Source organism: Nymphaea colorata, chromosome 4 (assembly GCF_008831285.2).
Source record: "Nymphaea colorata isolate Beijing-Zhang1983 chromosome 4, ASM883128v2, whole genome shotgun sequence".
Taxonomy (NCBI): Eukaryota; Viridiplantae; Streptophyta; class Magnoliopsida; order Nymphaeales; family Nymphaeaceae; genus Nymphaea; species Nymphaea colorata.
The window spans coordinates 19736855-19806056 of NC_045141.1; the positions used below are offsets into that span (position 1 = coordinate 19736855).

General features: G+C 40.6%; 8 protein-coding genes across 12 annotated transcripts; 5 read left to right on the plus strand and 3 right to left on the minus strand.

Moving 5' to 3' along the window:
* The first annotated feature begins 4690 nt into the window (after window positions 1-4690).
* Window positions 4691-10403, plus strand: LOC116252183 (uncharacterized). Its single transcript, XM_050077697.1, has 5 exons — window positions 4691-8161; window positions 8360-8620; window positions 9090-9163; window positions 9368-9414; window positions 9566-10403. The coding sequence occupies exons 1-5, from the start codon at window positions 8114-8116 to the stop codon at window positions 10207-10209; spliced, it is 1074 nt and encodes a 357-aa protein (XP_049933654.1). The 5' UTR covers window positions 4691-8113; the 3' UTR covers window positions 10210-10403.
* Window positions 10404-11989: 1586 nt separating this feature from the next.
* On the plus strand, window positions 11990-14412 carry LOC116253314 (uncharacterized). Of its 2 annotated transcripts, none has more exons than XM_031628083.2 (4): window positions 11990-12306; window positions 12828-12898; window positions 13103-13143; window positions 13277-14412. In XM_031628083.2, exons 1-4 carry the CDS (start codon window positions 12028-12030, stop codon window positions 13930-13932), a joined length of 1047 nt encoding a protein of 348 aa, XP_031483943.1. In that variant the 5' UTR covers window positions 11990-12027; the 3' UTR covers window positions 13933-14412. The 2 variants fall into 2 exon arrangements, with proteins under 2 accessions (XP_031483943.1, XP_049933655.1); XM_050077698.1 differs by having other exon boundaries at window positions 12831-12898.
* Window positions 14413-17814: 3402 nt separating this feature from the next.
* On the plus strand, window positions 17815-26259 carry LOC116253668 (probable protein phosphatase 2C 49). 4 transcript variants are annotated; one of them, XM_031628603.2, is made up of 5 exons: window positions 17815-19045; window positions 19876-20196; window positions 22576-22681; window positions 25607-25763; window positions 25905-26259. In XM_031628603.2, exons 1-5 carry the CDS (start codon window positions 18680-18682, stop codon window positions 25966-25968), a joined length of 1014 nt encoding a protein of 337 aa, XP_031484463.1. In that variant the 5' UTR covers window positions 17815-18679; the 3' UTR covers window positions 25969-26259. The 4 variants fall into 4 exon arrangements, with proteins under 4 accessions (XP_031484463.1, XP_031484462.1, XP_049933659.1 ...); XM_031628602.2 differs by having other exon boundaries at window positions 25607-26259; XM_050077702.1 differs by lacking the exons at window positions 25607-25763; window positions 25905-26259 and adding an exon at window positions 24578-25583 and having other exon boundaries at window positions 17817-19045.
* Window positions 26260-29744: 3485 nt separating this feature from the next.
* Window positions 29745-30548, minus strand: LOC116253227 (zinc finger protein 11-like). The gene has a single exon (XM_031627994.2). It carries the CDS (start codon window positions 30397-30399, stop codon window positions 29887-29889), a length of 513 nt encoding a protein of 170 aa, XP_031483854.2. The 5' UTR covers window positions 30400-30548; the 3' UTR covers window positions 29745-29886.
* Window positions 30549-33978: 3430 nt separating this feature from the next.
* Window positions 33979-37155, minus strand: LOC116253562 (uncharacterized). The gene is made up of 11 exons (XM_031628427.2): window positions 37055-37155; window positions 36793-36947; window positions 36613-36696; window positions 36418-36507; window positions 35975-36017; window positions 35604-35710; window positions 35429-35524; window positions 35204-35317; window positions 34795-34883; window positions 34622-34691; window positions 33979-34325 (listed from the first exon to the last, which is right to left on the minus strand). Exons 1-11 carry the CDS (start codon window positions 37146-37148, stop codon window positions 34062-34064), a joined length of 1206 nt encoding a protein of 401 aa, XP_031484287.2. The 5' UTR covers window positions 37149-37155; the 3' UTR covers window positions 33979-34061.
* Window positions 37156-38083: 928 nt separating this feature from the next.
* LOC116253459 (uncharacterized alpha-1,2-galactosyltransferase C1289.13c-like) lies at window positions 38084-44076 on the minus strand. The gene is made up of 5 exons (XM_031628281.2): window positions 43449-44076; window positions 43072-43104; window positions 41651-41744; window positions 38831-39097; window positions 38084-38738 (listed from the first exon to the last, which is right to left on the minus strand). The coding sequence occupies exons 1-5, from the start codon at window positions 43881-43883 to the stop codon at window positions 38608-38610; spliced, it is 960 nt and encodes a 319-aa protein (XP_031484141.1). The 5' UTR covers window positions 43884-44076; the 3' UTR covers window positions 38084-38607.
* Window positions 44077-56662: 12586 nt separating this feature from the next.
* On the plus strand, window positions 56663-62341 carry LOC116252455 (ethylene receptor 2-like). Its single transcript, XM_031626726.2, has 3 exons — window positions 56663-57182; window positions 58547-60405; window positions 61263-62341. Exons 2-3 carry the CDS (start codon window positions 58642-58644, stop codon window positions 61800-61802), a joined length of 2304 nt encoding a protein of 767 aa, XP_031482586.1. The 5' UTR covers window positions 56663-57182; window positions 58547-58641; the 3' UTR covers window positions 61803-62341.
* Window positions 62342-65886: 3545 nt separating this feature from the next.
* Window positions 65887-68851, plus strand: LOC116252456 (polygalacturonase-like). Its single transcript, XM_031626727.2, has 4 exons — window positions 65887-66575; window positions 66650-66939; window positions 68028-68256; window positions 68404-68851. Exons 1-4 carry the CDS (start codon window positions 66135-66137, stop codon window positions 68620-68622), a joined length of 1179 nt encoding a protein of 392 aa, XP_031482587.1. The 5' UTR covers window positions 65887-66134; the 3' UTR covers window positions 68623-68851.
* Window positions 68852-69202: the final 351 nt, after the last annotated feature.

The window sequence follows — 69202 nt, forward strand, 5'->3', positions numbered from 1 at the left end:
GAAAAGAATCTGATCCTACATGTGAAGGAAAAAAAGAAAAAAGCCTTCTCTATTTTGATCAGCGCTATTGCATTTCATGACCAGCATTCAGCTCACTTTCTTTCGCTAAGAAAGATGGAGGGCTTCGATAGTACTCATCGACCACCGCAGGATTTGTGATAGAAACATCAACAGTTGTAGTGATGGAATTCCCTCATCACGATTCATGAACAGAGTATAACAAATCATGCATCGTCAGGGTAACGAAGACAAACACCAAAGACGAAGACATTTTGCGTTTCCTAAAGTTCCAAATAGAACAAGTATGGGAGCAAGAGGAGCAGAACACCTGTCCTTTGCCATCAGCAAATCTCAGTGAACAAAGCCAACCATCATCAATACAGAAACGCTGCCTGCTACTGGAATCAACCGCACCTTTGCAGGAGGAGTTGAACATAGGGAGGATTTAACTGCAACTCTTTAATCAAGTTAATGGACAGTTCAGGAATAAATTTTCTCAAAGTTCCATTCAAAAGAGACGAGGGTGAAGAAGCCAGAGTGCACAGTCACAATAGTACGAGCGATATACGACAAATTGGAGTAAAGTGATGGCGTCTAGGTTAATAATTACAGTATAGTGGCAAGATAAATTGCTAACAAGAAAATGAAGATGATGTAGAAAACATGCAGCCGCCGCCTCTTGAGTCTTGAGGTCGACCATGTACAGCAGCGCCAATAATTTCTTGGAAGATATATCAGCAGGTGTTTGGTTATTGCCATTGTCGCTTGAAATCCATGAACGAACCTGATGTGGGTTTGATGTAATATGCTTTTGATTGATCAAACTAAGGATCATTTAAGTTCGAACCTAAAATTTACATCATTATTTTACCGTTTTGCATCGAGAAAGGTCGGATTTAAGATCGAAGGAGGACGGTATGATCTTAAATCCACAGTTTTCGAAGTCCTGAGGATTTTAGATCAGGGTCAATCAAAGCACATCCTTAAAGTTTTACTTAAAAACTACACTTGATATTGTCATTTTGCTTAGCAAAAACTTCTAGTTTAGAACAACCAGACTACGATTTCATCTTAAATCTGTAGATCTCAAATCCTGACGTGTTAAATTATGGTATAACAATGGCAGCCAAATGTTCTCGAGGTCGTGTTTTGTACTGCGGTTTCGAGATGTGAGGTGATTTCTAATTGCCGAGGAACTCAGATCTACAAATCTGATCAGTGGCAGAGCCATATCATACTCACATAATTTGGTTTATCACTTGCTAGTGTCCCTCAGTATTAATTTACTATGTATTAGAAGGGTTTAAAATTTTTGAATGGTCTAAAATTATGTTACTGTATATTAGAGCTGCTTAGCAAAAAAATTTCTGTCTCGACTACTAGATTTGATGCTGCACTGGATTTAAAATCCATGCTGCTAACATTGATTTTTGTTTAATATATCTCTAATCTTAGAACAAAAGCTATCAAAACAGGTAGGTGAATAGAATGTAATTTCATGGTTAATTGAAATTTGAATTCAAGCAGTTGGGTTTGACAAAATTCACATGCTGCTGGTAGTAGTATGTTGAATAAATATTTGTTTTTGAATTCGCTCCGATTCCCACAGAAATTAAGCAATATATCCAAACAGGAATATATTGTAATAGTTGTATCTGCTTTAAATCCAACCCTTGCAATGATTTGATATCCTCACCATCGGTCTTATTCTTTCATTCCAATCCAAATGGTTGGGACTCACAAAAAAGTATATCTTTACTTTTTATGTTTAATATCATAAAGGCAGAAAAGTTGTCTGATCAAAATTTATTAGTTTTCTTTTATTAAAATTTATAAAACAACATTTATAAAATACAAATCCTCATTATTCCATATACCCTTTCTTTCAAAATTCTAAAATCCCCCTTTTTTTTTATTTTTAGTTTGGCGAGCCACCGGTCCAAGCCAGTTCGCCAAACTGTTTGCAACCAAAAGGTTTTCGAAAAAAGAAAAACTCTTGATGAATATCACATCTCTTTCTCATATAAAATATGAAATTAGTTAATAGCTAATTATAAAAAAATTCTTGAACACTTACTTTAGAAAAATCGTAGAAAACAAGCAGCTCAAAATAGTTTGAATATTAAGTAATGCTTATGGTACTGACCATTTAATCAAGGAGAAACTAGATTGCCCATCTTTCAAAAATGCAATTCAGCAGATCATACGCAAACGAGCACCTTCAAGCTAAGAAAATGTGTTAATTATCTCTAGGGATTCCCCTAAATTTCCTCATCAGCAGGAGAGATTTTTCTCTTCAATGTGAGAATCACAAAATAAGATATATTATATAATATCAGAATTTTGTTAACCACATATATATATATAGTCAGTCTCGCATATTATCTCATAGTCATATCTACACGTGCATGCACACACATATATGGTCAGTCTCACATATTATCTCATATATATATATATATATATATATATATATATATATATATATAGAGAGAGAGAGAGAGAGAGAGAGAGAGAAATCGTGGATTCGAGTGGCTCCGGTAACGGCTTTGGATCCAATATCAGAGACAAGGAAGAAGAATTTATTTATTTTATCTAACTCCTCAATTTATGCCAAAGTAGGTTGGCAGCTGCGTTTGCTTTCTTTCTTTCTTTTTTCTTCAAGAGGTAATGAAAAGAGGTTTACAAGAAGGAATTGATCTCTCGAAGAAATATTTTTCACGGGAAAGGCCTTCTCATGCTTGATTCTAGAAAATATAACAACTTAATTATCAACTACGTGGTGCGAAAATCTCATGTAATTTCGAGCAAAGATCACAGCTAGGGCATCTGTTTGAGAACAAGGTTTCCTACAACCTCTTCCTTTTTCCTGCTAACAGCATGAAAGGCCTCTTTTCCTTTGGAAGTTTGCGCTCACTCAGGTTTAATACGAAGATAACAGAAACTTACTGCAACTGAGTTTCTGATATTATCAGGAACGCATTTAATCCACACTGCACTAATGGAGAAGATCACTTGGTTCGATTTAACTTGAGTGGTTAATTGTCCAAGATGAGTTGATAAAAATGAAATCATCAAAATATCATATTATTTTCCAACATTCTCTTCATAGTTGTATGCGGCTTTCTCAATACTTATTTGGCTGCATGTATTCCCAACTGACTAAGTCTTTCCTTTAATATATCTAAATTGGTCTGTTTGCATTTTGTTGAGGAAGTTGGAGAGTTGGGCACGACTTTCCTAATATGTAGCTAAAAATTGCGTGCATTCTAAAAGCATATCCAGAAATTGCAGGATATTGAGGACGATAAATTAGCGAGGCTCGATCTCTTGGGTTCTTTTAGAGGGTAAGTTCACTGTTCAATGGCTAACCTGATAGGAAGAAACTTCCAACTAACCATGAAGACGTCGTGTAGCAGTATGAAAAACATAAGTATATTTCTTACTTGTGTCGATATCTTATTTTCTTTCCTTTTATGAGGATTTTACTTTTTCTTAAAAATGGATTTGCTCCAAATTCGTCCATGCACGACCAATATGTGTATATCTATAGACGGTGCCCATATTTATCCAGGAACGTCAAATCCATCCTTTTAAATTTACATTTCCATGTCGAACCCAGCTATTTCTCTATTTATTTGTTTATTAATGATTAGTAACTTAGCATAGTCCTGTGCTTAACTTTCATTTAGAAAAGCATTTGCATGCCCTTCTGTTTACTCATTTTTTTCTGTCTGTTCCAAGCGTACTTATATATATATATATATTGCTTAATTTTTATATATATATTGCATGCAAATACTTTTGTAATATATATATATATATATATATATATATATATATATATATATATATATATATATATATATTATATATATATATATATATATATATATATATATATATATATATATATATATATATATATATATATATATATATATATATATATATATATATATATATATATATATATATATATATATATATATATATATATATATATATATACTGTCCATTTGGCCATACCTATAATTTCAAGATCAATCAACAACATTACTTTTCAATACCATCAAGAAAGCACTTTTCAAGAATCAAACTGAGGAAGCGACAACAATACATCACCCAACTCAACCGATTGCGCTACCCATCACTTGGTGAGAAAAATAGAGAAAGAGAGAGAGATGCAGTTCTAGGGAGACATTTAGATGACATCTTCATGTACCCTAGTTTAATTTGTTAATATTTTTATAAAAACCAAGTCTTTTAATGAGTTCTAAAAATATGGTTTGTTTGTTTGGGCGACGTACCCAAAAGCCAACTTTTATGAACTGAAAGAAGTCGTGTTTCATTCCTTCTTTAAGAAACCATGTTCTTTAAAAACAGTGTCTTCTTCAAACTCCATTTTAATGACGTCCAAACGCTCTAAAAACTTAGTTTTAGAGGCAAAACCCATGTGGGATCTCATCCAAGCTCACTTTCTTATTGGGCTCCCATTTTCAGTAATTGCTGCTGATGTAGGCCACATGATCTACCACCCCCATTTCTAACAGAAGCACCCATTTCTAACAGAAGCAAAGGAACAACAAAAAGAAAAAAACATTTTCACTACTTTTAGTAGCTTCCTGTAAAACTACTTTCCCATAAAAAGGCTTCCTTCTTCCACAGGGGCCAAACTGGAGCACCCACCATGGCTTGCTTCCTTCTTCCACAGGTGCAAAACTGGCGCGACCACAAGAAGAAGTAGAGGAGTCTGTGTCGAGGCGGAGCTTACATCTCCCTCGACACCGGAGCTTTCAGTCATTAATTAGGACATAGCCTTTCATAATGAACGCGAATATGTTATTGTTTCCGCCATTAACACGGATTACCATTCAAATCCAGACAAGCGAAGAACAATGCACTGATCTGCAAAAGGTATGAAGCTGACAGTCACGGTAAGATTCTCATGGGCCATGCACGCAGAAACCAAGGCCAAGAAGCTTTTGCAGAATCTCATGGCCGTCGATCGCTCTTTGTGAGATGCCCGGACGAACGCTCGAGAAATGAAATTCCACCGCTAGCTGCTCTCGAAAGGTACGCATCTTCATTCCCTTCCAAGTCACTTCCAAAAATGCTCACGCAGCACGGAGAGAGAGAGAGGTGCAGATCACGAAAAGGACGCACTCAGGTAAATTTGACTCGTCATCTGCCGTGATTTCATGGTTCCAAAGTTAGTACGACATTCCCATCAATTTGTCGATAACCCGAAGTCTAGGTGAGAAAGTTCGTGTTTGCAAACACCGTACGCTGTAGGGGAGAAATAGGTATTTTGGTAATTTTTGAAAAAAATATAGACTTTTTATTTTTTTTATTTACATTTTTATTTGTAAAAAAAAAATCTTTTTCAATGTGAATAGAGAGTATTTTAATCATTACTTATACTAACACACCAAAATTCATACACAATATGACGCATATAAGTACATTTACTATGAAAATTCATAGACAATATGGCGCATATAACTACATTTACTATGAAAATTGAGACACAATATGGCGCATATAACAACATTTACTAGATTTGACCTTATTGGATCTTCTTTGGTCAGGTTCAGGAGATGAGGTAAAATCCTGTCTTTACATATCATTTGGGTTGGACTCTTATCAGGTCCAAAGGTCATCTAATTATCATACGCCAAGTCCAGATCCAAAGAGGATTTGAATTCATTTTCAGTACCTATGAATACAGTTTCGTTAATTTTATCAACTTGTCTGTTTTTCACCTACTTTTTGTTGTTTTTTTCTCAGTTTTCGTTTATTATTCTTTTCATTTTTTAAGTTCTCGTTGTCATGTTAATATATAATTTTCTTACATAGAAGACACATAATTTAGTTTTACGACATTTCGTGTTTGTCTTCTGGTATTAGGCATGTGATCTGGTCTGGTGCAATTTTTTCCAAATTTAGTAAAAAAAACTACTTTGCTAAGTTTTGGTATTAAAACTAATTTAAACAAAAAACTAAACAGGATAATGTGACAGTAATATGCACATGCACCTGTAAAAAAAATGGTGAAAAACCAAGCCAATGCAAAATGAGGACTTGAACTTTTTACCATGAGTTTCTTTTAAAACAAAATTACAAAAAAAAAAAACTTTTCTTTACGAGTGATTAATTGATAAAACAAATGTAAGGGACTCCTAAATGAAGATCTTTGACTAAGTCTCAACCTTCTATTTGTCATAGCATCTTCCTTTAAGAGAAAGTGGCACCTCAAACTCCTTTTAATTCTAAAAAGAAAGACATTGTGTGTTTGCAGATTCCGATATGAGATCTACAGTGATCTCTAATACTCAGAATCTCAAATAAGTAGATTTGAGGTCTGACCTCCACCTGTGGGATCTCGTCTAATATATAGTGTGAATTTAAATTCCTTGTTCGCTTAAACTATGGATCTCACAAGTTCTCTTACTTTCAAGTGAGCTAGGAGACCTATTACACAGCTGAAGTTGAAACTCTGATACAACATATTGTTCGCGTAATGTAAAAAGGTCTTCTTTCAGTGCCTTCGAGTGTTCTCCCTTTCCCAAAATCCACTCTCGACTTGCGTCATGGTAACTCATTTTTTGTAGCACAATCAGTTTGATGCTTCAAAAACTTAAAAATCTGTCGGTTTTTGTCATGTCTGTCGTGTCAATTTCCCTCAAAAACAAAAGTTTCCTGACTTGTCCTTACCAAATTACAAAAAGGAATGTTCTAGTATTTTCGACTCTTCGACAAGAGTTGTGCATTTATAAATAAAAGTACTTCAAATATTCTAACATTTTTCACAACAAATGCACATAAAGGGCTAGTTTACCCTCATTATATTGAAGGGTAAGCGAGTTTTCCTTTTCTCTCGAGAATCTTTCTACTTTCTTCATGCAATATGTCATTCCATTTAGACCTCAACATTTACATAAAATTTTGAAAAAAATACTTTATTTTTTCTTTTTCCCGTTGACAACTATAAAGGGATCAGGAGCCTAACCAGGCAAAATATTAAAAACAAATAGTTAATCAGATTTACTAAGGAACTTCACGGAAATTTAATTGCATTGCCAACAATAGTAATATTTTTCTTTCTTGTTATTTTTCAACTTGAAAGCAGAATTCGAAAACTATAAACCCCTCAAGTTCTAAAAATGGCAGACTTTCGCTTGAAGCATTTATTCAACAGCCATAGGCAAAAGAGTTTAGTCTCTATCAAAGACGAAAAAAGAAAAGAACTAAAGGCGCTTGTTTGGCACTCTTACGCAACACTAAAATTATCATTGAGATTCACATCTTTAATTAAAACTACATTAATAATGTCCAGGATGTCGTCATTTCGATTCTCATAAACATTATATTCAAAAGAAGAAGCACCTGTATCCTGAAAATTCTAATAAGGGCAGGTGCGGCCACCATTATAGTCTAAGTTTTTGTTATAGTTAACTATCGTCATTAGCTGCAATGAAGGATTGATAACGAATAAAGTAACTCGAGCTTGATTTGTAGAAGCTTGACTCACACTTGACTTGCTATTAAGCGAGTGAAGATCAAATCAAACAGCAAAGTTGAACAAACTAATGCAACGTACTTAGTGCAAATTAACTTTTATAAGTGGAAGAAAAGATATTATCCTTCAAATCTTTTTATACATCGAGCATTAGCACAAGATAAAAAGGAAAAGCCAGAATTTTGTGATCAGCTTGTGATTGTAACACGAAATGAGTGAAAACACTTCCCGACAATTTTAATTAGTTCATTCTTTAACTGTACTTAAGGCTTCATAAGGAAGCATCACAACAAATTTAATTGTATTCAGTAACTAATTTCGAAAGTTAGATAAGATGATCGAGCAAATATAAAGGTTCGCGTGATGCACAAGAACGTGATAAATTTATTATTTAACGTGGTAAATTTATTATAGTACAGCTTTTCGGCCAGTGCTGTTTTGGACAAGCGGTCGGCCGGAGCCGCGGACGCGAGGCGGGCCACCGGCGCCGAGCCAAACAGGAAGGAATCGAGAGTAAGAGGGCGGCGACCCATCGGAGCCGTCCACTTGTGGAGCTGTGAACGGAAGAGATGTAGGGTTCACCGGAGTTAGATGGGGAGGGCACGCATGACAAGACGCAGGGAAGGGGAGGCGTGTAATGTAAGGACGCCTTTTGCTTGCGGGGGGCATCAGGATCGAAGGGGAACCCATTTCCCCTGATCTGTACTCTCTTTTATTTTCCATTTTTTTTTTTCTCTCTCTCTTTCTTCCTCATATTATATTCCCATAAATTCGTGGGAGAGGAGAGAAGAGAAGAGTTGAGTTGAGCCTCTCCCTCTCTCTCGTTCGTTCGTGCAGCAAAGCAAAGGGATCCGAGAGGGGAAGCGCCAAGCGGCAGCCATGAGGATTCGAAACAGCAGGAGCTCCATCGACGTCCTCGCCGCCATCTGCAGCAGCCCCTCGTCTTCTTCCATGGCTCCTCCTCTCTGCTCCTCCCTGGAGAAGCCGCAGGCAGCAGCACCGGAAGTCGGAGTCTGCTTGGTGAACCAGTCCCCGTGGGATGTCACTCCCCTTGTCCTCGCCTTCTTCCATGTCGACGACGGCCGCTGCCACCGCCAGGTCTGCGACGGAATCCCACTCCCCATTCTTTCCCTTCTGCTTCTGCTCGAGATTGGCGCCACCGCGAGGGGTGATGCAAGGCGACGCGTTTCTAAACGAGAAGCAGCTCACGAACTCGTGATTCTTCCGGCGCTCTCCGCTGCTGACTCCTTTCTACCAGAAGAAGCTCTCAATTGGGTCGCCTTTATTCTGTGTAGCAGTGGCACTGTACGCCATTTTTCACGTCTAGGGCTTTAGCGTTTCGTATGCTGCCTCGTCCTCGCCTGTTATCTTTTTAGGGTTCCGTTGTGGGGAACCCTAGTTAGGGAAATCTCCACTTGCTTCCCCCATTGCTTCCTGTTAACCTATCTGTCTCTTTCTCCCTTTCCCTTTTGCTGTCGACTGAATGGTTACACTGATTCGAAGCTCAGATGTTGAGTAGTTGCTATTGCTTCGTCTGCGATCTTGATTGTTGGGCTTTTTTCTGCAGAAGGCGTTAGCGCAAGAGGCAAGCGCGTCGAAGGAGAGAAACGGCGGTTCTAGATCCGACCATCTTTCGCAAAGGTAAGTGAAATTGCATCTCGTGCACGTCTGACGCGAGATCTCCCTACCCTATGTATCGTTTCTCTTTTATTTTACGATCATCCTCATGCTGGATAACGCGAAAGCATAAAGATGGGGAGCGGGAGAGCTTTTAGGGGTTTCTTTGGCGCGTCCTAAGAGAAGTGAAGAATCTCGCTTCTGATCAAATGCTTTTTCGATTTGCAGCATTTCTTCGTTCAAGTCTGAGTCTGCTGGGAGGGACCGAAGGAAAGGTGGGTTCTCTCTCTCTCTGCGCAAGTTCCTTTCATTAATTCGCTTCTATAGACACATATTATGCATACAATATGAGGTCAAATATTATCATTTAGTTCTTGACCCGTGAACCTTGTTCGTTGGGGGGGGGGGCAATAACATAAACGATAGGGAAGGGAAAGCAGGAAGAGAAGAGATCGGATGCCCTTTGCTTTAAATCCGATGGGTCGGCGCCGGAAACTACGACGATTCATCCAAGCCTGCAGAACTCGAGGAGGCGGGCCGCCAAGAAAGGGGAAGAGGAAGGCTCGGCGGCGGCGAAGGACAGTCGGGGTGGGGGAGAGAAGGGTCGAACCTGCAAGAGGGAGGACGGTAAGGGGTGGCGGTGCAGCAACGAGGCCGCGCCCGGCAGCTCCCTCTGCGAACACCATCTCTCCCAGGTCAGGTCCTACTGCAAGCGACCATCCACCGATTCCCGCGGTGGTGCGGGAAAGCTGCAGCCTAATTCTACGGGAGCAGGAGGAGGAGAAGGGAGGAGAAAGAGGCCCATGTCGTCGTCGTCGTCGTCGATGGGCAGCTTCTATTACTACGCAGGGTTCGGGCCGGCCTGGAGGGAGACGAAGAGGAAGAGGGTATCTGCAGTAGCTGAAGACGATGGCCATACTGTAGAAGATGAAGAAGAAGAAGAAGAAGAAGAAGAAGAAGAAGAAGAAGAAGAAGATGCAGCAGCAGCTGATGATGACGAGGATGATGGGAAGGGCAAGAGTAAGGGAAGAAAGCGTGTGAAATGCAGGTCTCTGAAGTCGTTGTTGTAACTCTTCTGTGCCATTTACTCCATTGCCGATGATGCTTGTCCTCTGTCGTTGATAAACTTTAATTTCGCTCATTGGTGGGGCTTTCTGAGAATGATAAAATGGAACAATGGTTCAGTTAGGCCTTCTGATCTCCCTGCTTCATGATTTTATTGCCGCTTTCTTCTTCTACCTTATAAAACTGATCCTTTTCTCTTTATTTTATTCGCTTATCTGTTGATTAAAGAAAATTGTGGGAATTGGGCAGAGAGCGGAGATCGAATTCCTTTCTTCTTCCAAGAAGCAAACAGATTGAATGCCCTAATTCTGCAAATTCGTTGCCCGTCCTTGTCCACTTCCACTTAGAAAAGTTCACCCTTCCACCTCTGCACATGTCCGGGCTGAGCGCGGGACTGTGTACATGTGCTCCCCAGCGTCGCGTATGGGTCCGGACCATGCCAAGTCCGGACCCGAACTCGAATATGGAGCCGCTTCCGAATCCTACCCTGGATCTGAAATAGGGTCCAAAGTAGGCGATACCAGCAACTCGAATTTGGATTGGATAGCTCCCATGCTCCAAGTCCAACGGAGTTTGGCGTGACAAGAAAAATTCTGAAAATCTTACTACGTGGGAGCCGAAAAATATCCGTCCATTTCTAATTGAATACGATCCCTAAGATCCTGAGGGAGAATATTAAATGCAAGGCCTTGGATTTGGATCCAATTCTGATGCTATATCCATGCATTGAGATCAAATCGACAACGATGAAATCGAGATACATTGGACTTCTCCTCTTGTTTTGCTCCAAGAACATGAGTTACCGTTGACCTGCCAAAGTCAAACCACAATTTATGAAAAAAGAAAAATTGAACAATTGGCCGGTCCGATTCCAATCACAGGAGAAGACCCGATAATGTGTGTGTGTTTGTGCACAAATAAATGTCACAAAAAATAAAGCTTATATATCTACAATATTCTTACTTTTTTTTTTTTTCTAAATGAGTAGCTGCTTAAATAATGTGACTCGAATTATATCTCATAAATACTAATTCTCGCTAGTTATGTTTTCATATTTTTTTCATTCATACAGTTTTTATAATTTTACAATTACTATTCAATATTGGCCTAAGTTGTTCAACATAACTTTAACAGCTCTCCACTAAATCGTGTTTGCATCAAAACAAGGCACTAATAGTCGCGATCCCTTTCGCGTGCAACGTCATAGTGGGGCTGCAAGCTCATTCTGCGCCACGTGTCCAGCCTCCAAGAAGAATTCCAAGACGGTCAAACACGTGGCAGGATTCTGAAGTGGAAGCCCCGCCAATCAGGACAAGGGTGCGCCCCCAGCCAATCAGAGCCGTCCAGTTGGCTCCTCAAATCAACGCCCCAGATTGGAGGTCCACCGTAGTTACGTAGGGACGCCGCTGATGCAATCGCGCTCGAATCCACAGCAAGCAGCGTGCAAGGACGAAGCCCCTCTTTTATTTCCTACTGCGTCAGCCTTTTTCATTTTTTCCATTTTTAATGTTCTCCCCAGGTCACATTTCAGTTTAAGGGTACCTTTTTAGAAATTTTCTTAATCAGTGCGGCAATATTGCCAACCGGAATCCCCGGTTTACTACCTTTTTAAACATAAGCTTGTAAAGGCGGGCTCCTCTGACTCCCAGATCGCGAGGATATAAGAGAAATGAAGAAAGTGAGCGTTACTTTTGAAAATAGTCACAGTTGGTGGACTCTTCAAGAAAAGTTTGTCCATGTTATTGTGTATAAATTATAACACGATCCGCGTCTCCCCGTGTGATCTTTAGAAGCAGTGAAGGGATCGAAGATAGAGGGCAGATATGAGGATTCGAAACAGCAGGAACCCCATCGACGTCGTTGCCACCATCCACGGCGTCCCCTCCCTCTCCGTCAACGCTCCTCTTTCCGACGGGTCTCCGGCGGAAAGGCCTCGCCCGCAGCCACCGGCGGCACCAGAGCTCGGGCCCTGCGTGGTGAACAAGTCCCCCTGGGATGTCACTGCCCTTGTCCTCGCTTTCTTTCATGCCGACGGCCTTCTCCGCCACTGCCAACAAGTCTGCCCGTCCCACCACGACAACAAGGACGGCGACTGCCACCAGGTCTGCGCCGGAATCCCACTCCCCCTTCTCTCCAGTTCTTCTTCTTCTTCAGCTATCGAATCACGCTTTATTGCCGGAGATTGGCGCCATCCCGGGGGATGATACGGAAAGCACATTTTAAATGAGAAGCAGTTCATGGCCTTATGATTCTTCCGAAGCTTTCAGCTGACCACTTTCTATCAGAAGAAGCTTTCAATTTGGTTTCTTTTGTTCTGTATATCAGCAACAGTGTGCTCCATTTTTACGTCTAGGGCTTCAGTGATATGCCTCTTCCTCCTATCATGCTATCGTTTTAGGGTTCCGTTGTGTTACAAAACCCTAGTTGCTAGCTAGGGTTCCCTCAATCTCTGCTTGCGTCCCCATTGAGGCGCAGTACTCGCTCTCTTTCTGCCTGTCAATCTGCCTCTCTCGCTCGCTCGCTCTCTTTCTTTCCCTTTTGTTGGTTCTGGTTACTCAAACTCAAAGCTTTGAGTGGGTGATATCGCTTGGTCTGCAATTTTGATTGTTGGGTCTTTTCTCAGAAGGCGTCAACCCAAGCGGCGAGCGCTTTGGAGGAGAAACACGGGCATTTTAGATCCGATCTTTCCCGATGGTGAGTAAAAACTTCATCTTCCACTAACTCGCCCTCCCCAACTTTTTTATTTGCTTCTAACATTACGATTCTGCTACTCGTTACTACACGCTAAAACAATATCGTTTGTGGGGAGCGACAGGTTTTAGGGGTTTCGATGAAACAAGGAATCTTGTTCCTGATCTTCAGAAATCATTACTTACCTTTCTCTGAATCTATTTGCAGCGTTTCTTCGATTAAGCCATGCGGGAACGACTGGCGAAGAGGTGATGAGATGCTTTAATTTATTCATTTTCTTACTCACATATTTATTTAAGGACATACTGTTATGCGCATGAATACCATTATGATCTTGACCTGAGAATCTTGTTGCTGGGGAAACGGAATGGAAAATGATAGGGAAGGGAAAGCAGGAAGGCAAGAGGTCGAAACCCCTTTGCCTTAAGACCGAGGGATCTGCGACCGATCCTGCCACGATTCCACGGAGCCTGCAGAACTCGAGACGACGGGCAGCTAAGAAAGGGGCAGACGATGGCTCGCCGGCGACGCTGGGCCGGGGGAGTGCTGAGGGAGTGAAGAGCCGGACCTGCAAGAGGGAGGACGGGAAGGGATGGCGCTGCGGCAACGAGGCCAAGGCCGGCAGCACCCTCTGCGAACACCATCTCTCCCAGGTCAGGTCCTACTGCAAGCGACCATCCAACGATTCTTCCAAGCGCCGTTCCCCGTCGATGCCGGAAGGTGGAGAAGGGAGGAGAAAGAGGCCAACAGCACAGTCGTCGTGGGCGACAACGTCAGTGGGTAACGACTGCTACTACTATTACTACACGGGCTTCGGGCCGGCATGGAGGGAGACCAAGAGGAAGAGGGTTTCCGCAATTGCTGAAGACGATGGAACTGATGATGATGGTGGTGGTGGTGGTACTGGTGCTGATACTGCTGCCGCTGCTGCTGGTGGTGGGAATCGGGTGAACGGTGAAGGTGGTGAGGATGGTGGGAAGGGGAAGATTAAGGGACGGAAGCGTGTTAAATGCAGATCCCTCAAGTCATTGTTGTGACTTTTGTCTCCGTGTCTTTTACTCCTTGTTGCTTTTCTCTTGTCCGATTAATTTTTCTGTTGCCGTTCTCTTCTTGTTGAGAAGATGATAAGAAGAAAACGAACAGAAAGTTTAGTCAGGGTTTCTGATATTTCTCTGGTTTATGATCCCTTTCTTTGTACCCGCATCCCTTTTCCTTTCCTTCTTCTCCCTTCTTTTGGTAGTCCATTTGAGAAGGAGCAAGCTAAGTCCAGTAACTTAAGTCCTCCAGGTCAAATTTGGCACTCGCCTTCTTTATGGCACGCTTAATTTGTAGGACGGAGATTTCTTAAGGAGGAGAGATGAACAGTGGGACTTGTTAGTCCCTGCTCTCGTCGATCCGGGAGCTTGTTGCTCGGGAAACACTTCAACTTACCTGATCAGCTCATGAAATTACTCATTTACGGTCGAGAAATGGAGTTATTATCAAGGATGTTGCTTATATAATAAATTGTGATAACTTTTGACAGTCATACTGAGTTGTTCTACCGTATTATTTCGAGCCTCATATTTTGCCACCAGAAGAGTAGCTTTACGAAAGGCGTATGACTACTAAAAGTTTTAACTTTATAAAGTTACTTTTTTTTCTAGAAGCCTATAAGATATTTGACTATAAAGTTAACAAACGACTAGCGAGTTCTCACATTATGTTGGCCCTATCTATGTAATGTACGTGTTGAGTTCAAGTTGGTAAAGTTGCTTTTGATGTGGCATAATGTAGGTCGAAGGGTAATGAGTTCTCATGTGGATCATGGATATCAACATTGGTGATCCAGTAATGGCATTGGCACCATATTGGTTCGTGCAGCGGTACCGTATATATAGGCCAATCAGTTTCTTTTTCGGTTTTTTAAATTAAACAAATATTTTAAAAGCATTTAAAAATAAAAAAAATGAAACAAGAACACAAACCGGTGACTGACGAGTTTAGCTGACCCGATATTAATGAATAAGAAAATAAATACAATTTTTTTGTTCCAATTTTATCGGATATTTATAATTTTAGAGTGCTACGTTGCCCAAGTTTGGATCAAGGGAATGACATCTACAACGTAGAGAGACAAACTTGAGATATTTATGTCCCGGTGTTAGATCTGAATCGAAACAGTTCGACGTGGTTAAAAAATCCCAAAAAACACAATTGACCTTCTATTCAGTATAAGTTTTTCCTACTAAACCCATTGCCGAACTAAACCTGGTTGCATGTGAAAATTTGGATTTGGTTTTGTACTTTGTGCACTGGTCATTAATCTGTCGTGTGTCTGGCTACAGTTACACTCGGTCCAGATCCAGTCTATTTAAATCCCCAAAGAAGAGATTGGTCCAAATTAATTATATAGAAAGTTAGAAACCATGGCGTTTCCCATTTCAATTCCGAATTTGGAATCGACCAATCAATATGACAGAGTCTGGGATCCAGTTTCGACGACCTCTTAATAGTTGGCTTGTAAATATGTTTTTTAAGAGCAATTTATGTTTTACATAGACTGAGATCGTGCCCTCGATACTTTTTCACACTTTCTTGCCAGAAATAAGTCTGATAAATAAATATTGGTGGTGAATCCCGTTTGAGGCTCTACCCTATGTTTCATTTATCAAATCAGTGGATCAGTCCCTTGAAAATTTTTAGTTTCATGCATTTTTAAGACCAAAAGGAAAAAATGAACATGAGTGTCAATTACCATTCACCTTAGGTTGTGTTTGTTTATCACTGCATAGAGGAGAGAGAAGCTCCGTGGGGTTTTCCTTCTGCTCGGTGCTTGAGGGGACGAAGGTTTTTCCCTGGCCGGCGGTCGTCTCTCGTGACACTGGACAATGCGGCAAATGGACCGCAATGGCGGATGAGCGGCAGATGCTTGAAGGCCAGCATCTTCTGGAAATCCCCAAATCGGCTACGGCAACATGGAAGGGTGAAAACGCGCTGGTTGGATCGATGGCTACGGGTCCTTTGAGAGAGGAATGTTCACAAGGACACGGGGGAAATGGCTGTTGATCTTTTCCCACCGCTACATCGGACGCATTCATGCTTCCGGGCTGCTGTGCAAGAGCCATCGGCTGCGAACCCAATTGAGGCGCGTAAGGCTGAAACCCTACGGGCAGATGCATCTACCTTTGGGCGTCTAAAGCTAATAATGGCAAACACTCGACATCCTGGAAGAGGGTGCTTTGGGGGTGGGAGGAAGCTAGCCACTTGCTTCAGTGGAAGATTGTAAATGGGACAAAGGTGCGGTTCTGGATTGATGATTGGGGTTTTGGTGTGGTGGAGGCGCTTCTCTTACGGGAGGATTATGGTAGAATGGAGCAGCTCTTGCCTCTCTCCTACCAGCAGACCATGTTAGCACAAGAACGGGCGGCGGCAAACACACCATCTTCTTTGTCAGATGGCCATGAACGAGAGGAAGATGTCCTTTATTGGGGTACCCAAGTAGCTCACAACCGTAGTGGTAATGAGATCTGTGAAATGTTTAAGAGTTAAACGCCCTGAAGACAACTGGAGTGAAAAGATTTGGAACAATAGAGACCCAGCCAGCTGGAATTGGTTCCTCTTTCTGGCGATTGAGGGGCGCCTCTTGACTACGGATAGACTTCAGAGATTTGGCATTCACTTTGGCCAACCACTGTGTTCTTTGTGGGAGAGGAGAATAAACTACCAACCATCTGTTTACTGAATGTTCTTTACTCCAAACAGGTGTGGAAGTCTTTTTGGCACTAAATTCGATTCTTCCTCACCTTGACCTTAGCAACAGAGTATCCAAGTGGACATCAACAGCTTTCAAACAGGGGTGGCTGTCAGACCTTTGGAACATAACTTAATAGTTGGTAAGCTTTGGAAGCCAAGGAACATCATCAGGCACGGTGATTCACGCCCCCGAGTTCAGCAAATATGTAAGATACTTTGGGAAGACCTGCGTCTCTTAGAAGAAGATATTGCTAACAATTCAAAGTATGAGAAGAACATACAACTATCGCTCGCCACCTCAATCGTTCCGGATCCTTGGCCTGACGACACTCCCTCCCGTGTTACGGTGCAGATAGCTGCTATTAAAAGTTGATGGGGAACTGAAGCAACTTTCATCGTGAGCCACAACAGTGTCTTTTTTCGTTGTGGACCAGTCCACAAACTGAAAGGCTGCCTTTAAATGGAGAGTTAAACCTGACAAAGGCCATCAATTCACTAGCTCCTTTTTCCATGGGGAAAATCCTTCTTGGTCTCAGTTCAACGGAATAGCGTGATCGTCTCAAGCGTTGTCTCAAACAGCCTCCCAACGCAATGTCCATCACCTCTAACATATACTCCTGGAGAAATTTTTGTGTTGATGTCCGATTATAATCCTGCCAATAAAGTGGTTTCTCTTGTTCTTAAGCCACGTTCTCCTGATACATGGCTTGATTTTGTATTCACTTGTTTTATCAATAAAAGATGTGGGCGATCCCCGGGCAGGCTAGCGGCGAAGCGAAAGGTTGGGTTCATTTCACTGCGGATTTGAGACTTTTGTGCATGGATTTAAGGTCCAATCCGATCCTACTCAAAACTCGATCTTAGACGCGACCTAAAATTTGCAACATTTTTGCTGCGGAAGGCACGCAAAATACAAATGGGCCCCGGACGATCGACAGTTCACTATCTAAAGCCGGTTAATATAGCAATAATGTTCTTCGCCTCATATTGTAGTGGTTCTAATCGATCCAAGCGTCCTCTTCAGACGGAACGTATAACTATTTCAAATTAAAGATGAAGCAAAAGATCCATACTAAAACCCACAATTCATCAAACTAGAATTCCAAAACTAAATTCCTGAAAGAAGGCTTGACTAAGATCAAAAGATAGATGGGCATGTCCTCAAATTCATCGGTCTTTGATCGAGTAGGCAAGAAGAAGTCATCCATTTCAGTTCCAAGCATCAATGAGTTGGGCTTTGGTGGCCTCCACGAGTAACAGAAGATCAGTCCTTTTTGTTCTTAATCCATGGTGTCCAAAGGCCCCCGAGATCTGTTCTCATTCTGGGGAGGAGGAAAGGAATCGATTCGAAGCGTTCAGAATCGAGGCGGCAGATTTCAAAATATCACCGGGAAAAGGACTTGTTGCCAGAAAAAGGAAGAAGAGAAGGAAAATTTCAATGTTCATGATCCACGTTTCGAAGAGAGAGTATAAAGCAGATGTTACCAAACAGAACAGCGCCGCGTGGTATGGAGTGGCAGAGGCGTAGAGCAGCCACGTAGCAGGCGGACGTTTCCACCGCCGAGACGTGAGGACGGAGGCGTTAAACCCTCCTCTCCCCCTTCGTTTCTTTTCGCCTTCCGCCGCCGTACGAGCAACCGGTGCCGCTCGTCGACACGTAGACAGGAAGAAGGCAAAAATGGCGGGGTGGAGCCATGGAGGGGTCCCACGGCGGAGAGGAAGAAGGACGCTTAACCTGCGTGACCGAATCCCGTTGGCCCTCGTGGCAAGCGGCCATGGGAGTTTGATCGAAGTTCCACTGGCCGACGGCCGCCACGTTGCCACCATCGAGGGGTCAACTCACACAGTCGAGGCCCTTCGGCCACGCCCACGTGCCGGTGGAGCCGGTGGCCGCTCCATGGAAGGCTCTCGTTTAAACTCCTCCCTCCGCCCCTTCCCTTCGCGGGAAGGCCAACGTAAGGACCAGAATCAGAGAGGCGGAGATTCTTGCTTTTCTTTATTCACTGGCGGGCGAGAGTTCCGATGCAGAAGGGACTCTGAGGGGCCTGGATGACGGAGGTTTGCCAGGAGACGGTGGGGGAGACCGCTTCGCCGTGCGCGCTGAGGTCTAGGGCCGCGAGGCGGAGGAGGATGGAGATGAGGCGCTTCGCCGGCGCGCCTGGATCCGTCGTCCGGCGGGAGAGGCGGAGGGGCGGTCGAGGTCCCGAGGCGGTGGCGGGCGAGGGCGAGTCCTCGACGTCGCCTCCGGCTGGGTCTAAGGACGGGGAGCCGTCGTACGGTCTTGTGTCGTCCTGCGGGAGGTCGAGGGACATGGAGGACGCGGTGTCCGCGCGGCCTCGCTTCTTCCGGCCGTCGGATCCGGACGCCAAGCCGCTGCATCTCTTCGCCGTCTACGACGGCCATGGCGGATCGCACGTGAGTTCTCTCTCCGTTGTTCCCTAAAAACCCCCGGAAACACTCGGGAGTATTGTCTTCCTGTGCGCCTGCAGTGCTGCGGGGCTGTTTCGGTATTTTCCCTTCTGAGTGAATCGCCGAGGGTCCTCTTGTAATTTCACCATCTAATTCTTTCCACTCGTTGAGTCTGTACGCCGAAACCAGCATATCAGGTGGCTACCGGTTTCCCAATGCCGCAATGCATTTACTCTCACGCTTTTTGGCACCAAGCCTTCTCAGGCACCCGAACTCCGACCAGAATCCGGCCAAGTGGCCGGATTTTGGCTTGTTCGGCCACCGGAGCTGCAGACCAGAATCGTGCTTCGTGCAGGCGAACAGTAAAAAAAAAGTTGTTATGAGTTTGACACCTTGTTGAGGGGTTGGAACCAGTTGGCGATGGATCAAATCTTTGCGTCACATATGATCTGTGTGCAGCTTAGCCAGGTGGCTTCAGTCGCCGGCCTTTCTCTTCGTCTTGTTATCAAGTCTAGGTGCCCAACAAAACTTGATTACGCCATGTCCGGCGGTCGGCTTATTCACCTTTTTTAGTTGTCCGTTTTTAGTCACTCAATGACGCGATGAGTCGATCGCCGGATAATCTTCAAAAGGTTGATCCGAAAAGTATCTCGTCCTTTTCTTGGTAAAGACTCGGTTGTTATACACAATACACGTAGTTGGTGTACTCGCCGTCTTTAGAGAGATTTTACCCAACAGAAACTAGAGAAAGGAGCCTGATTCTTAGTCGGTTGATGTTCGACTAATGGCAGTAACTCTGATTTTTTTTTTTCTCTTCTGCTTTTTGCGATGGACAGGTGGCAATGATGTGCAAGGAGCGGATGCATCGGCTGGTGGCGGAAGAGCTGGGGAAGGGCGCGGGTTTCGCGGGAGGCGACTGGCGGGGCCTGATGAAGCGGTGCTTCGCGCGCATGGACGAAGAGGTGATGGAGGCGTGCTCGTGCGGGGGGCCGACCCCATGCGTCTGCGAGCAGGCGAGCCTGGTGACGGACGTCGTTGGGTCGACGGCGGTGGTCGCGGTGATAGCCCCGGACGTCGTCGTCGTCGCCAACTGCGGAGACTCCCGGGCCGTCCTCTGCCGCTCCGGCAGACCTGTCCCCCTCTCAACCGACCACAAGGTATGCGCCGCTCCCTGTCTCCCTCCCCTTTTCGTTGAACGATTCTTGAGTCCGTGGTCCTTCTCTGGTGGTTGTCATGCATGAGCGGTACCATACTACTATTTACTTGATCAACCTGACTTGACAGACTAAGTGGTAGCACTCTCTATGTCTTTGGAAGAGACTGACTAGACTTCATATATATATATATATATACAAAGCGATTCGGTGAGGTTAGGTATGGTTGTCGCTGTTGCAGAATTGAGGTTCTCCAATGTAGTCCAAATAAATATCACAAATTGCAAAAGGCTCTAGAAAATCCAAAGTTTTGTAAAGATTAATAACATAGAGCACCTACTAATTTATTAACTTCAATGAATTGGAAAAGGAGTTATGTGGAGTGTAAAATGGCAACAGATTGAAGATATCGGCTCATTTAGGCCGGTTGGAGTGTATCTTTTACTGTCCACGCCGGTCTCCTCGGGGAGAGTGATATATTGGATCATGTAAATAGGGCACTAAGAAATTGACAGTAAGTGAAATGAAAAATGAGTCTATGGGAGGAACGGTATTCGATGGTGCCGATCGAATGTTAAAAACCGTCCATGGGCCAGAAGAACTGGGCTCAAGTTACAGCGGGAGTAGTCGTGGAATGTTAATGACCAAAAATTGGAGAACAAGGTGTTATGGGCAACGAGAAGGTGCTTGGAACTATCATATGTGGCAATTGCCATCTGGTGCTTGGAAGTACCATATGTTGGCTATTTAGCAACTTTTTTTCAACACCATGCTGGATAGTGTTCACTGACATGTGGTTAATGTAGCTTCAATTTTTATCATGAGTTTGGAGATATTTATTTTGAAATGTGAACATTGCCTTCCCCTGCCAGCCGGACGGTGGTGCCCATCGGGCGGCCCCGACAAAGGGGGGCGGACGCTGCCGTCGGGGGGAGGAAAGGGAGCGTCGTGTGATGGTCCGACGTTTAGGGCTGAGAGGGAGTGGGGTGATTCGTTCTCTCGCTGGCCTCTGCCGTCGATCGGCAGGGGAACGTCAAACCTGAAGGAGGGGATGAGGATTCCTCATCCCGCAGCCGAAAGCGGCTCCCAGGCTGTCGGCCGGCGCTGTCTGCCGACCTCGAACCGCCGAGCGGTGCCGACAGCTTGGGTACCGCCACCGCAGGGATGAGGAACCTCCTATATTGGTGGGAAGGGGAGGAGGAGCCCCTCCTCCCCTGCCGTCCGATGGCGGTGTTGTTGCCGGCCATACCCATGCCCTCTAGTGGCTCCGGCGACTCCGCTGATGGCAAGTAGGTATCTCATTTCACATACACACACATGTATACGATAGGCGGTAATGAAGGGTGGACATCAATTACTTTAATTTTGAGCATCGTGGCAGGTTGGCTGGAGTTGGCCGATAGTTTATTTATAAATTATTTATTTAATAAATGTAAATACATATGCATTTTTATTATAGTTAATTATGTATTTATATATTACAGTATATAAAATTCATTGTAATATATATACGTTTTAACATAATCCGACCTAGCTGAGCCAGTTTCGAGCCCGGGTTGTGGTTGCAGCTCAGTTCAGGTTAGACTTTTTATCAGGCCCAGCTGTGCCGAGGGGGCCCGATGTCAAGCCCTATCTCAAACCTGATTGAAAGTGATGAAAGTAATGGGTACAGATCAGATAATTTCTTTTGGAAGTTATTCTTGTATAGGTTGTCCTTTTTCCAGGGCAAGAATTGTTTTTTCCATTTTTTAAGGGGGATCACATTTCTGAAAGTAGTGAACGCAAATCGGAGAAGTTTCGAAGGATAATCTTTCGCCCGTGTTTGTTGAGACGGGTGGAAATCTTATAAATGAGAGAGAATTTTTATGCAAAAGAATTCGTTTTCCTGCGTTAACAATTATGCTATCCGAAATACCTGCATAGCTCCCATTAATGGAAGCTGCAAATTCCGGGGGATATTTCGGACTTCAAAAGCCTGCACGTTACACGTGCCATGTGAAAGATAACTTATTGCTGGGGACTCTCTAACAAGGCTCTTAGCTTGTCGGTTCAGGTTCACTTGGGAGAAAAATAAAAATCCTAGTTGTCCCTAATACGGAATCTATGTTCGTTGAGATGCTCTGTAGTTATTTTTTGATTTTTTGATTTTTTATATTTTGTATTGGACCTAGATGTTGTTCCCCTGATTGCCTGCTATCAGATAAAGAAAAACTCTTGAATCTCGTGTCCCGTGACATGGATAATCTGTCGCCATTTTCACATGTTGGCGGTTTTTGAAGATGCTTTTCTTCTTTTTACTTGGAAAGGAAATTTGATTCTTTCATCTCATCCGTTCCTTTTTATCCCTCTGAAGATGACCAATATTTGGCGTAAAATTTGCAGCCGGACCAAGCTGATGAACTGGCAAGAATTGAGGCAAGTGGTGGGCGTGTGATATACTTGAACGGTCCTCGGGTGTACGGGATACTAGCTATGTCCAGAGCCATAGGTCTGTGTCCTGAACTTTTCTTCTTCTAGTTTTGCTTCTTCTAGTCTCATATCTTCCGCATGGTCAAGGTTGGGCTCATTGGTGTAATATCATGTCTCTAGGCTCAATGAAGCGACTCTATTCATACTGATTGTGCACAACTTATCTCTGAGTAAGATCATCTTTGCCTACATGACCAGGATACAAGCGGAAGTCCACCTGTTCTGTTTCTGATAGTTCGTTGTTTTTCCAGTGTTTTAACGGCTTTGTGTGGTTTCTCGTAAGGGATACTGCCGGGGTATGAGACTGCTCCAGATGGTTCTGAAATACTGGTTGCCTGCCTCATCGCCTAGCAGGAAGGCGCACCCTTTGACTCACTGCATGGATGCGCGCACATACACACAGAGAACCGACTATGGAAAGTCTAGGAAAATGCAAACGATGTGGCGTTAGGATAGAAAACACCGAGCCAACATGGGGAAATCATACATAGATGACCATAGTTCATAACAGATTCATTTTGATGATCTTTCCCGAGGTCTTTGGATTGGAGGCTGCAGTCAAGTTGAGAGACTGGCTGAAATTTATGCTGTCACTTTAATTTTTTGTTTTTCCTTTTCTCATTTTTCCTGTTCATATATAATAGTTAGCGTTTCTCAACTGATCTTCATTTGTAGAACATCTCGACCTTCACATGTAGAAATCATAAAGTTTTAGGCTGACAAAGATCAATTCTGTAAGTAAATCAAAATAGGAGCAAACATAAGTCATTTTTTACTCTTGGATTTCTTGCCCTGTGGCTGCACTTTCTTGGCTTATTCCATTTGAACAAGTAGAACTGGACCTACACCATTCGAACAAGTGGAAGGAAGGGTGAGACCATGGTTTCATGAGGCTGATCCTGAGCCGCCATCCAAGCACAAATGCCTTCATGTGAAAGAACTTTTTTAGTGTAGAAAATATCAGATTTAGGATCTTCTGCCAAATTGATTTCTTGGGAAACAAATTGATGGGCATTCTTATCATGGGAAAATCCCACTGTGAACTTTGATTCATCTTTTGTTCTTTTCTTTTCTTTTCTTTTTTTTGTCTTGCTGATGTAACACAGTCCCATTCCTTAGGTTTATTTGTAGTTTTTTAGAATTTATAAGAATTATGTCAGAAAAATGGCTACCCCAAGTGTTATTTCTATGCAAGGAATCTGCTGAATTAAAATCACTAGATTCTAGGAGGATCGCTTTGGAGGTCTTAGTTCAAGGATGGGAAAAGGGCAGTCCCATGTTTCTAGTAGAGAGATCAGTTTGGTTTGAGTGATACATGTAGGCCATGGCTACGTTAATGAAAATTAATAACTTATTTCCTAATAACATTGTCCTCAAAAATGTTAAATTCCACACTGTGCTGGTAATTCAAGTTGATAGCAGGCTGTAGTGACACACTGAGCTTGCTGCAAGAAACTTATTTGGAAAAGTTCAATAGATGGTAGCTTTTCATCGTAACTATGTATCTCCAATTAATTTTCTTTTAAATCATTCGGTGATAATCTTAGAAGTTGAGAAAGATTGGAAATGTAATTGATCAATGTTAGTCTCGCAAGGGAGATTAAAGTGGCGACAACAATACCTTTAAATGCTGGCCTGAATTGTTTGCCTGTGGATGTAGCTAGGCAAATGTTTGATTTCTTCTTTACAGTCAAAAAATTAGACACATATGATGAGCAGCTTACATGATTTGTTTAGTTCTTGTAGAATATGTCTGATTTTATATCACGTGTGTTGATCTGTTTTTCGTCTTGTTTGAGCTGTCTTTTATTTCCATTTTTGATGCATGTCTCGGGAAAATTTCTAAGAATATCGAAGGAACCTATTAAGAATAGGGTCAAGACTAGTGTCATTTTTCTTCCTTGTGTAATTACAGACGTGGGAAAACAGTCCATTTTTCACCGTGCAGCATATAAGGAGCACGAAGATGTCAAAGGCACTTAGTGTGCAGTACGTTATGTTTTTAGTTATGGGGTAATCACAGGACCATGGTTGAGATGGATTCTGAACGGTGATTAGTGGCAATTCTGTATGCATATCATGATACTCACAGTAATATGCTTAAAGAAATCGGTTACTCTTATGCCAATTCCTGGGTGAGGTAGGAAAATGGTTCTTTTGTGGTATTCTAAATGCGAGTTATGATATTTTAAATGGAATAAGCTACCTTTTATGATTCTATACCTTAATAAAGTACTTGCCATTCCCTTGTAATATACTCAAGCTACTATCTGCAGTGCTTCATAGGCATGAAGATCTATATTTAGTGAGATCATAGATCTATAATTTGTTTTTTGTTCCTCTTCTGTTCTATTTGTGCTCATCCGAGACAACAAAGAGTGGTTTAAATTGGAGGAAGACTTCCCATTCTCATTACCTCGTCTGTTTCCATTCCTTTTTTCTGATGAATATGTAAATCATGTATATATATTTCACGTTAACCGCTAGTGAAAGAATAGAACTCTCATCAACTGAGTTCTTGAATTGAGCACATTTAGAAATATTGAGCATATTTAAAAATGCTACTAGGCACAAGCTGATATAATTACATGCTTGATCCAGTTTCCACTAACTGAGTTCCTCTGAAGCATAATCTTTATTGAAATGAAAGACGATACATTTTTGTAGAGTTTTTGTGTTTGTGATGCTTATGGTGAGAATATGATGGTCTACTGTGATTGAAGTGTGATCATTCTTGATATGCAGAGAACAATTTCACGTCCAGTCTTGGACCGTTTAGAATGCATCCATGGACTTGAAAATTCACATTGATCATGCATGCCTATGTAGAAGATTGTTTTGTGACGTTTTCATTTATAAAATCCTTGAACTGCCGAAGGCTTTTGAGAAGAATGAAGACAAAACTTGGTTTGCGTAATGATCCTTAAGTTTTCTTTATTCACAGGAGACAAGTACCTAAAACCAATTGTCTCATCTGAGCCTGAGGTTACTATCACGGAACGTTCTTCGAATGATGAATGCTTGATTCTTGCAAGTGATGGCTTGTGGGATGTTCTTCCTAATGATGTAGTCTGCAAAGTTGCTTGGAATTGCCTTCGAGGGTATGCTCCTGCCCCGTCAGATTCAATTTCACTTGCTGTAGATGGTCAGAAAGGAATTGCATGTATCGAAAGCAACGGGAAGTCAGGATCACGTTGTGCTTTGGCTGCAATGTTGTTGACAAAGCTTGCTTTGGCACGCAGGAGTTCGGACAATATCAGTGTCATAGTGATAGATCTGAAGGGAAACTCAAAGAGAGGTGAATAGTGGTTATGGAGTTGCAGGTACAATCTAGAGTCCTAGACCTGGAAAAAGTGAGACAGGTCGATGATCCCAAAGAAAGACAAATGCTTCGCAGGCGGTAACTTTACTATCACGAATGAATTGTTTATCTATTATTGTTCTCCTCTGAATCGGACGGACAGGGACACCCGTAAGAGCCCACAAAACTGAGGCGGCTCTGTAAATGTATAAATGTAGTCTAAGGTAATACTGTATATATGTCGCGAGTAGTCTGTTATCCATCAATTTTGGTTAAAGATCAAAGAAATTTGTGAATGTTTTAATGCCATATGCTTTCCATTTCGAAACCATTTTTTGGAATTTCGCATAAGCAGCAAATTCTCAATACTGATATGGATCATTGCTTAATTCTACTAACTTCTGCATTGCAATTCCCTGAAAGAGGTTTCTGTTTGGACCATGAGATTGCAGTTTCTCCGACACTAAGAACATTGCAGTTTTCCTAACGTATCATACTCTATGAGGTCTGGGTGTTGTACCTTTCACGACGCATCCACTCCCTTGGGTGGTTTGTCTCTAGGAACTTGTTACCGTTAGATCAGAGTGGACCGTGAACCATCAAGCAGGGCAATTACAGTGTCAGACACTCCGCCCCAAGAACCAATATCGAACCATAGCTTGGGTGTTCATCTCGAATTACAGAGGGTTTGGCAGGGGCATACCAGATCATGCCAAGTGACTCTCCAGGTAGACATCCTTTAGGTATTAAATTATAGACGTTCTTCGATTTGCGGGTGGTGCCTTCCTAGGTGCTATGGCGTCAGCATAACGGCGAGTGGTTATAGCTTCGTAATTTTGATGCTTCCGTCGTCCTAAGCCTTTTCAGAAGGACATACTTGGTACTTCCTTTTGCTGCAACTGGCAATATGAGTTATGATCAATATTCGGGCTTCATAAGCTTTTGAAGTATACAATTATGAACCAGATATCCCCTTACCCACCGCTGCTGTCCCTCCTCGATTTCTCTTCGGAAGCCTCCAGGCAAGATAGAAAGGAAGTTGACCTGAAATCGCAGTGAATGGATTTTAGTGTAATTTTCAGATGCTGACTAGCTGTTGAATTAGAATTATCAAAACGTGGACATCATCTATGTATTTGATGGGTTAAAAAGAAATATGTATAGTGCAACCATACATGTATTCATATCGTAACATACATACATTTGGGATAGATTCACATACCTCTTTGTTTGTAGCAGAGGATTTTAACGGAGATGATGGCTACGCGACACTCTGCTTCATAGGGACTAAGGTCTCACGCAATGGAGAACCTTCTACATCCACAACCCTGATAGCTTCAAGGATTCTCCCACGCTCTCTCCGTCTTCTGCCTTTATTTTTAACTCTTACCTTTATATATCCGTTTCTCTAACCACCGCATTAGTGGTCGGTTTATGCAGGCAGTTAATCAACTCATTTGAATTGCTATATGAGTTTTTGATCCTACCCATCATGGGCAGATCTAGATATGAAAGAGCCAACAGTATTTTTATTGCAGGGTTTACATTAACGGATGGCTGTGTGAGTCCTTTTCTAAGCTGCCACGTTCGGTGCGAGAAAAGGTGCTGCGATTTTGCTTGTCGTAACAAAAAGGAAGAAAGTGCCGATCTAAAGGAAAAAAAACCGTCCGCATTAGGGAGAGAAGCCTATGGGCACTTTATCTTTGTGCTTATTCTCCCTTCTCTACCACTTACTTGTATTCATTCTTCCGTCTTCACTAGTTAAGAGGTGTCGGAGGAGGGAGAAATTTCCTTTCACATAAAATATTATCCAACTACTAGGAGGACTTCTCCTCGACTGAAAACATGTGAAACTTTCACCGACAAGCATGTCCCACACATATATTTCCATCATCCTGAAAGTGAAGGGAAAAAAAAAATCCTACAAAGAAGATGCTATTGTCACTTTAAATGCGACGAGTTGCTTATTAAGTGAAACTTGTAGCTTACACTTTGTTGGGTATGAATTAATCTGTCCTTCGGAAGATTTTGTTTCAACATTTGAAGATTCTATAAGATAATTATAAGAACTACTGTTAGATATGTTCATCTTTCACCATACATTTGGTATTCTCAAGCCATTCTTTTGCATAAGATGTGACAACTTATCCTCTTAATTAGGAAACCACCTGTACATTGCTATTGTTCGATCCGGCTCAAAAATTAAACGTCATTCCGGTTTCATTGTAGTTCACTATACTCAACACTGATCTGCATTTGATCGCATCGGACCTGAAGTAGCACCATAATATATTTTAGTTTGACAACCATAAAAACGTGATCCTCAAATATAAAGACCATTTACGAGCAATTCCCATGCATGGAATGCAAAAATGGCTATTCAATAGGCGAAGGATTCAAGGGCAAAGAATACGATCAATCTTGGTGGAATAAGCCGAAAAATGTGAACTACCGAAGAGGCATGGCGTGCTTTTCAATCGGAAAAGTTATTTCATTGCTGGCTAGGAGTGCAGATTTGAGGGAAAGGAAACGGGACATTTTGAACAGCTTTATAATGACGCGGACAAATTATTCTCCCATCTCCATCTACTGTACAAAACTGCCAGCTTCATCTCTCATCTTCCACAACTTTAGCTCCTAGAGGTGTTGTCAATGAAGGAACCACTGTTTAGTTGGCTCCATTTCCTATCAGATAATCACTTCCCTTACATATTCTTAATTTTTCACCACTCTTCATCAAATGCAGCATGTTACTTGATTCGTGGGTACAGATTAGCATTCATTAAGGGGCTTAATACTCATGATGGACATGCTTTAGAGAAATACGATTAAACAACACTTTTCTGTCAAAGACATATTTGAGGAATCGTCAAATGTTATTCATCTTTGGAGCTACCATAAACTTCCTTTCCGTTTGAAATTAACCTTGTGTGCAGACCCTTATCGTACTTTTCTTCCTTTCTGCTGCTCTGCATGTGCATGCCTGTGCATTTGTTTTACACCCTCATTGAAGAAAAGAAGATGAAGTACAAATGATTCCTGTAGAGTTACAACAAGAATTGGATTTTGGCTCTTGTCTCGCGAACATACACAAAGAATGCTCTGCATTTTGGTCAGTGTTTGAGCTTTTATATGATTTTCTCCGCTTCTGTCCGTATCCTTTTCCTCTCTAAAACTTGCAATTAATCAAAAGATTGAATAATAAAAGGCTAAATGTAATATAAGCAATAATATAAATACAGACGAATATTAGTGGCTTCTTCAATGCAAATTAATCATGTGCGGTTTTCTGACTAAGTTGTTGCCAATAATTTTTCTTACAAAACCTCTTATTCTAAGACCCACAAGAGGAAAAAAAAAAGATCATACAGCTAGCCCAACCTTAGTTCAAGGTCCTGAAACGAGAAGGGGAACTGAAAATAGAGGTCGAAATGACATCTGCCTCTGAAGCTTGTGAATATAAAGAGCAGTGGTCGTTTTCAAAGCTGTTCTACAACTGACACCATGCCCTTGTTCTACTTTTGCTAAGATTAGAATATCTTATATTTTATGTAGTGCATGGAGCCTGGCATCGGTGGGCTGTGGGCCGTTGGACTCGTATATATGGATATGTAGCCGCATATTACACTGATAAATGTTAACGAAGCAGTAAATGAAGCTAATCTTGAGCAAATCTAAAAAAAGGTAATTAAACTGTCATGGTCGTGAACCTAACTGCTCGTGCAGCCATAGCTTAACAGCAGTATCTTATTTTACAGCACAGTTTCACATACATGGGCGCTGAGCAATGGATACACAAACCAAACGAGAGAGAGAGAGAGCATTTAGTGATGTGAAAATCAGCAAGACATATAGAGCATCATGATCAACACTGTCGTTGTCCTTTGGAATGCAAAAACTGAAAATAAAATCAACTCCACAATCTAAGCCGAATCCACGTTCTTGCTCATGTCGGTACTGTAGCCAAGCCGCAGTTCCAAGTCTATGCCATTCTCCAAGCAGTTGCTGCTCCTCAAGCTCCCTACTCCACTACCATTCAAGGGCCTCACCAAGGAAGGAAGCGTTTCACCGCAGTCCAGTTCTTTAATGCACATGATCTTCTCTCTTTCTTCTCCTTCTGTCTGCTTCTCATCTGCTTTCTCTTGGTTGGTCGACCCCCTGATTCCTGAATAACCAAACCAAGAAGAAGAAGCAGCAACTACCTTGGAAGGAAACTTGTTCTTCAGAGGGGTACCAACAAGAGGCGCATCGGTTGATGTTTCAGTACTTGGTGTTACAAGTGATGTTGAAGAGGAAGAAATCATGGAGAGTACTGGTTTTGAACTGGGGCTTGGAAGAGCAGCAGGAGCTCGAGTGGCATGTTGAAGAAGATCATCATCGTCACCAAGAGACAGAGACTCTCTCAGCCTTGCTCTATCCCTCCTGTGCACATTCATGTGTCCACCGAGTGCCTGTGCAGACCTGAACTCTCTCCTGCAAAAACTGCAAGGGTATGACCTTGGGGGCCAGGAAAACACTCCACCAACCGAGCCCCAAGGATGATCATCTGCAGACCTATTCAGCCATGGCTTGGTTGCTCGGTCCATGGTACTTCCCCAACCAGAAGATCGTAACCTTCTTAAATCGATGGTACTCGTCACTCCCACCCATTCCCCTCCCCTCTGACTTAATAATGATCATGGCAGTATGCCCATCAAAACCATAACCCTGTATATCCAATTTTTCCCTAGAGGGAAACCTCCTGAAACTGTCAACCTTTCTATTTGGATGACTCACTTGGAAGGAAATAGAACTCAAACTGGGGTGCTGCATAAATTGAGTGGATTAATTAATGCCACAAATTTTAAAGGGGAAAAGAAATCTCTTGCTAAATCTACTTGATATCTTGAGGGTATGGTGACAAGCCAGAGGCAACCCCATTGGGGAAATGCCATTATTGAGAAGAGCTGAAATTCAGTAAATAGCTAGCCAAAGCAGACACCATGTCCATTTAAGCCATTGCCATTCTACATCTTGTTGCGCTTTAGCTAGTCCGGACCAGCTGAAAATGGAAGATCTTGCCCCCAGGTGGAGCGCCTTGTCTGACCTCATCATGGCAAGCAACTTATAGCAGGTGAATAATTAGCTTAAGAGTCTTCCTCATGTTAAGCATCAGTCATGTGAATCATCTGAGAATATTCACACGAAAGCACAGAAAGGACACCGCTTTCAAAACCTGGCTTTTATTAGTATCTGAATGTCTTACCGATCCCCCATTTAGGATGTGAAAAGACTGATCTCCATTGGTGTTATGAGTTTCTGATCTTTACCGCATCTTTAACTCTTTTATTGTTCCTCCAAATTAATTGAATTAGCTTACACATCATCTGGAACGGAACTTTTCGTCTATTTTTCGTTCATATAGTTCAATGACTGGCATGCAGAACGCTCTTCCAGTGGTAATAGATCTGCAAGATATCGTAGCTTTCTGAAATCAACGATTTTCATGCATGAGAGAAGATTTACTCATAGATTTCCCGATATTTTTTGAGGTTTTGCGTTCTTCTCAGTAGAATCGAGGAAAAACGTCGAATAATTTTCCTTGCAATCCATTTTTTTTTTTGTTCATAATATATAATCCCCAACTTGCAGTCCACTTTCTTACTTTATCCTTTGCTTTCAAGTTTTCCGGATCCTTCATTTTTTCCTTGAACTGCAAAAATCCGTCCTTGCTTTTATAGGGCATTAAAATGATTGACCAAAACTGTCAAATTTGACGAAAAAGACAGCTTTACCCTTGACTGAGTATGATTTGGGGCATAAAAAAGGTGGGGATGTTCTTTAGTATAAAAGCATGGTTACATAAATCTCAAAACATACAATGTGACCCGATTTTGATTCATCCAAATTTGAAATTCATGGATTTGATGTGGATCTGGCTTTTACTGATATGGTAAAAGATCCATAATAAAACAATGGTTCATCAAACTAAGGATCTTAGGTCACACTTAAACTTAAGATTCTTATTTTTATTTTACTTCTTTGCACTGAAAAAAAGTTGGATTTAAGATAGAAAGGTAAAGAATCTGATTTTAATTAAATGCTGAGGATATCAAACCCGATGCTATCAAACATGTTGGCACATATCGACCGTTAGGTATTGGTCCAAATCCTCTATTATTAATTCTATTTCTTATTTTTAAAAAGATCTTTTAATTGATAAGAAACAAAAGATTGTGCTGTAGCCCTTGATGTGGCATTAAAGTGGGGGAGGACTTCTTTTCAAAAGATAAAATGAAAATATTAAAAGACTAAAATGTAAATAGATGTAAAAAGGTTCTAAAATGTCACTGCCTCTTTTCTTTTCCTTGGTGCATATTTCTTGCATGCACAGAGGTATGCACGCAAAGAACTCTATAATCTTGCGGCCAAAAAGGAAACGATACATACTTATCCGTTGACGCACACCATTTTTTACAACAATTATACAAAAGCTTAAAATAAATAAAATTTCAATTTTTCCACGAACCTCGCTTGTGAAAATGTGTTTTGCATGTTTAGTAACATCAGGAGTAACATAAACAGTGTCTTTTGATAGATATATAAGTCCTATATATATATATATATATCCTGACAAAGAATAAGGTATTTTTTGGGGTCAATTTTACACAATTTTATGCGCAAGCTTCAAGAATAATTGCACATATGAAGAAACTTAGTTTTGCTTCTAATGCCTTCATTAATTCCAATCATTCAATTCCGATTTCTTTGTTAAACTTGCAGAAATCTTCCAACCAGCCGGCTTAATTGTATCCTAATTAAGTGATGTAAGGTTAATGCCAAAACTAGAAGTAATAACCAAAGTCGCTGGAAAGGAAACACACGAAATCAGGAAGTGGCAACAAGAAAAGTAAAGAAAAAGTCAAGACCTTCATGACTAAAAAAAAAAAGTGGAAGCAAAAAGAATCCTAATAACAGCAAAATATGACACATGTGGACCGCTATTTGTTCGGTCGAAATACAGTAAAATTTTTATAGCACATTTATTTTATGAAAAGCATCAAAAGAACCGTAAGGAATGGAGCAGGAAATTAAGATTCCTTGTGCATATGCGTATAATGTGTATGTGTCCGCAGAGTGGCAGAGGTAGGTGAGGGTTTGTGCAGGCAGTTGCCCACCCAAATCATACAATTTATTTTATTTACCTATTGGTCTCCCTACTGCCCATCAAATCTAAGATTTCTTACATCAGTTCCACGTACCTACTAATTTCTAGTTCTTCTGCTGGCCTCTACATGTACGTCTATTTTGATACAGAGGCTGGAGTTAGCTAAATCCTCCCTAGTTCATGCCTAGAAGCACAACCTGATATTGGGGGTTTCACAATTTTCAGCTTGGAGGTTTTAAAGCCAAATGATTTAGCTCTTTCTCTCTCTCTCTCTCTCTTATTTATGTGTGTGTATGTATGTATGTGAGAGCAAAAAAAAAATCTTAAACAATACTAAAAAGCATTCAAAGAGTAATGGATGCATAGGTAGAAGCAGAAATGGAAGTAGGTGTGGCGGCTGGGTGGGCAGTTGCCCATAGAGACTAACAAAAAATGTTTATTTTCATATTGATACTCTAGGGTATTTTCTTTTTGTTTACATATTGATGCCCCTTAAAATTTTAAAAAATTTATAATTAATGCCCTTAACCAGAAATATGAACATATACAAAGTAATGTTTTATCTTATAGAAATTGAGTGTGATAACATAAAACATGTCGTCAAAATTTGCAGAAACACTTCAACGGAAAACACTTGTTGAGAAGATGAATGCCGCTTGTGGGTGGCTAGTATTAATCTGAATTCTTCCCCGATTCATTTTGGGTCGACGGAATTGTTCATGATCAACACATTATCATCAAAGGACTTCGAAGTTTGGAGAAGGGCAGTCGGTAGGTTCGGTCCCATCTACCAGCTCAATTGGCGGACAATCACCAAGAAAAGCATGAATCCATTTATCTTCGAATTCGGCAAAAATGTTGGGAAATTTACAAGCGCAAACAATGAATTTACAAGGAAAAAGAAAAAAATTTAAGCCAGTGTACGGGAGGATCAAAGAAGGACAGTGGACTCTAGTTTTCTTTGCCCGAATGTAACATGAATGGGCAATGAGCATCGGGCAATCGCGACCAATCGGTTCTGTTCAGGTCTATTGGTCGCAGTAGCGGCGATTCTTCGGATGCAGAGGCAGAAGCGCCAATAGCATCACTTCTCCAGTTGGTCTTCGTCTCTCTTGTTTGTTCGCATCCTTCACCAGTCGGCAGCAGAGAAACGTCAGTTGCCTTTCCAATACTCAGTAGAAGCTGTTCATGAAGTTTCCCTATGATTGGGAACTCCTGAAATGTTACATGAAGCCCATCAACACCCGTAATGCTAGAGTAAGCAATGGCAGATCAAGAGGAAAGCATCTGATTGTTAACTTTGGGAAGGGAACAGTAAACTGAGTTAACAATTGAGAAGATGGAACGACAACATAAGATGGCAGTTCCAATCTTAAATATGACTGATTTTTTCTATCCTTATGGGTATGCAACAACGTAATCGATAAAAGAAAATGGCAAAAAAGATCTAAACAGTCAAACGCGTGAAGGTCATCCATCGATGGGGTTCTTGGTTAGAGAGATTTACTTACCTCCATGATCTCTTGAAATGAGTTATTCATGAGAGCGACAGGTAAACTTTCAACGACAGCAGTGAAACCTCTGGAAGAGGCAGTAAGATCAAATGATTTAGGATCAAAGCAGAGCCAAAATCATGAGCCCCCATTATGGGGAGAATTACATTGCTTTGATTACGCGAGATTACCTGGTATGAGTGCAGAGAAGCACAAAACACCTGATAATGTGGAAGAGTAAACGTGGAGAGGAGTCTTGATTCACAGAGAGAACATCGACCTTGTACAGCATTCAATTCAGCAATGTTAGAGGTAAGCAAAACTCTTCAACTGCGGTGACCCTGGAAACCAGGTGGGCTCAAAACACAGTACGAACCAAATTAAGCCCGCAAGTCTCCTAATTATTATCACATACCAAGTTTCAATTTCTTCTGCAATTTACTGTAAATTAACATGTAAATGGGTGTTCATTTTCAGCAATGGTAGTGACTTGGATCCAGAAAGAAAAATTACTGTAGGTCGAGTTGGTCTATTTGGCTGAACTTTATCATTTTTTTGCCTTACAGAGAGAAGGAAACTTGGAGCTATGATCGCGCTTACCAAAATGATCATTCTCTCAATTAACCTCCTCAGTTGCTGATCGGAATGAGGATCACAGATGTACAAGATACCCTTGCTGTCCTGGAGTATTGCTTCAAGTATGTGCATTGCTATCTGCAGAAGGCCAGCATACGTTTTGGCTCAATAAGCATCTGATAACTACCTGCTAAAGTTTTTGAAGAAAAAAAAAAGGATTGGAGAGAGATGAAGCTTTCCACTTCCTACCACTTTGCAGAGTTCACTGCTAATCCTAATTGCAGTGTCACAGACGTCCACAATATTGTTCTCAATGGCCCATTGAATGATCTCCGGTTCCCTTGCCTTTTGACCAGAAGCAAATGATGGGCAGTTTATGCTTAACAAGCATAGAACGCATAAGAAAAACGATGATAGAAAGTACCTGGCATAGAATCCCAATGACAGAAAGGGAGATAGCTCGCACGTTGTCAGTCATCTCTTCCCTACTCTCAAATAATATGAGAGGAATGATAAAATCTGGTATGTGTGCTGGAATTTGAAAAATATATATACAGCAACAGAAAACCACAGAAATAAGTAACTAGAATCAAATTCACCACCAAAATTAAGAGAGATAAAAAATGTACAAAATGGAGCTCTAAATGAGCAGCCGATTTAAAATTGGCACCACCAAACTTATTCATCACGAATATAAGAATACTATCCACATGAGAGAGAGAAAGGGAGAGAGAGAGAGAGAGAGAGACCATAAGGAGAACAAATGGGCGCTATTCAAGTGTAATGAGCACTTACATTGCACAAAACTGAACCTGGTCTCCGTGTTGGCAGCTACAGCCTGCAACCATGGAGATGCTCACTAAGATAATAGAGGCATGTGTTCGTGACCACCCCTTGGCCGGGGTAAGCAGAAGCATATATACATCAAAAAATAAAAGGGATTGATGGGTGAGAACATTGAGCTTCCCTGTCCTCATCTTTCTCTGCGGTTTATGTTAACCTGCACCCTTCTGCAGCCAAGTTGGAGATGAAGAGGGCAAGATGCCGCTACGTCCATTTCATTGAGACAATAATGGCTCTCTAGTCCTGCTGCCTTAGACGGTTATTGGCCCTCGAATGGCTCCCATCCCCCATTTCTTTATGTATATCTCTCTTTTTTATTTTTCTTGACAAATCTAAGAAGGTGCAACTAGCAGTACCAAGAGGAAATAATCCATCAAGTTTGGTTGACGATATACCTGAAACAGGGTGAGAACATTGGTTAGCCTCCTGGAGTCTCTGACGCCAAGATTTCCATTCACCATCTTCATGGTTGCATCAATTACTTCCTTTTCCATATTTAAGAAATAAAGGAAAATGAATAAGAACCAGATAAAATGAACAAGACAGTTCAAGATCAAATAAATAACAAAGGAGGAAGAGTATCAAGTGACCTGCAACAAGATTGCCATGGTGCCAAATGAATGGAACAGCAAGAAGCCCGACCTATGATAGTTCTCAGGATCTTCTTCCCTTTTCTGTCAGATGATATAAAAGAGCAAAGATGCAAAGTATAAAGAATGTTGTATCAAGATCCACCAGAGGCAGGGAGTACGTAGAAGAAGAATGAGGACCTCAAGAAGGAAATTGCTCAGGCACCTAAGTGCGTTCTCTCTGATATCCTCCCCTCGGATCTCCAATATCACGTCGGGGATGCCCATGGGCCTCTTCATCCATTTCAGCTTGTGCTTCTTCCAGACCTTCTGATTCTTCTTGCCTCCCGAAAGTTCTTTCACCCGAGGGGATAAGGTACCATTCAGAATCCATTTTTAGCAGAAAGGAACCGATAGACACAAGAATAAAAGAAAAGAAAATGCAGCAGAGAGAGAGAGAGACCTTCGTCTATCTTGGAGTCTTGAAGGAGGTTCAGTGTTCGGTCTTCCCATGGATGGTCCTGCTCGACCATCAGTTCCTCATCAGACTCCCCCATCTCTCTCTCTCTCTCTCTCTCTCTTTCTCAATAACTCGAATCCCATTGTATATGCTACTCAGGTTCTTCTAGCTGTTAGATGGAGAAATCTCGACTAGATTTCGCACCGTTTGAATTTCGTTGAAACGAAGAGTTAAAATCCAAGATTAAGCTCACCCTTTACATATTGCAACTCATAATGTAATAAAAATTCTCTCAATTTCCATTAATCATGCATTAGGTTGTAATAGAAACATGAGTTACAAATTGGATATATATATATATAATTTGAATAGTGACTGTTTAGGCTGACCGAACTCTCACGTGAGGGTCTTCCGATCCATGGTGACATTCGATTGAGTTCAAATTTAACTATGTATTTAATTGAATTCAGATTTAGGTTCAAATCGAATTCAGTTTTAAATAAATATCTTATGGATAGCATATATTTTGAAAATGGGTTCTTATAATATCGTAATGTGCTTCCCATTCAACTTAAAGTTGGATTCAAATATGGATATGGTTGCGAATCTAAAAACCGAATTTAGATCAGATTCAAATACGGTATAGACTTGTTCCGGTTCATGTGAACATCCAAATGTTACCGCCTGATGAAGGCGGTGAGTCAAAAGGTTTGAATCATCGGGGCGCGGCACAAAATCAAACAGTGATGGCTGATGGCATGACTCAAGTAACAGCGCAGGTGAGAAGAAGAAGACGCCTGCGACGCCTCAACAAAAATGCCAACTTTCGACTTCCTCAATATATATATATATATATATATATATATATATATATATATATATATAACTGTTGAGCTTAATGGTTATACTGGATTGAGCGAGTTAACAGTTGGATAAAATTTTCAGGTTAAGTTCCTTTGGATTGTAGTGTATGACTTGGAAGATTAAAAATCATTGAAATTTTTCTTCTTTCATTAAAACTTTTGGCTCTGCCCTCGAAACATTCTCTGTAAATACATTACCTGGCACATACATATGCAGAGAAGAGTTATTCATTTTCTGGATATCCAAATATCTGGACAATCACAACATCCAAATGTCCTCCACAAGTTCGTTTTGGAGAAGGGCGGTGTGACTTGTGAGACGTATGACAACTCTGAAAAGATACAACATGAAGCCGAGACGCCCACCCACTTGAGTCACCACAGTTAAGCAGGCATCTTTATACAATGTGATGATGCTTCCTTTCGGCTGCATCTTTTGCTATGGAGCCCAATGACCATCTCCCATATGCTCAACAAAATTTGAAGCATAAACCTTCCACTTGGCCATTATTTTTACAAACTGAATGAGAGCTGTTTCACATTGCACTTGTAAGGAGTAAGGGCCTGCTTGTTTCACAGATCTTCTAGCCTGAACAGGCCATTTCGTCAAGTAAATGATAAATTTTCTGGGTTGCACATAACATACAGCAAATAAACGGGACCTAAGAAAACAAAAAATTCCGACATGCATTTTTACATCATTTCAAGTGCCTGCATGCACCCCAATTGCTTCAACGATCCGCTGCAAAGAAATCGCCTCGCCCACTTCTTTTTATCATCCAGCCCAGCTAAATGCACCATGAAATCTCCATCCGAGAAAGCACCTGAAACCACCAAAGCATGCCTGAGTACTCGCCGGAAACCAGCCAAAGAGCTAACCCATCAAGTGCCAAGAAGCAAATGCCCTTATTCTTACCTCGCCAAGTGGTTTTGGGGGCGGTGATCAGCCGGAAAGTGGATTTGAGGGAAGGGATCCAAGGGTAGGAGTTGAAGAGGCACTGCATCCTTGCGATCCTGACATGGTCCCGGAACTGCTCCGGCGGCAAGCTGCCCACCAAGTGTTTGAGGGCATCGTTGTCGCCGCTCTTGGTCGATCCGACTTGCCGGATTATAAAGGACGTCTGGTTCCACCAGGTGTCGAGGAAAGCTTGGCTCCACGACGAGTTTCTCATGAAGAACATTCCTGTATTCATATGCCCCGAAAGGCGAAAATCCAAACAAGTTGAGGCAGTTGCTGAATTAGATGGAGATGGAATCCACCGTTTGGTTAACAACATCTTGAGAAAAAGGACCTCTAATACTCCGGACGCTGAAGTGAACCGCCCCACCCAAAGAGGTTTCTACCAATTGCTACCTTTATCAGATTAAGGAGTACACCAACATAATAATAATAATAATGACAATAATTAATAATTTTAAATTTTTATTTAAAATAATTAAAATAGTCAATACAAAGCATTTTTAGCTGATTGGTCCCCTTTTTTTTCTAGGAACATAGTGATACGCCTCAGGGGTTATAGGATCCATCGCCCAATTCTGTAAGTCTTGATTTCCATCTGATGGGTATCCTGTTACAGCCTTTGAAAAGAAAAAAAAAATTGAACTTCTAAATTGATTTTTCAACTTAGTCTCCACCTTTTAATTGATGCTAGATATATAGGGTTCTGGTAGCTAATATATATATATATATATATATATGACAAGAGTAAGAATCTGTTTACAAAAGTTCATTATTATATTAATGGTTGTTTAATAGTCTGCAAACTCTGTGTGCATTAATATAATAATGAACTTTTGTAAACAGATTCTTACTCTTGTCATACAGCTAATATTGGACTTACTACAGTTCGTAGCCGCCGTCACGTGATGAAGCACCTTTATAAGATCAGGATTACTTTAGATATTAGTAAAATATTCTTTTCCCTTCTTTTTTATGGAAAATTCTTGCTTTTTCTTGTTCAAAGTCACGTTTATGCACATAGTGCACTATCAGCCTAAACGAAAACGACGAGAGGAGCCAAACCTGCTTCGACGGCTGATTCAGCCGCTCTCTGCCTCGTTTTTAACAAAACAATATTAGAAATTGTGAAGTTTCAGGGGCATCTGATAGCCTCGTGTATGGGATTGAGGTCATTGAGAACTTTAGATCGGCAGATCTAAAGTTAGACTCCGTCCTCATCCACCCTCAAGTCTGAGAATTTGGCTATAAACTAAGTATGATCTTAAACTACCTTTTTCACGTGATGGTAAAATTTGTTCTTTGTTTATACAACATGACCTATATCAAAAAGGATCTTAGATCAGTCTCGGATCTCATATCAAACACACCCTTAAATAAAAAAAAGAAAAATCTTTCCAAGCTTACGGATCATTCAGAAGAAAAATATATGGAAACCCTGATACCGACATTAATATAAAAACCAGCAGCTACATTTTTCCAAGCTGTCGTACTTCTTCGAGTCATTCATTCATGCGGGTCCCTGAGCAGCTGGGATATACTTATGAAAGTATATTGTCAATTAAATAAAAGATTCAGATAACTAAACACGAAGACGAAACCTACCGACTCTCAACCAATTTTTTTAGTACTTACAATTCTCTCCTACCATGTAGAACTATTGTGGGCAATGAAAAGTAGGCATATTATAAAGGGATATTACTTGTCACACTGCGTATTGCATTAATTGCTAACGCCATACTTGGCTAAGAACACACTCAACGGCAAATATCAGAACTCTTATTAAATGCCCATGATAACAACTCCCTCTTAAGGCCTGTTGTGGCTCTACCAGTCTAGCTACAATATTCAAACCAAATTAAGCACATGACAGGAGCTGCCGGTCAGTCGCTTTAATTTTTTTTTTGTACTTCGGTTAAAAATTTCCCTTCCGAATCACATTTTTCAAAACTAAGATGAATCACAGGAGTAAGCATTTTTTTAAGTTTTGAGTCTTGGAGAAGGGGAAAGAAATCCACAAAAATCCCCATTGTTCAAGGTCTCCTCCCATGGGGGAGCGTGCTATATTAATATATTTCATTTTTGGTGAAAAAAAAGCACATAATAAAAAGGATATCATCTTTATCGTCAAGAATATTTGATCCTACTGTCTATCAAAAGCCGAACATCCATGGAAAGCCAAATCTCTTACTCTTCTTCCATCTTCAAACTACCAGGCCTGCTTTAAATGACTTAAATTTTTTCATTTAACAGAGACAGGAGACGCTAGAATGCAATGGCCTCGTCTAAATGTATATGTCAACTGCGTTTTTCATGAACCCAAGTGCACGAACGTAATCAAGTAGATCATGGCTCATGTGTTGTCAGGTAAAGATAGCTTACCCAAGAAGTATGATTAATATCAACTTGACTTTAAGAAGGCGCTTTCAAGGTGGCGTCATCTGATCTATTGAATTATAAGTTTTTTTTTCACGGATTGCATACATTATGACACACATTCCTACGCAAACTAGATCGAATACAACTCCGGAAAAATCCTTACTTTCAGAATTCTCTCTCTCATCACCCCTATTTTTATGAAACGTAGTTTCATAGGACCAAAAGAAAAAGAAAAAAAGATGAATAAAGAAGCGAAAGTAATTAGCTTTTGTCAACATCTAATTTCAGCACACACTCACAAACACCCAGTTAAACCACATTGTTTTAGCTGATCTTCGCGAAGGTAACTGTAAAATGGTTAACGGACAAAATTGGTACTACGGGAAAATAATTGTTTACCTGCGTTAACTCCATTGACGTCCGTGGTTAAAATTAAGTCCGGAAAGCTTTGAGCATGACCAATATCTCCAATTGCATCTGCCAACACTTCTTCCTGAATTTCAATTAAAGTTGGCAAACATAATCAGCTGCTAAGCAAAGTTCACATGCAGCCTGAATATTAAATCTTAAGTTCTTAACATCCTTCAATTCAAGGCTCTCCAGTCCAAATCTGCTAGTCAGGTGGTGGAGATCTCAACTTACTGTTATCCAGACCATCCACAATAATAATTTCCTTTTTTTTTAACAGCAGTTTGTCAGCCAACTGCAGGTGTCGAAAACTTTTTAAAGAATAAGCAAACTATATTAAAAACAAACAGACTATAAATGAATTAGGACCTACACATGGAGACCACATAATTTTCCAAACCATAGTTTTAAAAAGAATCTGCAGGCACCACCATCCATTTTTATGATATAGCCACCATTATAAGCATTCATGATCTATACTTTTAGCCCTGCAACTGCTGGTAAAGAGGGGAAGATTCCTCAGGAAACGTGATTTGATAGATAAGCATTACCTACCATTACAGGAGGTGAACAGGCAGCAAGAGTGAGTTGTGATAAATCAAGCATATTCAGGGCATTCCTTTCAAAGAACCAGTACACTGCATTTTATAGCCTCGGATCTTAGATTGAGATCCGCGCTGCTGTAAACAAACACTGGATTTCGGATCTCAAATGACTTCGGATCTTACATCCGGTTTGAGCCACATTTTAGAGGTGGGCCTTATATGTACAATTTAATACACAATTCAGTATAATAATTTGATATACCCACTACAGCGACCAAATGGAAAACGAACGTGGTTCGGGTAGTCGGGAAGAGGAGAAGGTAAAGTTTGGTCCCATTCCTGTGACCATTGTTTGGTACCAAAGCAAAAGCAAAGAGAAGTACACAAAGCTCTTAAATGGTTCAAACTGGAATTCTACACAAGGCTCTGGTTGGGAGGTAGCAGTTGGAAAAAGTTCAAAAGAAGAAGCTGCCAAATTCCGGTAGCTGCCACCCGCAGGAGATGAAAACTACCAAACTTACAAGTACACAAGGGAGAGGCCCCACTTCTCTTTTACAAAAGACAGAACCAGAAGCTCTGTAGTTGCTATCTCCCAAACAACCCACTAGAAAGACTTTTCTCAGAAGGGGCTGCCACTTTCCCTTCAAATCTCAAGCTTGGTCGAAGGGTTTCAAGTTTAAAGGTTCAATTTTCTTTCAAGTAGAATCCACGGCATGCTTTGGTGTTATATGGATGCTCAATAAATAAAAGAAAGTGAAAATTAAGCATGTTTTTGTGGTACCATTCATTCAATGTTAGGCGTGTTTCGATTCAACTCCATTGCCGACTTGATATAAAAATTCAGAGAGGGGAGAGAAGGGCTCTTACTATGGAGATGTCAAAGTTCGTCACCAGCGAATCCTGAGTACTCATAAGCGCCGTATGGTCACAAAAAAGAAAAAGAAAAACCTCTAGATTAGTACAAAACAAGTTAACAACTAAAAGAAGAGCAGGATTTTTTTAAAAAAAATGTATCCCGGTCTTAAATTAATCTTTGAATGTAATTTTTAAAGATGTTTTTCTTTCAAGAAAACAACATGATTATCTTTAGAAAGCAGAAGAAAGAACGAGTTAATTGGATGACATTGAAAAATCTTTTTGAGTAACACAAACTGTCCATTGTAAGGAACGCTTTCGGAAAGAAGATCCAAAAAGAGGCGGCAAAAGCCAAGTAGAATACGATAAAAGGGAGAAGGAAAACTCACGGCGTCATTCCAGAAAACCCAGTCATATCTGTGTAAATGACGTTTGACGGCGAGAATTTTGCTCCAGCTGGGAGGCCTACTCCTGTCCACCTCCTCACTGGCGTCGATGAAGTCGTACCCTCGCGCCTCCGCGTACCTCTGCTTCCCGGGCGTCACCAGCTCCATCAGCCCTTGGAAATCGCGCGGACCCGCCTCCTCCCCCGACGCCGCCGAGCAGCTCACCATCGCGATCCTCGCCCGCTCCCATCCCGGGAGCCCGCCCGGGTTCCCGCCGGACCCGCATCTCCGGCCGAGCACGTTGGCTCGCCGGAGAACCAGCCCCGCGCAGACGGCGATCAATCCCAGCGCCAGCGAGAGGGCCCACAGCGCATACACGCCTGATCGCCGGAGCTGCTGCGTCCTGCGCAGCTGTCCCCCGGCGAAGCGGCGGACCATTCCCAATTCTCCGGCTGTTGCAGATTAAGTGATACACCAGTACTCCAATCGTCGCGCCCAGAGGGGAAAGGAGGAGAGAGAGAGAGAGAGAGAGAGAGATTCCCGTAGGATGGCGGTGGCCAGGGTCAAGCGGCGTGAGGAGGAACACGGAGATAACACTTTCCGTGTGCTCCCTTTAATATGGAACAGACGCAAATCACCAACTTGTGCCGCACTTGCCGTTGCGAATATTGCATTTACATATAGCCACTCAACGTTTAAAATTTACACTTTGCTGTTTAAGTTTGTCTATAATTCACAAGTACTCGCTTTCACTAGACTCTTCTCAAATTAAGACTCAGTTAAGTGGAGGTAGGGGTGAACAACTACTCGTTAAAGCTCGACTCGTGAACGAGTTCGAGCCGAGTCATTTGCTTAATGAGTTGAGTTCAAGTTTATGAATCGACTCGTTCAAATAATCGAGTTGAGTTTGAGCTCAATACGTTATTGTTGAGTCGAGCTCGAGCCTTAATTGAATATGTCGAGTTTTAATCAAGTCGATATATTCGAATGCATTATGAGTTTTTTCAGTATCGTTAAGAGTGAGGGCACTCTATCGAGCTAAGACAGCCTAACGCTCACATTGGCCCCAATACAATTCAAAGACTTTTGGACAGTGGGTTGTTAACCTCTTGTTCACTTAAAATGATAGGTATATGAACCTTTCGCTTACTATTCTTATTACTTAGAACAACAAATTTATTAACCATTTACTTGTTTGTTCATATGTATTATTTGCTTAGGAAATATGAATCAATCATTTTGGTTGGGGCTCAATTTCCTATTTTCTAAATGTAGTTTTCTCTGTCTTGAAAGTAGTGCTAATGGACAAGCTTGCCAACACATTTGAAGCAGACAAGGCGATTGTGATTGATGAGCGAAATTCGTGTGATCTCTTTCACAGGTTTCATATCATTGAAGGGCACTTAGAGAATTAGATTTCGAGGTTACTTTTTGAAGAAAAATGGAATGGCTACCAATAATATGTGTGCATCTGAACCTCCATTTTTTGACCCTTCAAATATATGAGATTGTGACCCAAGTTGCAAGATTTAGCTAAGGCGTGTTCCCATTGATATATGAATATACACATCAATAGGAATTTAGAATCAACGGCTCAAAATTGATTAAAAAAAAAAACTAGAGAACTATAAAGTATAGTCATTGAAGCAGGACTATTGGCCTTATTGATGCATCCTCTGGAAGAGATCAGTTTATCCTTTGGAAGAGATCAGTTTATGCTTTGGTCTTCTTGATTTATGGCTTGGATTTGTACGACGACGGACCTGCCCAGTAGCAAAGCTTCCTTGCGGCTTGTGTGAGCAATTTTATTATGATAATGCTCGACTCAAGCCTCTGGTGCTTACACTAGACTTAGGTCATTGCTTTGTAGTCCAACATGCACTTAAGTCATTGCAATAATAAGATAGTTGAGTATTTCTCAACTAAAATTTCTGGCTTGGTCACTTAGGACTTGACCCCACTCTTCAATTTTTTTTAAAAAATTATATCTAAACTTTAGAAAATTTAACTTGTTTTATATAAAAACATTGAAAAATGATATTTCAACCCTAGTTAAAATTTAAAAACTTTAATTAAGAATTTTTTTTAGCACCGCTCGTGTTTGGCTGAACAGCGAGCATGACGGTGACCTAGCCGTTGCTAGGCAGCAAGGCCCAATGGTTAGTCTCTCTGCGGCGAAGTTCACCATTTGACTGATTATTTTTAATATTTTGTTATGCGAAGCAGTTGCTTGGGAAACACAAGGAAAAGTCGAACCGTGTGTGTTGTGTTATTCACTCGCTTGTTGAGTTGTCGCTTGCAATTTTTTTCTTTTCTTTAATGGTTTATTCTGGAGGGCTTCTCGAACTACGGCTCTGACTTGCACGAACAACTTGGGGGCAAGTTGAACGGTTCGAATATTTATTTACGGGTGGTAAATCTAGAAGAAGAAGATTTGAATTTTGCTTTTGATCACTTTTAAAGTGGCAAATAAAGCACGAAAAATCCTTGCATTGAATGTATTGAATTTGAAAAAGATACGCAAGGTTCTTGTAACAGTGTTTTAAAAAAAAAAGTTTCCGTATTTGCTGTATTAAACCATCATACTCCTTATGTTTCCTGTTTTGTTTATATTTATGCTTGGTTTTTTTGAGCCATAGTTATGAATTACCTAAGAACTTGGGGCAAGTTTTAATTGGCTGAATAGTTAATCTGGAAGAAGAAGATTTGAGTTTTCGGTTGGACCATTTCATATCCTGAGAATCCTCGTATTGAATCCGTCAAGCTTGAAGAAGATGCACAAGATTTTGTACCGTGTTTGAATGACCCTGGTAAAGTGACCAAACTTGCTGCTGCTGGTCTATTTGGAAAAGGAAATCAAGGGTCCCCAAGGGACATGGTAGAGTTGGTTGGATAGGCAGTGCGTTGAAGGGATGTCATCAGTTTGATTTTCATGAGTGCCACTTTTTTAAGTCGTAAATGGTGGGATTATGACATTCTTTAATGGGTGTACCGTATCCGACCCAGGTCCTGATACAACCAAGGATCTAGGGGCAGAATGAAAACGAGGAGCTTTCACGCCTTTTTGTCAGATAGTGGGTTGTTAATCTCTTGCTCACCAAAAAAAAAAAAAAAAATCAAGTACACCCAATATTTGGGCTTCGTCTTCATTGTTTCCATTGTCAAACTAGTAGTAGAAGTTCTAAATTATTTTCAGCAGAAGTTCTAAATTTTCAGTTGGACACTATTAGAGTGAACAAAAAAACATAACTATCTCTACATTGTTTGTGTTAAACTTGAAAATGATATGCAAGACTTTTGTAACGATGTCTGAACGACTCTTGTACAATGCTCACTTGTATACTGCATTGACGCTAATTAGTACATTGACAATAAATTAAATTTTCATTTAAAACTTTAAACAACACATTTTTTTTGAAAAAAACATTAAAAACGAAAAAAACATGTTTTTAACGTGTTTTTTTATATTTTTTTCATTTTCTATTTTTTATTTGTTTCTGACCTACTTATCTTTTGATGTTTGTATTATTAGTATCTCATTTATTTTATTTTTCCCTATTTTTAGTTTTTTTTTTAATTTTTAAAAAATTACCATATTTTTCCTTTTTTTTCAAGCTCACCCGCCGTATTATACAAAAAAAAAAACATCGCCGTTTAAAACTCCAAAACGTTATTTGTGATTATGATACATATAAATCTGGTGACGATTATGGTCATCACGATGATTAGACCTCGACCTCCGCTTGCAGAGACAAGCCATGGCATGAGCGGGTTCTTGGAGTAAACAATATACATCTCTTTTCAAAACGGATATATACATATATATACACACACACACAAGAAATATTCATATTTTTAAATTTCAATAATATAGATACGAGGAAAAAAAATACTTGATACCTTGCCTTCACAATTAGCTTGTTTATGAAAGCAAATGACTTATGTTTACGAATTTAGGACATATTTAGGGATATTAAGGGATTGAACTCGGAGCAGATATCGGACTAAAAACTAAGATAGAAAAAAGCATTTGGTCGTTAAGAAAACAAATTCGATTTTTAAGAAGTAACATTCATTCGGTTTTAAACAAATATTCAATCATATTTGGATTTGGATTCAGTTTCAAATAAATATCTTATATTCAACATCTGTACATTTTAAAAGTCATTCCTTAAAATATCATGATGTGGTTTGGATACTGCGTATCTAAAAGTCAGATTCAGATTTAGGTGCAAAAATAAAAGTCATCCGATTGGATTTGGAATGCGTCTTTAAATTCAAATAAAAAAATTTGGATATGGTACAAGACTATTTGTCATTTGTATTTAAATCCAAATTTGAATTCCAATAGATGAAGATCCGATAAATTGGATACGATAAATGGTACATTTGCTTTGATCTAACCCGTGACATCCACACCTGGAAGCATTGTCGTCTTCAAACTAGTATCTAACATAAATCGGCGATATGGCTTGGTTTGCATGGTCGGCTTCAGCCGATGAACATCAAGAAACAAGTCAGGAAGATAACTCAGGAATCCGATATTGATGTCATAAAATGGTTAGCCTCCCTGAACTTTCATGTACATTTGATGTCACCTTGACAAAGGTTATATCCACCAAGCTAGAAATACTCTGTTTGGAACCTTGTTTATATATATACCATTTCTCTCTCTCTCTCTCTCTCTCTCTCTCTCTCTCTCTCTCTATATATATATATATATATATATATATATATATATATATATATATATATATATATATATATATATATATATATATATATATATATATATATATATATATATATATATATATATATATATATATATATATATATATATATATATATATATATATATATATATATATATATATATATATAGTGAGAGAGAGAGAGAGAGAGAGAAACATATATTATATATATAATAGAGTTTCTGATAGATATATATCTAAGTATGTCGGTGTGTGTGTGCACGCATGTCAGGGTGTATAAATACCTATGTGTGTGTGTTTGTGGGCTGCATTATTTTTCACATCAATCCATACAATATGGATTCTACATGTGTGCAAACTTGGATTTTACATGTGAAATAATAAAAATAATATATATATATATATATATATATATATATATATATATATATATACATGTATTCTTATATTAAAGAGTTTAGAAGCAACCTCTGAGCTTTTTTAGCCAGCAAAACTCGGCTACAGTGTTTATCATGTAGAATTCATGCATTTGGTGACTTCTTATGCAAACATATAACACTTTGTATAAATTATTTCTCGGATCTACATTCTCCGGACTCATCGTGAACCAAACAGGTGAAGTTCCACTGGGAGATATGCCAACCCTAATTCTAACTAGGTGTCCTTTTAGGCGTTGAAATGAACATCACACTGCAGATGCTTCAATGGGTTTGGTGCATAGTTGACAAATTTGTAATTTGGATTCGGATCGGCAGATGACCGGGTCACTGTGTCAGTGAGTTGATTCCGTCGAGTTTTAAAGTTACTTGAATCGAGCAAGTCAGGATGAGTCAGGGGCGAGACAAGCCAAGTGAAGTGAAGGGTGAGTTGCCCAACCTTGACTCATCGCCAAGTTTTCTAACGTCCGAACTGACCCAAACGATTCCCGAGTCAACTCGGTGTGTAGCCAACTATGGTTTGGTGTAGTCAGGGGCGGAGCCAAGGTAATGCCATAAATTTGTCTAAGGGAGCTGAAGCATAGGCTTTTACCGAGAATTTTTTGATGGATAAGCAGATTTAATCGGATCTAATTTGTATGGGAAGAGAATTTTAAGCAGAAGGAACACGGACATGTTAGAAAAAAAATACCGAGGATGAGATTTTTATCACGGGCTACAGAATTAGCGACACTGAATTTTTTAATGTGGAAAGTGAGATCCAAACTTCCAACCAGGAGTCACTCTGCTTCTAATGAGTGTGAGAGTTGCGGACTCGCGACTAAGTAGGTGGGCAGCGAGAATGTTGTTGAGTTTCAAAGAAATGGCGACATTCTGATGTCTAGATCTTGAAGTGCGTCTAAAACTTGCTGCCATTTTTGAAAAGCTAGCTGAAGCATCAAGAACTTTAGGAAACGTAAAAGCTGTCTGTCTCTCAAGGTCATATGACTAGACAGCTTTGCTATTTCGATTCCTCGAACCAGAAGTGTTGCCATTTGTAAGAACAGAATGATAGCTCCTCTGAAAAGAAAGAGAGAGAGAGAGAGAGAGAAAGAGTCGAAGGAATCTGTGTGGCCGTCCGTCATCTGTCATCTTGCTCCTCTTGGACTCATGTGCGCGTCAATGGACGCATAAAGTGGAATATGCAAGCAAAAGTAGGAGCATGTGAAGTGTTCTACTGTCATGGCATTGGCTGCTTTCTTTGTCCTTCACAGGTGGAGCTTTCCGGCCATGGGAGATCTGTCCCTAAGGTTCACCGCCATTGGTGACACCCTGCTTTCACATCGATCAACTTCTTCTCCATCTGTCGGCAAGTTCTTTTAGGATGCTGCACTCAGCCTTCGTCGCCATTGATTCCCTGTCATCCGCTCTCTATCCTCTCAAAAAGAAGTGGAATCTCCAAAACTTTGTGGGTAATTCATTGGCAGATCATGTGATCTGTTCCCATAAGGATAATGTAGCTGTTGGCGCTAATGAGGAATCGATGGCAGATCCACCGAAGTACCTTCCTTGCTTCATGATTGGGGAGGATATGGGCCTTCCATTCGTGATAGCCATGTCAATGTGGTATCGACTCGAACCATCTTATAAACTTTTCATGAATGTATATGAATGTCGAAAAATTGATCAAAATTCCCCATCTTCGAATGCAATGTCTGAATTTATTTTCTTTAAATTTGCCATCCAAATTCAATCTAATCCGAATCTGGACCATATGATGATATTTTACGAACGTACTTTTAAAATATATGGATATTGGATGATGATATTTATTTCAAAGTAAATCCGACTTTGATTTTTTTTAGTTGAAATTACCAAATCTGAATCTAAGTTCAAACAGACGTCATTTCTTAAATCATGGGCTTTTTTTTTTTTTTCCATATTCAACTCTTTTTAGCATCTCTGCTCCATATCTAATTTTAGTTTGATCCATTGACATCCCTACCCAACCCACAGTATTCTAGAAAGACTTCTTACATAAAAAAGTTGAGAATCCTTATGCCATGCATTGGCCAATTTTTCAGCCCATGCTCTGATTGTAACACAAAAAACTTTTTCCAAAGTTAAAGATACGGCTAAATTATGGAGAACTCCGGCCAAGGTGTCTTGACAAGCATAGTGTAGCTGGTCGCAAGGGCCCTGACTCCGCCTCAAAAAAGAAACTTTAAAAAAATTACATGTAAATTTTTGAAAATTTTATTTGTCGTATATAAAAATTTTGAAAAATGATATTTCGGCCCATGTCAAAATTTAGAAACTTTAATTCGGCCAACCTCATGAAACATTTTTGGCTCCACTCTGGCTGGTTGGACTCGTGGACATCTAGATCACACTTTTTTGTTGTTTTTTCTTTGGATATGGGAAAAATCATGGGTTTTGGTTCGATTTACACCTAACCAAGGCTTTACGTACTTTGCTGCTTTTTCATCACCGATTATGCATGATTTTTCTGCTTCTTTATCAAATATAGAAATCCAAATGCAAGAGCTGTGATACTAATTGATATCAGAATCGAGTGGTTGATTGGTGATTACGTTGATCAACAAACATTACAAGACGATCTTTCATTTACAACCATTTAATAAGCTTTGCATGACCAATCGTTCTAAAACAGATGTACATCCGCACTTAATAGTTGGCTGGACCAGCTGAGAACAAGTAATGCCTGGCGGGACGAATCACGAGTTACACCAAGCCCACATGGTTGGTGGGCATGACCCAACTGGGACCTTGTTTGATCGTTCAAGTCTCAGCCACACGATGCAAAAGGTGGACGCCCTTTCCCTTTTATTAGGGGTCAGATTTCATGGCCCGGGACCAATTTCTAACATACTATTAATTAACAACTAAACAATACGCTTGGCATGACCACAAATCCATCATATATAAACTAAGAGGAGAAAAATAGTAGTTTCTAACATTTGAAAAGTTTTTTCTTTTTTTTTTTTCCAACCCGAAGAAGGGTCTAAGCCCTCCCCGTTTTTAGACCTACCGTATACCCGTTAATTAAAATGTTGTGCATGTCACTTTTTTCTGTCTAAAGTAGTAGCTAGCAGACATAAGAATCAAATTGATGATGTGCGATTGAAGCACTTGTCTTTTCGATCAACTATGTTGCGCCCTTTGAAGCTGATATTTTTTCCAAAAGAGTTGATGGAAAATAAAATCTTCCCAAACATGTGGAGAGATGTTGTTCCACCTATTGAAATCAGGGGACCATGAGGATTAAAGACTCTGAAGTACGGCGGCTTGCTCATCCCTGAAAGTTGGATGGAATAAGGCGGTGATCTCATTAATTCGATTGAATATAAGGTTTAAACTAACAAAATTGCTATAAAGATTAGGGAAATACTTCTTACGATCAAAAGCAACACCCATGAAAATGAGATATTAGGGTCCCGGTCAACGATTTTCAGGATGACATTCAAATATTCAGCATCATTCGTAAGTTTGCGGTAGAATTTGAAAATTACCCTTATGTTAAGTATTTAATTTTGTCTCTACTTCTTGATAAGATATTAGCTCAAGATATTTATTTAAATGTGAAGTTGCTTAATAACTAATTGGCTTTTCTAATTGTTCAAGCAATACTAATGTCGATTGACGCACATTGAGCATTGTCTGCTGTCGATTCCATTCGTTTTGAATTGCCCGAATCATTTGCGACAGAAAATTATGATACCAATAATGCTGCTGCTGGTTTAAGATGGAACTTTTCAATAGCCATGACCTGTTCTGCATTTTTCAAGAAAGATTTTCAAGGCAAATGTCACGTCCCTTCATGAATAATTGTAATTCAACATTGAGATCTTTTTTTTTTTTTAAAAAAAAGGTGAATGGTTCATTCCACCACCCTTAAGATAAGCCCCTGTCTTCTTATGCGTCCACCTTTCGGGTTTTTCACATAGCATAGTTCAGACTTTTTTACATGTCAAAGGTAGAGCGCATTGTGACGTGACAGTGACCACTTCAAGACTCAAACCTGAGTCCTTAGAAAAGTCAAACCACCTTGTTTTTAGTTATAAGTTTTTAATCATGAAAATTTAAGATCAAAGATTCCCAACTTTTGCTTGTTTTTAAACAAGCATGTTCTAATTAGTCACGATGATCTGATAGTTGACCAATTCTTGCTTAAAATAACATTGGATAGAACCAAAAAAAGATGTAATATGAAGATAATGCAGTAGAATTGAGATACAGTGGTTTCACGTTCTCCAAAGCAACTGTTATTTGCATTAGTTGACAACTTATGTGTGGTGCAATGGACTTGGACCTACCCTCCTCCCAAGAATGTACTCTGAAGTTGATATTCATTCCATACTTTGTGAAACCCACTGCTTAAAACAAACGGTGGATTTCATATCCACGTTAAATAGCAAAGACAGAATGGAATTTTTACTCTTATGCGGTCCAAGGAAATCAAAACATTTCCAGATCTCTTTTGTCGCAATGAGAAACCTATCAGCCTCCAAATTCCCAAGAATGTGACAAAACAAAAGTTGGCGGTTCGTAATCTTGATCAGTCACGTCTTCTCTCACACCCAAACATAAGAGATAAGGAGAGAAGACAAAGGTTTTGGATCTCATGTCTTGAGTGCATGAATGAAAGATCAACGGGAGAATCCATGAATGGGTACTACCAACGTTAGGAGAAAATTCATAATTTTTTTTGATAGGGTGCTAAACATATAGTTAACAATTTTTCAATTGCTGTGTCTTATGGAGCAGTCCTATATAATTGAATCCACTAATTTAAACTTTCACGGCATGAGCTCTGTGGGGGCATACGCCCCATGAAACCCCACCTATCTATGACCTTGACCAACGTCCAAAAGCACTCTTTTCAAATTCAGTTGGGATTCTAGCTCCAAGAAGGCTAAAAACCTAAGATATAGTCAATCCCTTTTGCAAGTTCCATTAGATTTTTCATAATCTTATTATAATGTTAAACTTTTGAGGTGTTACAATCAGAGCCCTTCTTGTTACTAAACTCTTTTATGACTATGATGGGTAATAAAAAGTTGAGCCTTCCATTTTTCTCTTTCTTCCTAAGGTGTAGAGCTGCTGCTTATGCATGGGGTTGATGCTCATGGGAATCGAATTAGGGACTAACCCTCTGGATCATAAAAGGTTCCGAAGCATATTCTGTAAAAACCGAGAAGGGCAGATACAAGAGAGGAGAGAGGATGACCTCTCTTATGAGTGGTGGAATGAACCACTCATCCTTAAAAATGAAAGAGACTGAGGTTGATGCTCATGGGAATCGAATTAAGGACCGACCTACTAATTGCTGGTTCAACAAAACCCTTTTTTTTTTGTTTTATAACTCCTTAAAACCCATCAATATAGCTGTTAATCTGTCATTGCCCGGTAATAATTGTAAGAGGAGCTCAATGATTTAAAGTTACTATTCGTTTTATTTATGGTTGAGTGAGTTGGTTCCAGACGTTATAGCCTAATCAAGTCACAAATGGTCCATGTTCACCTACCCCTAGCCGGCAAGTCTCCCTTTTAATTTAAAACAGGGTTTTTCATAAAACCAATGGAATTTAAAAAAGAAAAAAACACTACTTTTGAGAGAGAGAAAAATAAAAATTTCAAGGGGATTTTAATAAAGAAAAAACACTACTTTTGAGGGATAAAGAAAAACACAAAGTGGTGTTCACAAAAGTACTTTTTAAAAGGAATCAAGTTCGCACCACACAATTTTTTCTTAACTAGAATCTTATGATTTTCCACCATAACATGAATATTTGAATGGAAATTTTTGCATTATACTTTGGCTTCCTTTTAATGAGTAGAGTCATAGATCCACTCAGGTTGCATTTGATTATCATAGAGAATTTGGGTGCTAAAATCCACACAATGGAAATAAGATGAAGCTTGCAAATGATAGAGGTGTTAGAGTTGGAGGTACCAAAGATCTCAGCCGTTAGTCTTGGTGATGAATGATCGCCGTCAGACTGCTGACAACTTAATTGGATGTTGGGATGTCAGATCGAATTTCAGAACGTGATCTCATCTAGGCTCTCGATTTCGTTGTTTTGAAAAAATCGGATTGTGAGGGGCCACCAATTCCTATCTATCTATTCAACTGAATTAATTGTGTATTTGGCAAAAATCATTTTTAAAAAATATTCCAAAAACTAAATATTATTAAAAAACTGAAAAAAAAAAGAAAAGAATAATTCTTAAGCTACTTGAAAAGTAGTTAAAAGGATGTGCTACTCGGAGGTGAAATGATCGCCCCTTTTGCCAATACTTTCCACAAAGCATGCTTATGGTGGGGGCTTTGCTCGTGACGTGATCGCACAAAACACTCGCTTTTCAATGGTTATTACCACTTAGTACTCTTGAATCGGACATAGAATCGAATCAGTTTCCTGTCGATCAATTCGAACCGATTCTGATACCACTGTGTCGGATCTGGTAAATGGTCAGTCTCGTGATTCAGGCACGAGCTCGCAGTCCTTCATGAAACTAACGATCAATGTTTACTTTTTCTCTTGTTGAACTTGTGTTCTTAATTATCAGTTTTTGTCAAGATCTGGTTTAGTTCAGAATGTGAAATGTGAACAAGCTTTCTTAATCACAAGGCCATCCCATCCTTTGTTTGGCAAAATTCTCAATCACCCCATCTCTTAAACGTGAAGCCCATCTACCCCACGCCCTTCTTTTTCCTCTTTAGAAAAGTTATCTTCTTTTGCCTCATATTTCTATGCATGTCCCTCGTTGTTTAGAAGTTACAGTTCAAGTTCGCCCCAATTAGTTGACATTTTACTGTGAATTGGATCAAACTCACAGTGCGCATGTGATTTGGATTCATATTCAGATTTAGATTCGGTTTTAAATCAATAGGCATCCGAACTTCGAATTCAGATTCATATTTAATTTCAGATAAATATCCTACATCCAAATATTATAAGTTTTGAATGTCAGTTTTTAACATATGATAATGCGGTTCAGATTCCACGTGAAACAAGTTTGAATATTAGAGTACTGATAAAATGGAAAGACGGAATAAGTTTCATAACAACTTTGGAAAGCGTGAAAATGCAAAAGACGAGACAAGGCAAGGTGTGTGATTAAATATGTGAAAAATGGTACGGTTAACCCTGATTATAATGAAGCAATATAATGCATATATTAATGGCACGATTCGTTGTCCAGAGAGTGCTTTTTCTGGGTGTTTTTACCTAAATTTGAATGAACAACAACGAAGTTTTTTTTCTTATTTGGTTGACGTTTCATTTGATTTTGAGCATTAGAAAATGTACTGCAATGAGAGAAGTAATTTTGCTTACTATACTTTTGAGACATCTAGAATAAATCTTACGAAAACAATCAAACGTACAATTATAGGAATGAAATTTCCGAAAGAGGAAAAAGAATAATGCGAGAACAAAAGAATAATTGATAAATGAATTGGGAGAATCAAGCTTCGGGCTTTCCACTAACTGAAAATGAGATTTTTTTTGTTTTTCTCATCCTTCTTTCTTTTTCCAAGAGAATCTGAAGTCTTGTGCTTTCCAAGAGAGCTTTTAGACGAAGTGCGGTGCTGATGGAAAATTACGATTTGCATTTCAATTGGGCAGCTGACTAACTGGATGTCAGTTGTCATCCCTGTAACCGAGTAAGAAGCATTCATCATTTTTACAACTTCAGAAAACAAATCGTTTCTTAAAAGCTCAAAATCTCGAAATGTAAGTGGAATACCAGGTAAAAAGTAGGCTTTTCTCGTTTCTTTTTCCTCCTTGAAACCACCACCATCATTTTTACTTATACTGTAGCATCTAAGTAGCACCATGTTAGAGGTTTTGCACCAAAACGATTATCAAACAGTAAGATCGCAAGTAAGAAGTAACATGGTGGAAGGTAAAAGCATTAATTGATGATTTAAAGTCATGGCTACGGGCAGAAGGGTTAATCTCTCTCTTTCCCCTCCGATGTCCCCTCAAGCCAAAAGAAGGAAAAAGGAAGAGAAAAAAGAACCAATGAAAGGGGGATAGAGAAAGAGCAGAGGTGGATATGAGTACAAGAAAGTGGGGTCCTGGGGGAGAGGAGAGGGGACGGAGCAGCAGGACGAAGAAAACTGCGTCCAGGTTCTCTTCATGTTCTGCTTCCCCAAGCGCACATGCCCACAAGTGAAAAACCGACTTACATTTTTTCACTGCGCAATCTGTCCTCCTCAAGTCCTTCCTCCCTGGAGTTCACCCCTCCTTGGATAAATGACCCTTTTCTGAGTTCTTCTCCAATTGCAGCTTGTGGTTTCTGTATCTTACAGAGAAAGATACAGGTGTGGCTTTGAGTAGGAGAGAGGGAGAGAGGTCGGGCTTCCCTGGATTTTGGCATTTGTTCCTCAAGCAGACAGAAATGGAAGCAGAAAAACTTTTCTGAAGCCGATAAAGCAGAGGATGCTTCTTTCCTTCTTTGTGTGTTAATCGTGGGAGGCTTCGGGGTGGCTAAATGGGTCGGAATGATGGGGTAACGTGTCGGCTTGGGGATTTAATGAATTCTGATCTTCCATGGCGGATGATCGTGCTCGGGTGAGTTGTGCTTTCCTCTTTCTTATTTCTTTGGCGACGGGTTTCATTCATTTGCAAGAGTAGAAGACTCAAATTTTTGTACGAGTTTGTCTTATTGTCATTGTGGGGGTTTGGGTATTTCTGTTTCTCTTTCTCCTTTTCTCGTTTCTGCTTGAGTTGGAGTTTCAGTGCTACAATTTGGTGGCGTCGTAAGAAGTTCATTTTTTTCCCTTTTCGATGTCCTTTTGGTTTCTTTTTGTTGTTTTGGTTGCATGGCTTGGGTTTTCATCTCTGGAAAGCTGTTATTCTTCTCTTCTGGGGCTTTAGGGTTTTAGTGAATGTAAGGGTCTCCATTTTTGTCTTTTGCCTGGAAAATTTCGGAGTTCTAAGGTAGGGATTAAATTGTGAGATTTCGGATTGGATGATCTTTCGTTTTACTTTTATTAATTGGGTAATGGGATATTTGGAAATTTGGCTGGTTTCTTCTATCTTCAAAACCGAAGGTGATCTTGATTTTTGTCAATTGAATTAAATATTTGGGTCGGTTCTGTCACCCGGAAGTTCTGCCTTGTTTCACACGAGTTCCTTGAGCATTCTGGGCTTTAAGTTGGCATGTGGCTTAAAAGGCTTTTTCCTTCTTCTTTTTTTTCCTCATGGCACCAGTTTTGGATTAGAAGCTGGCCACTTGTTCCTTGGTTCCCTGTTTCTTGCATTCTGGCCTGCAAAATGGATCCAGTATAGTTTATTGGTATTGGCAAAAATCGAAGCCAGAGGTTGAGAAATTGGATTAGAATATCGGCATTCTACTGAATCCCCTTGTAAATTGATAAGGATGAATTGGAAGTTTCAGATATATTTTGCCATTTCATCTTCTTTTAATTGTCAGACACGCGATTTTGCTAGGAATCTGTGTAAACATTTATGTTACCCTTGTTGCATGAAATGAATCTAGGAATTTAAACCAACTTGTCCTCTTGAGCTTTCATCTGAGCATTACTTTCTAATTGGATTTCAGTTTTCGTTAGGTTTGTCTTTTCATATTGATAATTCATAATTTAATTTCACCTATGTGATTAGTACAGGACAAATAACTTCCAATTCAGAAAATACTAGGAACTATAGATACCTTCCATTACGTTCTTTGTGGTGTTAGGCAAGAATGTGCAACGCTCATCCTGTCATTTGGTTTCAAGTTCTAATAGTTGAGAGGTAGGAGCCCAGCCAGGTTCAAGGCTGAGGTCCCTATTAATGATACTGTAGAAAATAGAAAAGGGTATTGGAACAATAATGCTCTTCTCCATTGTTGTCAAGAAATTTATGAGTCCTTACACTTTCGTTTTCTTCTGATGGAATAACATTGTATCTGATTGTTTTCCATTTTACAGGTTGTGGTCCTTCTAGGACCTAAAATCTCTAATGGAAAGGGAAGGTTTATTTGTGCATTTCCTTCATCGGGGCTTGAAGTTGTATTATTGATGCAATGTTAACGTTAGGGCAGGGTCTTGTAGTGATTTCTGTCCTTTTGTCTGTGTCTGTTGCCCATGGGGATTTTCCTCGTTGCAATTGTGATGATGATAGCCTCTGGGGCATAGAGAACATTTTGCAGTGCCAGAAAGTGAGTGATCTTCTCATTGCCTTGGCATACTTTTCAATCCCCCTTGAGCTTTTGTACTTTATAAGCTGTGCCAATGTTTTTCCGTTCAAGTGGGTACTCGTTCAGTTTGGAGCATTTATAGTTCTCTGTGGTTTGACACACTTATTGACAGTATGGACCTATGCCCCACACTCTTTCCATCTCATGCTAGCACTTACCATTTTCAAGTTGCTCACTGCTCTGGTGTCTTGTGCAACTGCTATTACCCTGGTTACCCTTATTCCTCAACTCTTAAGGGTGAAAGTTCGTGAGGTTTTTCTGAAGCAGAAAGCTCAGGAGCTTAACAGGGAGGTGGGGATGATGAAGAGACAGGAAGAAACTAGCTGGCATGTTCGGATGCTCACACAAGAAATTAGGAAGTCTCTTGATCGGCACACTATTCTGCAGACCACCCTTGTTGAGCTCTCAAAGACGTTGCTACTTCAAAATTGTGCTGTTTGGATGCCAAATGCCCAGAAAACTGAAATGGTTTTGATGTATGAGTTCAAAAATCGAAATTTAAAGCTCTCTGTTCCAATTGCTGACCCAGATATTATTGATATCTGGGCCACGAAGGAGGCAAAGATCTTGACATCAAATTCATCACTGGGATCGGCAAGCAGTTGCGGTTCGACAGCTGAGAAGGGGGTTGCTGCCATTAGGATGCCAATGTTGAGAGTTTCAAACTTCAAAGGGGGGACCCCTGAATTTGTTGAGGCTTGTTATGCTATTCTTGTTTTGGTTTTACCAGGTGAAACTTCACATGTTTGGAGTGACCAAGAGCTGGAGATTGTAGAGGTTGTCGCTGATCAAGTAGCTGTTGCTCTCTCTCATGCTGCTGTTTTGGAGGAATCTCAGTTGATGAGAGAGGAGCTGGAGGCACAAAATAGAGCACTACAACTGGCAAGGAGAAATGCTATGATGGCCAGCCAAGCTAGGAACTCGTTTCAAAAGGTGATGAGTCATGGCATGAGGAGGCCTATGTATACCATCTCTGGCTTGCTATCAGTTATTCAGTTTGAGAATCTGGATTCCAATCAGAGGTTGATTGTCGATATGATGGCAAAAACTGGTAGTGTCCTCTCCAAGTTGATCAATGATGTGATGGAGATTTCAACTGCTGATCATGGTGGGCTGTCTCTGGAGCTGCACTCATTTCCGCTGCATTCCATGATCAAGGAAGTGGCAGCATTGGCAAAGTGTCTTTGTTCTTGCAGAGGGTATGATTTTGAGTTTGGGGTTGGAAGCTCTGTGCCAGATCAGGTGATTGGTGATGAAAAACGGATTTTTCAGGTGATATTGCATATGGTTGGAAACATGATAAGTTGTGGCCCTGAAGAGGGCTTGAGTTTAAGTTGTAGCCCTGGACAGGGCCTGATTTCATTCCGTGCTTATGTTGAAGATGATAATGAGGTGAGCCATACACAGAGGTGGTCACCATGGAAGCCAGAGCCACTCTCTAATGGCTATGTGTATGTGAAATTTGAGTTTAGAAATAAGAGCAACGTAAGCAATAAATCATCCTCTGGAACAAGTCAGTTGACAAGGAAGGTCAGCGGGGAAGGTTCACGGGAGGGACTTGGCTTCACAATGTGCAAAAAGCTTGTGCAGGTATGAATTGTGCATCGACAGCCCTTGCTTTTTTTTTCTTTTCTTTTCCAATGTGTCCATATCCTCTGTTGAAGCCCATCCAGTTTCTTGATAGGTCTTCTTAGTTTGATGTTTTAAAGTCCATCGGTTGTCGTAAACTTGAATTTGACATCAATTTCAAGCATTAGTGCAAGTTTTGCTGGATAATTTGAGATACACGAAGCTAAATTCAAAGAGCCTGTCAAAGTGATATTCCATGTATACCTGCACAGCCTTCTTTTAAAGTTCTTAACTATCGATAGTGCATGGGTGATCTATTCCTTTTAAATCTGTTTTTCTCAGACTATCCTGTCAGGTGTTATGTTCAACACAATGATGGTCACTCTCCTGCCAACCTTAAATCAACTCTCTCCAGGGCAAAGAGAGAGTGAACTGAACTGACCATGAGATAAGAAATAGCAATAATTTTTTATCTTTCCAGATCTTCTATTCTAATTTCTAAATATCTCTGTTATTCCGATGGATTCTCTTGAAGTATTTGCACGTTCAGTCTCATCTGACATATTATTGTAACAGCGACACTGAAGGCAGAACCCGTCGCACTAGACTTATGCCCTTGGATTTCGGTTTCTCCTTGCAGATTTCAAGTTGATGGCCTCTAACTTCACTATGTTGTTGTCCAATATTTCGAACAAAAATTTTCATTCATATCATTAACTTTTGGTTATCCGTCAATTCAGTTTTGGTGTTCACATTCAAGATTATGGCCTGGAACTTCTGTATCTTGTAGCCCAATGTTGCGGACAAAAAAATTTCATGTGTCATTGGCTTAGTTGTCTGTTCCTACATTTAACTGTTTGTGCTTGTGTATCATGCAGAGGATGCAGGGTAACATATGGGTAGTCTCAGGCAGAAGAGGCCCAGCCGAGAGCATGACTTTGCTGCTGAAGCTCCGTCCGCAGCAACCAATTCGGGTGCCCACTGAGCCAGGATCTTCTGAGCCCCTCAGTCGCTCAATCCTTAAAGGGCTAAATGTTCTGGTGGCCGACGGTGATAGTGCAAACCTTACGGCCACACGCAAGATATTAGAGAAATTGGGCTGCCGAGTCTCAGTTGTGGGTTCTGGTTTCGACTGTCTTAATGCTCTTGCCTGTCTCAGCGACCCTTGGGACCCCATTCGTGTGGTGATCTTAGACATTTACATGGCTGGAATGGATGGTTGTGAGGTTGCTCACAGGATCCGGAAATCCAGTGGCCTGTGGCCGCTGATCGTCGCATTGACTGCAAGCACAGACGACGATATACAGGAGAAGTGTCTGCAGGTTGGGATAAACGGGGTTATAAGAAAACCAGTCTTGTTGGAAGCCATGGCTGACGAGCTCACCAGAATTATCCATCAGGGGGGTCCGGTTGTTTGAGGTCGAGGCGTTTAGTTTTGATAAAGTTTCTCTTTCCACCAGCTCATTCGAAGTTGATTGGCTTGAGCCGCTGATTCTTTTCTGTTTTTTCTGAGGAAAAAAATGAAGTAAATGATCAGAGCGATGCTTCCCAGTTGATGGACGTCGGCAATGTCGCAAAGAGATAGAGAGATAGAGACCGTTAATCCTTCATAGATAGATTGAAACTGAGATGTATAAATTTGGTTATGTCGAGGCACAAGTTAATTTCAAGCAAAGTCGATCGAGGAGTATGAGATAAGCATGTGAGATTATCTTTTTGGCTTTGGGAGAAGTAAATATCCTTGAAACGGGGGGAATGACATTTGGTGCACTGTATTGTACCATGTTCTCCATGGAAAGCCGTCGTCCAGTCTGGAGAACTTTCCTCATTATACATTAAATCATAACATGTCCTTAGAAAAAGTAAAGGAGCCATATTTTTATACAGAAACATTCCTTCTCTATTGTCTACTGATTTTCGAATCTGCTTCCAGGAAAGAATGGATTTTTCTTGCTGAAGTATTATTGTGGTATTGACTGTTGATTTCTAAATCTCTAAAATTACGTGTGCTTGCATGAGAAGATGAAGGGTGCGTGAAGATGTTAAGGGAGCAGGGTCGAAAATGCAGAAGACGCGAGAGAGAGAGAGAGAGAGAATCTCCATGGTGGGTCTGTTGTTTTTCATCTTCGCAAGTGTAGGCCTGTGAGTTATAATACAACACTGATAACAGCAATGGCATGCTGAAATCTTCCACCATGAACTCGAAGTGCAGTTCAAAGGAGAAAAAGAACGTGCACTAATGGGATATCACATGACAAAGCGACAACAATGTTGTGGACCTGTGGTACCACTGGAAAGGAAAATTTCAGCGATAATGGTGTTATGAAACATAGTTGCAGAGTTTGCCAGTGACTGTTGCCTCCCGATGACAAAACAACAAACATGCCCTGTGGAACTAAGAAGAGACGTGGCTAAGAAGTCAGGTCTCTGGAACCATCCGGGGTTTATCTTCAATGGAGACCCGCTAGTTAGCCAAATCATTTGAAGGGTGTTCATCTTCTTAATTTTTTTTTCCTTCCAACAAAAGATGCTGGGTTAGACCTCTGCATTTAAAAAAGAATATCTTCAGTACCACATTCAGATGCAGTATCCCACTCTGAAGACAGGTCCACCCATTGCTTATAATCAATGTCTCTCAACTTATACAGCAGCTGCAAGGAGACCTTGTTATCCACAGGATCATTACAACAGTTGATGTAAGGGAGGGTTTACTTCACATAAGAAAACCTTGAAAGGAGCTCAGAGGCTCCTCTAATCCAGCTTTTAAGCTGCTGTTACTTGCCGTCAGCCAAAGAATACTCTCTTGATCCAGAGCCCCAAAAACGGAATTCAAAATCTAGTTTCAGGCTGAAGAGTCCCAGCAGGATGCCCACTTTAAATCGTTGTCCTGGATTCACCTTCATCTTGCTGATACATGGAAAACAACCCATCTTAAACTTGCTTATGTAAATGCTGATAACTGTACCAAGTATTTAAAAAAATCTAAGGACCTCATGGCCCATCTGATAGGAGTTCTTTATTAATTTTAGCAGAAACTGATCAACTTTTAATTCAATTTTCATTTGTTGTGGATGTCCTAGCTCGGTTGAAATCATATGCATCTTTGCTCCTTATTCATTTACTTTCCCATTCACTGCAAAAAACTTTCATGACACAACTATAAAAAAAAAAAACGAAGGAGATGCTTTCTCTTTGATGGCGAAGAGACCACCTTTTGGAGTAATGCCACTTGGCGAGTGGTGAGAGAAGTGAGAGGCCAATTAACCTAAGATAAGTTAAAAAACAGAAACTCTAATAACCACATGCTCATGTGGCTGGTACGCTAATTTTAAACTTTCAAGCAACAAACCACGAGAGGAAGAAGAAAGATCTGTAACTGCTAAGGCTGAACTCACAAGAAAAGCATAAGTTTTGTGATCTATCGAATGGCATAGACGACGATCTACACGGTAAAGATATCAAACTCTCTCTCTCTCTCTCTCTCTCTCGCTCTCTCTCTCTCTATATATATATATATATATATAGGAATTATGGATTTGGAAGTTGGTCTTCTTCTGGCCTCTGCCTTGAGTTCTCCCTTGGCTTGGAAAATTGGACCTTTGTCAACCTTTATCTCCTAATTATGTTGAAAATGGCATTCAAAAGGGACAATTTCCATAGGTTGACTCACCATGGTTTCATTTTTTCAGTCTTCAAAGTTTCAAACTTACTTTTCGCCTACCATCGATTCGGTTTCAAGAAGAGCTCCTTCCATATCACAAGGACACGTCATTTTCACCTTGTGCCTCTCGTGGACACGACTAGACAAGCATCCCGGCTGCGCACAACATGCATTGGTATTATTTTAATACTATTTAATTGGTTTTCAAAACTTTGAAATTTAGAAGAATTTTTTAATCATTTGTTTTTTTAATCAAAATTTTAATTACCAAATTTAAAGTAAAAAAAAAACATGTACTCGTGTCCCAACTAAGAAAAGGATTTGTATTTGCGAGTAGGCCAGTGTCCTACTTAATCTTGTTAGTGTGTTATGATAGGGTTCTTCTGTGACCCTAACAAATGTAATTGTAAATGTGATAGTTTGGAATCTTAAATCCAAGACTTCATAAAAAGGTATGTTTTGAAAGTTCCTCAATTTAAACAAACTCAGGATCTCAATAGCATAGCATGAATTTTAAATTCATGCTAGATGTTAAAAACCATGAATTTAAGGTCAGATTTTGAGGAAGAGAATGTTTGATTGTAAATCCATGGATCTAAGATCCTAGAATCTCATATCATTGTAGATCTCAAAAGAAACACAACCTAAAACGATCAGGACACCACTTAATTGCGGCATGCGATGTTTTGTCTTGGAGAGCGAAGCTAAGAGGTACGTTTGGACATGCAACTGCCAAACTAATTAACTGTTGGACCCCTAACCTTTTGTTGCTTCTTAACCATTATTTGTACCTAATAACTAGAAAAAGTAAAGAAACGACATAAAATCAACTCCTTCGGATCAAGACCACTCAAACCTTCAACTTTCGAGACCTAATCGGACCCACTAGCCGCTACTCCTTCTCGATATTTTTCAATATTTCAATATGTTTAGGTACTTATAGTTAAGTACGTTATAGAATTTATTCAATGCATTCAACGAAATGCGGTCAAATGTTTCAGATCTCCGGTCGCGTCCTTTCCACTGATTGTGCGGCAAATCCTCACGAGTCGAGTAATGAAGTCAACTCTTCTCCATTACCAGAGCTCAACTTTGAACTTGGGCACCATCCTTTCCTTTTCTTTTTCTCTCTGCTTTCCTTTTTACAGCGCCATTGATCCAGTTTTAAACTCCAAAGAAACGTAACCCACGGGCAGCCACAAATGCAAAGAGGAGCTCGTGGCGTAGCAGCAGCAACCGGCGGCGAAAACGGGAGTAGAATCTCCAGCAGAAACATGATAGTTAAATTTCTAACGCCAGATTTTTAAACTTGCAAGCAACAAACACCCTGCTCAAGGAAGAAATTAAAAATGATAATGTAAAACGGAGAAATATCTGAAACTGCTAGGAACAAGTTAACCACGGTGTCTGAGAACCACATACATGAATCTTGCTTAGAAAGTGAGCATCCCCATGTTGACGTCCTTCTTTGGTGATCATTTGACCGCCATTGTTGAAAACGAGTTTTAGTCAGTTATCCTTTGTGCTTCTTGTGTCGAAGAAGAGTGGTTTCGGTTTGGTGAAACCCCAAATGAATACTTTCTGAGTTAACTCTCCAAGGTCAATCTGATCTAACTTATCTGGTCGAGCTCCACTTCACCGCAGCCCGTTTTTCAACTGCACTTTTTGGCCTAATATCGTTCTGATCATGCTCCACCTGCTCAGAATTCTATGGGTCAGATCATGAGATTTGGCGCCACGCAGCCGTCCATTGGAAGAGGCCTAAAACTTAAGAGCTCCATTCAATCTATCTTGTGTTTGACGCTAGCCATACCATTTAAACCCATTCAATGAATTTGCCATTTGATTACTGGTTCTCCTCTCGCCGGAAAGTTCGTTAACTTGCTTTATTTTTTTGTGTTCTTTCCCCTTGGTCCACCAACATTCTCCCCATCCTCGATCTGCTCCCGATCCACCTCTTCAAGACTCTATATATAAGTGTTCACGGCCTTTCTGTTTCTTGTGACTTCTCGCCTTCTCCGTCTCGAGCGCACTGCAGCTGTGCCCTGGCAAAGCATTTAGAGCTGCAGATCTCCTCTCTTATTTCCCCATGGCGAACTCTATCGCTGCCTTTCTTACCACCCTCTGCGGGCTCTTTGCCCTTGTCTTTCTCCGGCCTGCCAGTGCCGCCTACGTCATTACTAGTTATGGTGCTAAGCCCGATGGCGTGAGCGACAGCAGCGGTGCTTTCCTCAAGGCCTGGAATGCGGCGTGTAACTCCGCCGGACCTTCAACTGTTTATGTGCCGGTTGGAAGGTTCCTCTTGCTGCCGGTGGAGTTCTCTGGCCCTTGTAGGAGCCGTAGTATCACCGTGAGGATCGATGGCACCCTGGTGGCGTCGGGGGATTACTGGCGGCACAGTGTGGCTGGGCACTGGCTACTGTTTGATAGTGTTGAAGGTGTAACGATTGAAGGAGGGACTCTGGATGGCCGGGGATCTGCCTTGTGGGCCTGCAAGGCTGCTGCCGGAAACTGCCCTGATGGAGCTACGGTGACTTTCTCTCTCTTTCTCTTTTTTGCATTCTGCTCATGGTCGCGTGACTTTGTTTGTTCTTCTCCATGCAGTCTCTCTACTTTAACAATGCAAAGGACGTTGCAGTAAAAGGCCTCGCGTCCATCAACAGCGAGCTCTTCCATATTGTGTTCCTTGGCTGCGTGGGAGTGAACGTAGAGAGAGTGGCTATCTCGGCCGCCGGCGACAGCCCCAATACGGACGGCATACATGTGGAACGATCGTCCAGGGTTTCCATTACAAACACGAGAATACAAACCGGCGACGACTGCATATCGATCGGTCCGGGTGCACAAAACCTATGGATCGAGCAGGTCTCATGTGGCCCAGGACATGGCATAAGGTATCCCCAATTTCATAAAACCTCTTAAACCATGCATCACATTCGTGCATGAATTTTTTTTATGTGGTGGTATGATTAATGACTAAAATACCTTTAGCTTAATTATTTGTAAAGATAAAACTGAAAATAAAAAAAATAAAAAGAATCATAGAAAATATTTCTTTTTAATAAATTATCAAAATGTCCTTTCATTTTTTATGCACACTGTGTGTCCGACACATGTAACTTTCTCTCCTATAATCCAAGATTCTAACATGGTCCTTCACTAGCTGAAATTATGAAAACACCGTTAAGAAAGAGTTGCAAGAAAGGCCTCCACATAAGGATAAAATAGGAACATGAGTTTGTTTTCCTATTTTACCCTCCGTGGAGGGACATAGTATGTTCGGTCCTCAAGCCAATATATCCTTTTATATCCCGAACCATACCCTCCTCTCTGTTCGGCCCTCAAGACATGCACAGCCCCCGAACATGTTCGAAGATGAGCATACAAATTGGAGTACATGCAACGAAAGTTTGATCTACTTAGCCTTAAGTGGTTGGACTTAAAAAGACGAGTACACGATCTAAAAAAGGTCAAAAGTTTGATAGATGAAACAAATTTTCTTCATAAGTTGGTCGGAATCATGGCATCACTTAATTATCAGAGATCTGCCTAACTCACCTTCCCTAAGACTTGTCTTGTCTACCGTTCTCTCCTCGTATATTTTGTATGCGTATATTTTGTATATCATGATGCATTCGTAGGTCTTGCTTTTCATTGTCATACATGAAAACCTCTACCCACACAAGTCAAAATCGATTATAATTAGAGATTATTTGGCAATATTGTACAATTAATTTGTCTCAAAATTAGAACAGATTCATAAAACAATATACAAACCTGATTTAATTTTTAGACCTGCTTTAATTTTTAGAGCAGATTCAGTGGACATGTCCTTGCCAAACAGCCTCTTCCACAACTGAAAAAGAGCTTTCAAGTTGTACAAAATGTAATCAGGCAGTCCTCAAACCATGTAACGAAAATATAAGTTTGCCTTTCCTGAAATTTTTTGGGGTGATTAAATTATTTTCTTCCACAATTGCAGCATTGGAAGTCTGGGCAAGGACGCTACAGAGGACGGGGTTCAGAATATCACGGTGAAAAATACTGTATTCAGAGGGAGTCAGAATGGCCTGAGAATCAAAACATGGGCGAGGAAGAGCACCGGCTTCGTTCGAGGCGTCGTCTTTCAGACTGCCACCATGCAGAATGTGATAAACCCCATTATAATCGACCAGAACTACTGCCCCCACTACAAGAACTGCCCAAATCAGGTATTAATGATCTGGCTTTCTGCTTCTTCCAGGAAATAGAAGCGGCAGCCGTGGAACTGCCAGTAATGAACGTTGTTCCTGTATATTAATGGTCGTGCCTGGCCAATAGGTTTAATCTTCTTCTGAATCTTCGTTTCCTTGATGTAGCACTCTGGCGTGAGGATATCGGGAGTGACATACAGCAACATCAAGGGCAGTTCGGCGACGCCGGTCGCCGTCAAGTTCGCCTGCAGTCCGGCTGCACCATGCAAGGCGATCAGGTTGGCGGATGTTAAGTTGATGTACCAGCAACAACCGACAAAATCATCTTGCCAGAACGTCGTGGGGACTGCTAGCGGTCTGGTGGTTCCACCAAGCTGCTTTTGAGTAGAGATATTAGCTTGAGGGGCTGGCTTAACTCAGTGGGTACTGTTTAAGTTAAAGATTGGTCCTGTATCATATTAGAGCCCGGTAGGCATGGATACAGCCCTGGGCTCACCCGCTGGGTTAGTTCTCCCTGGTTTTATAGCTCTAGACAACTACATACCACATATACACACATACATTTGTAACCAAACTTTAGGGAATATAAATATATGAAATTTATTATTACATAGTGTGTATGTGAGAGGGAGTCTCTGCTTCCTTTTTCAAGTTGGTAAAATTTATCTTTCTTCAAATCCAATTTGTGAATAACTCGTATTAATGACAACGTGCTCGTCTTAATGACAACATATAATTAAAGCAATCTACTAATTGTTTTTGTTTTGAAGATCGTCTTGGTGAAGAATGAATTTCTCGGTCAGGACTCACCGTTATGCACGACGTCTTAAAAAAGTTTTTAAAATTGAATAGCAAAATGAGATTTTATGTTCGTAAAGAAAAAATTCTACGACGATGTGTAATAAGTTGCCGGCGGACGACAAGTAAGTCGTCTGGGTAGGAGGGGGCAGAAGGAAACGTGGGC

Bases quoted from the DNA above. Each gene is read 5' to 3' on its own strand.
- LOC116253459 (XM_031628281.2), bottom strand. From the start codon at position 43,883: ATGGTCCGCCGCTTCGCCGGGGGACAGCTGCGCAGGACGCAGCAGCTC. The intron at 41,745-43,071 runs GTAAGAGCCCTT...ATTGAAATTCAG, and splicing joins CGAACTTTGACATCTCCATA to GAAGAAGTGTTGGCAGATGC. The intron at 39,098-41,650 runs GTAAACAATTAT...ATATGAATACAG, and splicing joins CGTCAATGGAGTTAACGCAG to GAATGTTCTTCATGAGAAAC.
- LOC116253314 (XM_031628083.2), top strand. From the start codon at position 12,028: ATGAGGATTCGAAACAGCAGGAACCCCATCGACGTCGTTGCCACCATC. The intron at 12,307-12,827 runs GTCTGCGCCGGA...GTCTTTTCTCAG, and splicing joins AGGACGGCGACTGCCACCAG to AAGGCGTCAACCCAAGCGGC. The intron at 13,144-13,276 runs GTGATGAGATGC...GGAAAATGATAG, and splicing joins CGGGAACGACTGGCGAAGAG to GGAAGGGAAAGCAGGAAGGC.
- LOC116253562 (XM_031628427.2), bottom strand. From the start codon at position 37,148: ATGGGGGAGTCTGATGAGGAACTGATGGTCGAGCAGGACCATCCATGG. The intron at 36,948-37,054 runs GTCTCTCTCTCT...CTCGGGTGAAAG, and splicing joins AGACTCCAAGATAGACGAAG to AACTTTCGGGAGGCAAGAAG. The intron at 35,711-35,974 runs GTAAGTGCTCAT...TTCAAATTCCAG, and splicing joins CAGGTTCAGTTTTGTGCAAT to CACACATACCAGATTTTATC.
- LOC116253668 (XM_031628602.2), top strand. From the start codon at position 18,680: ATGACGGAGGTTTGCCAGGAGACGGTGGGGGAGACCGCTTCGCCGTGC. The intron at 19,046-19,875 runs GTGAGTTCTCTC...TGCGATGGACAG, and splicing joins ACGGCCATGGCGGATCGCAC to GTGGCAATGATGTGCAAGGA. The intron at 22,682-25,606 runs GTCTGTGTCCTG...CTTTATTCACAG, and splicing joins AGCTATGTCCAGAGCCATAG to GAGACAAGTACCTAAAACCA.
- LOC116252456 (XM_031626727.2), top strand. From the start codon at position 66,135: ATGGCGAACTCTATCGCTGCCTTTCTTACCACCCTCTGCGGGCTCTTT. The intron at 66,576-66,649 runs GTGACTTTCTCT...TTCTCCATGCAG, and splicing joins ACTGCCCTGATGGAGCTACG to TCTCTCTACTTTAACAATGC. The intron at 68,257-68,403 runs GTATTAATGATC...TCCTTGATGTAG, and splicing joins ACAAGAACTGCCCAAATCAG to CACTCTGGCGTGAGGATATC.
- LOC116252455 (XM_031626726.2), top strand. From the start codon at position 58,642: ATGTTAACGTTAGGGCAGGGTCTTGTAGTGATTTCTGTCCTTTTGTCT. The intron at 60,406-61,262 runs GTATGAATTGTG...TGTATCATGCAG, and splicing joins TGTGCAAAAAGCTTGTGCAG to AGGATGCAGGGTAACATATG.
- LOC116252183 (XM_050077697.1), top strand. From the start codon at position 8,114: ATGGGGAGGGCACGCATGACAAGACGCAGGGAAGGGGAGGCGTGTAAT. The intron at 9,164-9,367 runs GTAAGTGAAATT...TTCGATTTGCAG, and splicing joins TCCGACCATCTTTCGCAAAG to CATTTCTTCGTTCAAGTCTG. The intron at 9,415-9,565 runs GTGGGTTCTCTC...CATAAACGATAG, and splicing joins TGGGAGGGACCGAAGGAAAG to GGAAGGGAAAGCAGGAAGAG.
- LOC116253227 (XM_031627994.2), bottom strand. From the start codon at position 30,399: ATGAATGTGCACAGGAGGGATAGAGCAAGGCTGAGAGAGTCTCTGTCT.